Source organism: Cynocephalus volans, chromosome 7, assembly GCF_027409185.1.
Source record: "Cynocephalus volans isolate mCynVol1 chromosome 7, mCynVol1.pri, whole genome shotgun sequence".
Classification (NCBI taxonomy): Eukaryota; Metazoa; Chordata; class Mammalia; order Dermoptera; family Cynocephalidae; genus Cynocephalus; species Cynocephalus volans.
The window spans coordinates 148,327,341-148,399,096 of record NC_084466.1 but is presented as its reverse complement, the minus strand read 5'-3'; the positions used below and the strand labels follow the sequence as shown (position 1 = coordinate 148,399,096).

The following is a 71,756-nucleotide window of genomic DNA, read 5'->3' as shown; positions in this document are numbered from 1 at the left end:
CCCACCCCAGAGCCCATTTGTAGCAACTGACAAGATGCCCTGCCCCAGACACCAGGAGAGAAACGTTAGTTCTGCAGCCTTTGCTGAGCACCTGCAGATCCTGGTGGGGAGGGGTCCCCGTCCCTGACATCAGCCCACTGGGGGCAGGACACACCTTCAGAAGCTCATCTGTTTCAGGCCTCTGCCTTTAAGTGGGTCCACAACTTTCATGTCTGTTGCATAGATGAGGCAACCAGCCCCAGGAGGTGAGTCAGTATTGGAGGCAGAAGACCTGGACCTTCTGATTCAGGGGTGGAGGGTTGGGTCTGGGCCAGTGTCTCCAGGTGCCCTTCATATCTCACCATCCCTTCCCCTCCCCTAGCCTCCCAGTGAGAAACAGGCTGGACAGGGCTGGTGTCAAGGGCTAAAGAAGGCCAGGAAAATTGGAGTGGAAATGACCTGGAACCTTCTGTTGGGGATCTTGGGGATGGAGCAGCTCTGGGGCCCAGACCCACAGGATTGGGAGGCTTCTGGTGATGAGATTCTGCTGAGGATCCCCCACAGCCTGAGGGTTGGCCAGAGGCAGGCATGGTCCCAGCCCAGCTGTGGGGGGCTGGGTCCCTTTCTGGTGGGTGCTGTGTCTTGGCATGAGGCCTGAAGGGTGTGCAAAGCCTCATGCCACACAAACCTGTCCGATGCTGCTGTGCCCTCTGAGACAGCTATGAGTGTGGTAACTCCTGCCATGACCACTGACCCAATGCAAATGTCAGACGAGGGTGATGAGGGAGCAGCATGTGAGTGGAGGTTTTGCCCACTCCCATCCCAGTGAGATGCCTCCTCCTGCAACCCCTGAGACCATCTATACTTTGTTGAGACGTGACAGCATCAGGAGCAGGCGCACTGGGTTCAAAGCCACCTCCACCACATCCTACCTGGGTGATTTACTTCAGCTCTCTGCACCCCGTTTTCCTGATCTGTGGAGCGGGGATAGCATGAGGGGAAGCCGAGTGTTCAATGAGATGGTCCATGTAAGAGGTTTACGATGACACTGCCTGGTGCCTGGTAGCTGTTCAGTAAGCGATTCTTTGTCGTCACTATGTTTGAGAATGGGAGGAAGGGGAGACCTTAGAGGCAGCATCTGGCCCTGGCGGAGAGAAGGGGTGGTAATGCTGGGGTTGGGGGGAGGTCCAGCTGCCCCCCAGACCTGCAGGGAGGAAGAGACAGAGGCAGCTAGCCAGTCTCAGACTGAGAAGTGGGCGGGGGCAGGTCCCTCAACTATGTCACAAGGCTCTGCTGGTGGTGGTGGTGGGGGGTGCTCAGCAGGATGGCAGGTGGCCTGCATTGTGGTTTTTGGGGCTGGCCCTGCTCACCTGTCTGTCTCCAGCAACCCCGCCAGAGGCTGCAGGGTCCCTGTTCCCAGCCAGGGCCAGGTGCAGCCACCAGGATTTGACAGCAGACCTGCCTCAGCATCTGGCTGATCTTTGTCAACAGCTCCCTTGAATGGAGCTGTGCCTCTGTCATCCTCTAATTGGAAGTGAGATTTTTCTATTTCTGAGCGCCTGTGCCAGGGAGGAAGGTGATGGCACAGACTGCAAACAGCCAGTCTGGGTAGCGGTAGGAATGTTTCCTGACCCTAATTTGAAAACCGAGCTGAATAGCAGCCTTCCGTGTGAGTCAGTGCCATTACTCCTAATCACTAACCTCTCCTGGAGGCCACACGGGGATGAGCCCACATTGAGGGAGGGAGGGGTGGCCACCCCCAGACCTGCTGGCTTCTCAGCAATGGGGGCAGGTTTCTGGGAGGGAGCAGGGCTCAGGGGAAGGAAACCCCTGACCACCACTAGGAGAAGGTGCTGTGAGAGGGGGTCTTGTCTCAGGGTGGAGTTGGGGAGAGCATGACGGAGCCTTCATTTCTCTGCCCAAGGAGCTGCCAGGGATGTGGGCTCTGCTGTGTGGCACCCTTGGAGGCCGGTTCCAGTGATTCCTGGGTGTCATCTCAACAATCTCAGAATGCTGCTCTTGGGAGTTTCTGCTCTAAGTCAGAACACAATCATTTGGACACGTAAAAACCCTCCATTTCAGAAACATTTAATGTAAGATGAATGGAGGCATTGAAAATGATGAGGACCCCAGAAGATATCTACCATACACTATAAGTGAAGAAAGCAGTTTAGAAAACAGTGTGTAGGTATGTCTTAGCCTGTTTAGGCTGCTGTAACAGAACACTACCGTCTGGGTGGCTTACGCAACAGATGCTTATTTTCTCAGGGTTCTGGAAGCTGGAAGTCCAAGATCGAGGTTTCTGGTGAGGGCTCTCTTCTTATCTTTCACACAGCTGCCTTCTTGCTGTGTCCTCTCATGAGACCGTGAGAGAGCCTTGTAAGCTGTCAGGTGCCCCACAATGAGAGGCCTTAATATAAGAAAAAGTTGGGGGCAATACTGTGGAACCCCTAACCCTCAGGGTAACCTCAAGTCAGGAGGGAGGATTTACAGAGGGGTCCAGGGCTTGGGGTTTTAGGTGGAGCATCTGCATGGACCAGGGGTGCAAACACAAATGCCTAGAAGCCTGGGCTGGTCTCACTGGTCCAGGGGACTGGGCCTGAGGAGGATGAGAGGTTGCCATGGTGACAAGGTACCCTGGAGTGGGTAGGCTCCAGCTCCAGTCAGGAAAGTCAGCTCAGTTTTCTCCAAGTTTGTGAATTATCAGGACAAGATGGAAATTGGACTTGTTCTGCCAGCAACTGATTAAAAAATTTAAAACTCTAGCAAGCAAAACCAAAGAGGTACGGTTTGGCCCACAGCTCAGCAGTTTCTGATTTAGGCTGTCAGGGTCATTTGTGGGATGGGTGTGGGCTTTGGAAGGATAAAAGAGATGGAGACAGATGGGGTGGGTGGGCTGGGACGGATCTAGTGGGCAGAGGCCCAAGATGCTTCTAAACATCCTTCAGTGCACAGGACAACCCCCATGACAAAGAATTAACCAGCCCAAATGTCAAAAGTGCTGAGGGTGGGAAATTCTGATGTATGTTGGGCTGGTGGTTGACCTGTGCATTGTAGGATGTGCACATACACACACACACTCACATGCACATATGCACTCATATACGCTCTTAACTCAGGGCTAGTCACTAGGGGATTGTGCCTGAACATCTACCCTGGTGCCATTTCTTCATCTGAAACACATTCAGGCCAGTTCCAAGCTGCCTGCTCCTTGTTCAGAAGGCAATTCTCAGATTGAAGATGTTTCTGCAAGTATTGCCCCCTCCTTGTCTCCCCCACCCCTCTTAATGCTTGTTCCCAGCCTCTCCGGGAGAAAAGTGCAGCCTAAATAATGGTCATTATCATGGTAACAAGATTACGGGGGGATTGTATCTGAAATGTTTTATCCCAGGTATGATCAATTAGGCTCTCAGGAAAGAAACAAGCTCGTTTTATTCATGCTGAAAGCTTCCCATTTGGAATCCAATTTCATGTCCCCCATCACCTCCCCACTCCCCCCCAGGATGGAGGGAGCCTTCTGCCCAGGAGAAGGAAGGGCCTAAAGGCAGGTGCACACGGCCCGTCTGTCTTGTGCTCAGCGTCCTTAACAGCTTCCAGGGCTACTTCTCCATGATCTGGTGCTCTCGGGAGTGTGTCTGCCATTTATTATTTGATTAGTGTCTCCAAGGGCATCTTAATTTGTCCTTGCCAGGCACGTACTTCAGCCAGACAGTTTGAGAAATTACATCTCTGGGCTTGCTACAAGAAGATAATTATTCCTGCAGTGTTCCGTGGCACAGCAACGAGTCCTAAGCTTGGTCACGGCCTTAATTTCCATCTGGGGTGAGAAGCCATGAAAATGTTGAGGAGCTGCAGCTTTCAGATGACCAGTGTATGAGGGTAAAACTCAGGCAGGGCCTTGACTGTGGGAGCGATGTTTGTTTCCTTCGCTGCTCTTGTGGTCTATGGAGACTTGGGAATGGGAATGAGAACAGAATGAGCTTGGGGCCCGAAGAATGGAGCTGGAATCCCAGTTCTGCACTAAGTACATGGCCTCAGTTTCCTGATCTGTAAAATGGGTATGATTATGACAGTCCTGTATGTTTGGTGAACATTTGCTGTTTATTGGCAGTTCAACATCTGTTCCTCCTCTTTTGGTAATAGTCTCTTGATTTCCTTTTGGGGAATAGCCTCCTCCATTGTGTACTGTCTCAGAGGAACATAAATCAAGTGCCCTGCCTAGTCCTGGCCAGGGTGGTCACGTAACCAAACTGGGCCAATCACAGTGATTCCAGGGACACCCTCAGAATGACCAGTGCTTCTCATTCTGGCAGCCAAGCCCTGACAAGACATCTGAGAGATGCTATTCTTTAGACCCCTGGATCTGCCCAGGTTCCAAGTCCTCTTCTGGTCCCATTTCTTCAGCCTTCTGGTTTACTTCCATGAACTAAACATTATCCCCCCAATAGACTCTTTTGCTTCCATTCTCCAGGGTTGCTCCCTGCCTTGGTTCACCTGTTTTCCTCAGAGAGGACTACAACTGTCTTTCTCTCTGGGATCCTTTCTTCACTCCCTTCTGACTCCTTGGGGATCAGGGAGAGTCAGGGGAGGGTCTGGAGGGGACCACTGGTCCTGAGAGTGGGGGCAGCCGGGCTCTGGGGGGTGCCCTGCCGTCCCCCGCCGGTCTGCCAAGTCTGCCCACCTGCCCTCCAGCAGCAGAAGCCCTGACAAAGGTACGTGGAGACGAGCTGTCTGAAGCCCTGCTGATTCACCTAAAGCTTGGGAGAGGCAGGATTTGCCTGGCCCCACTAGACGGCAATCATCAGATCCAAAGGTGTCCTTGAGAAACAATGTTCATTGAGTTTGTTAAATGTGCAAAACCACCTCAGAATCACCACCTTCTTTTCTTAAAAAAAAAATCTATTTTGTGAGAAATTAAATTGTACAGAAAAGTACAAGAAGGATAACCAATACTCATATTGTTACCACTTAGATTAATAGCTGTTAACATCTGACCCCATTTCCTGTACGCTTAAAAACATCAGCATAACCAATGGAGGTAAATCCTGTTAAACTCTGTTACTCAATCCTGTTCTGCTCCCCAACACCCCCAAATTAACCTGGAGTAGGGGTTGCTTTGGACACTTCCAGTCTGCAATGAGAACACACACTCTTCAGTGAACATAAGCAGGATTCATATGTGCGTGTGTTTTTAAAAATGACATTTATGGTATTGATCTACACATACCCTCTGTCATCTTGCTTTTCTATCCCACATTGTGGTTTTTTTTTTTTACCATTTTATTTTATTTATTTATTAATTTATCGAAACATAATTGATTGTACATATTATCTGTGGGGTACAGCATTGAATGTTAATACCTGTGTGTAATATGTGGTACTCAAATCAGGATAATTAGTATATTTAACATTACACAACGTAATCATTTTTTGTGGCCCTTTACCAATTTCTCGCTAACCTCCCCGCATCCCCGCTGCCTCCCATCCCTTTCCCACCTCTGGTGGCCTCAGTTCTGTTCTCCTTTTTTGAAAGTTGGACAAATTATTGTGATCGTTTTATCTTTCTTTCTTTTTATTTATTTGTTTGGTTTTTTTTTAGCTCCCACTTATGAGTGAGGACACGCAGTGTTTCTCTTTCTGTGACTGGCTTATTTCATGTAACATAATTTTCTCTAAGTTCATTCATGTTGCTGCAAATGGCAATATTCCATTCTTTTTTTATGGCAGAATAGTATTCCCTTGTGTAGATATACCACATTTTCTTTTCCCAGTCATCTGTCAATGGATATTTAGATTGGTTCCAACTCTTGGCTATTGTAAATAGAGCTGGGATAAACATGGGAGTGCAGGTATCCCTTCAACATGGTGATTGCCATTCCTTTGGGTCTATATACAGCAGTGGGATTGCTGGATCATATGGCAGTTTTATCTGTAATTGTTTGAGGAACCTCCATACTGTTTTCCATAATGGCTGCACTAATTTACAGTCCCACCAACAACGTGGGAGAGTTCCCCTTTCTCCTCATCCTCACCAGCATTTGTTACTGTCTTTTTGATAATGGCCAGTCTAATTGGGGTGAGATGATATCTCAGTGTGATTTTGATTTGCATTTCCCTGATGCTTAATGATGTTGAGCATTTTTCATGTGTCTATTGGCCATTTGTTTATCTCCCTTTGAGAAATGCCTATTCAGCTCCTTTGCCCATTTATTAATCTGGTTGTTTGTTTTTTTATTGTTAAGTTGTTTGAATTCCTTGTATATTCTGGATATTAATCCCTTGTGGGATGTAAACTTTGCACATATTTTCTCCCATTCGGCAGGTTGTCTTTTCACTCTGTCAATTGTTTCTTGTGCTGTGCAGAAGCTTTTTAGTTTGATGTAATCCTATTTGTTTATTTTTTCTTTTGCTGCCCATGCTTTTGGGGTCTTATTCATACAGTCTTTGCCCAGTCCTACTTCCTGAAGTGTTTCCCCTATGTTTTCTTTTAGGAGTTTTATAGTTTCAGGTCTTATATTTAAGTCTTTAATCCATTGTGAGTTGATTTTGGTATATGGCAAATGTATGGGTCTAGTTTCATTCTTCTATGTATGGATGTCCAGTTTTCCCAGCACCATTTATTGAAGAGGCTGTCTTTTCCCCAGTGTATGTTCTTGGTGCCTTTGTTGAAGATCAGTTGGCTGTAAGTTTGTGGGTTGATTTCTGCATTCTCTATTCTGTTCTATTGGTCTGTTTTTATGCCAGTATCATGCTGTTTTGGTTACTATAGCTTTGAAATGCAATTTAAAATCAGGTAAGCGTTATGCCTCCAGTTTTATTTTTTTGTTCAGGATAGCTTTGGCTATTTTTGGTCTTTTGTTGTTCCATATGAATGTTAGAATTGTTTTTTTCTATTTCTATGAAGAATGTCATTGGTATTTTGATGGGGATTGCATTGAATCTGTAAATTACTTTTAATAGTACGGACATTTTCACAAGGTCACTTCTTCCAATCCAAAAGCATGGAATGTCTTTCCATATTTTTGTGCCCTCTGGAATTTCTTTCAGCAGTGATTTATAGTTCTTGTTGTAGGGATCTTTCACCTCCTTGGTTAAATTTATTCCTAAATTGATGACTATTGTAAATGGGCTTGTTTTCTTAATTTCTTTCTCTGCTAGTTTGTTGTTGGAATATAAAAACACTACTGACTCTTGTGTGTTGATTTTGGTGTCACGGTGATGCTGGCCTCATAGAATGAGGTTGGGAGAATGGTCTTTGTTTCAGTTTTCTGGAATAGTTTGAGGAGAATTGGAATTAATTCTTCTTTAAAGGTTTGCTAGAATTCAGCAGTAAAGCCATCTAGTCCTGGGCTTTTCTTTGTTGTGAGACTGATGATTACTGCTTCAATGTTTTTGCTTGTTATTGGTTTGTGTGGGTTTTCTATTTCTTCTTGGTTCAGTCTTGGTCATGTGTATATGTCCAGAAATTTATCCATTTCCTCCAGGTTTTCAAATTTGTTGGTGTATAGTTGTTTAAAATAGTCTCTAATGATTCTTTGTATTTCTGTGCTATTGGTTTTAATGTCTCCTTTTTCATTTCTGATTTTTGTTATTTGGGTCTTCTCTCTTCTTTTTTTAGTTAGCCTAGCTAATGGTTTGTCTATTTTGTTTATCTTCTCAAAAACCCAATTTTTTGTTTCATTAATCTTTTGAATCATTTTTTAGGTCTCTATTTCATTTAGTTCTGTTCTGATCTTAATTATTTCTTTCTGTCTACTAATTCTGAAATTGAGTTGTTCTTGTTTTTCTAGTTCTTTGAGGTATAGTATTAGTTTGCTTATTTGAAATCTTTCTTTCTTTTGATGTAAGCATTTATTACAATAAACTTTCCTCTTAGTACTGCTTTTGCAGTATCCCACAGGTTTTCATATGATGTATCTTTGTTTTCATTGATTTCACGAAATTATTTGATTTCCTATTTAATTTCTTCTTGGACTTGTAGGTCATTCAGTAGCTTGTTGCTTAATTTCCATGTATTTGTATAGTTTCAAGAGTTTTGTTTGTTGTTAATTTCTCGTTTTAATCCACTGTGCCCTGAAAATATACTTGAAATAATTTCAATTTTTAAAAATCCGTTGAGACTTGATTTGTGACCTAACATGTGGTCTATCCTGGAGAAGTTTCCATGTGCCGTTTGAGAAGAATGTATACTCTATAGTTGTTGGATGAAATGTTCTGTAGATATCTGCCAGATCTAATTGGTCTAATGTGTAGTTTGAATCCTGTGTTTCTCTGTTGATTTGTTGCCCAGATGATCTGTCCAATGCTGAGAGATGGGTGTCCAGGTCCTCAACTATTATCATATTGAGGTCTATCTTTTTCTTTAGATTTAATGGTACTTGCTTTATATATCTGGGTGATCCAGTGTTGGATACCTATCTATTTATAACGTTATATCTTCTTGCCACATAGTTCCTTTCATCATTATATAATGTCCTTCTTTGTCTTTTTAAATGGTTTTTGGTTTAAAGCCTATTTTATCTTATATAAGAATAGCTACTCCTGCTTCTCTTTGGTTTCCATTTGCATGGTATATGTTTTTTCCCCATCCCTTCAATATTAGTCTGTGTGTGTCTTCATAGGTGAGGCAAGTCTCTTGAAGACAGCATATAGTTGGGTCTAGATTTTTAATTCAATCAGTCAGTCTGTGTCTTTTGAGTGGGAATTTAACCCATTTACACCTAGGGTTGTTATTGAAAGGTATTGTCTTACTCCTGGCATTTCATCAATTTTTCTTTGGATATTTAAAGTATTTTTTGTTCCTTTCTTCCTCTTTTATTGTTTGCTTTTGGTTTGTTTGTCTTTTATTGTTTGTTGGGTTTTTAAGGTAGTAAGATAAAGTTTCTTTCTCTTTCTTATTTGCAGTTTTGTTCTACTAGTCAGTTTTGTTCTTTCTTGTATATTCATGTAGTGATTATCATTTTTTGGATTCCAGATGCAGGGCTCCCTTGAGGATTTCTTGTAGGGCTGGTTGTGTGGTGGAAAACTCCTGCAGTTTTTGTTTGTCTGGGAAATACACTATATCTCCCTCATTTCTGAGGGATAGCCTTGCTGGGTATAGCATTTTTGGCTGGCAGTTTTGTTTTGTTTTGTTTTCTCTTTTAGTATTTTGAATATATCATCCTATTCTTTACAGGCCTATTCAGTTTCTGTTGAGAAGTCTTCTGTTTGTCTTATGGGGACTCCCTTATGGATGACTTGATGCTTTTCTCTTGGTGTTTTTAAGATTCTCTTTTTGTCTTTGAGCTTTGCCAGTTGGAGTACAGTGTGTGTTGGAGAGGACCTTTTTGGATTGAATCTATTTGGGGATCTTTGAGCCTCCTGGATCTGAATGTTTGCATCTCTCCTTATACCTGGGAAGTTTCCACTGTTATTTCATTGAATAGGTTTTTAATGCCTTTTTCTTTCTTCTCCCCTTCCAGAACACCTGTGATTCAGAGGTTTGTGTGCTTAAGATTGTCTCCTAGCTTTCTTAGATTTTCATAATTTTTAAAATTTCTTTCTTCTTTTCTTTCTTTCTTTCTTGGTCTGCCTGGGTCATTTCAAAAAGACCATCTTCAGGATCAGAAATTCTTTCTCCTACTTGCTGTAACTGCTGCTTAAGCTCTTGGTTTCTTGGTTGTGTGTGTGTGTGTGTGTGTGTGTGTGTGTGTGTGTGTTTTGGAAGGAATTCTTCAGTTCCAGGAGTTTGGCTACATTCTTTTTTAAGGTATTAATCTCTTTGTAAATTTCCTCCTTTATATCCTGGATATTTTTTCTCATTTTGTTGTGTCATCTAACTGAATATTCTTGTATCTCATTGAGTTTCCTTAAGATTGTTGCTCATAATTTCTTTTCAGTCATTTCAAGCGTTTCCTGTTCTGTGGGTTCTGGTACTTGAGAATTATTGTATTCGTTTTGTGGTGTCATATTTTCTTTTTTTTCATATTTCTAGTATCTCTGTGTTGATGTCTGGTTATCTAGTAGAGCAGTGCTTCTTTTTTTTACCCTGGAGAGGGCTTTGAGGAGAGAGACTTCCTCCTGTAGATGTGTTTTATATTGATCATTGGGTAGGGTGTTTTTAGTATTGGTTCCAGGTAGACACAGTAGTGTAGTCTCCATGTGGGTACTTCAGCCTTATTCAGTGTTAGAGTTGCGTGTGAGTACCTCCATGTCCTAGGCACTGGGGCACTTAGTGATTCCTTGCCAAGCTTAGAGACACTGTATTGATTCACTGCAGATGTGGGCAAGCTCTCAGGTTCTTGGGAGAAGTTCCTGAGTGCCCTGTCACTCTTGGGCTGGGTGGGCAACCCTGTGTGGGCTTGTTGGCACCCCAGCTAGTGTACGTGACCCCAATGGGTGCACTGGTGTATACTGGAGATCCTCAGTTTGGATGAGTGACCCTGGGCAGGGTTTCCCTTTCCTATTTCTTATAGGCATATGCTCCCCTTAGGTCCTTGCTTCCCCCAGTTGGGGCACGGGTTGGTGATGATTAAGAATTTTCTTTCTTACTATATTTGGGTATCCTCAGTTTCTGTACTCTTAGAGTGTTCAGTGTGTATCTCTTCCTGGATTAAGGCACTTGTGTGGGCTGTGCACATACCTCCCACCCCCAGGTGTGCTCCCACGTGTGGCAGCATAATTCCCCCTGGGGGTTGGGCTACTGGGTCATGGGTCTGTGCTTGCTCACCTCTTTTCCTGATCTCTGCTGGTGACTCTCTTCTGTCAATGTAGATGAGTGGTCAGCAGCCAGCCTGCATGGTGGCAGAGACTGCTGCTATAGAGGTGAGCTGCCCTCATAGTGTCAGTGTCTATTGCAGTGGCTGTTGTGGACCATCCATATGGCTGTGTTGTCTGTAGCAACAGCATGGCATGCCTGTGGCTGCTGAGGTCTCTGGGCATTTCTGTCATTTGTCTGGTTGGGGCTGCCTGTGGCTGCTGAGGTCCCTGGGCACTCCTGCCATCTACGACATTGTGTTTTTGAAATGTGTCTTGATATTTATGATCTAGATACACACACTTCCCTTTACTTCTGTAAAGTACCCCATGGTAGGAACATACCACTTTGATTACTCTTGTTGGACATTCATGTGGGAACTCCCTCCTGATTCCATGTGGCTGTGCCTACACCTGTCTCCCTGAGCATGTGTGTGTGTGAGTTTCCCTGGAAGGGCATTAGGTGCATTTCAGCTTTACTAGATCCTGCCAAATGGCTGTCGCTGTTTCACTCCTTCCCTCCCAGCTCTCCTCTGCTACTCCTCCAAATCTCACATCAGCCTCATGTTCTCTGATGATTGGTGATCATTCCCACCTTCCTGGTTTTTCTCCCTCTCAGGTTCCCTCCTGCCTTTCCTGCTTCCTTGACTGGCTTCTCTTCTTCCCCTCCTCCCCTCTTGGACACCCACCCAATGCTCTGCCCAGCCTCTCTATTCTTTGTTCTTACCAGGAGCATCACACTCAGAGAACGAGGCAGATGTGGCTGAGATGAGTCTCATCTGGCCACCATCATGATTTTGAACCTGGACCTACCTCCCCCACACACTACCCCCATTGTCTTGTGCCAACCACATTGACATCACTTGTTTGGTGCCTGCAGAGGATATGATAGGTGGGTCACTCAGCATCCATTCCAACCTTCTGGAAAAACTTCCTCTCTGGCAGAGGCTGGACAGCTAAGATCTGTGTTTCTCAAACTCCCTGTAGGCATGGCTCTGGATGCCCTTGCTTGGACCTTGAATTCAGAGCTGAGTTAATGGGAGAGTGGCAGCCTCTCTTTTCTGTGGTGGATCCCAGCACAATGTGGTTCTGGAGCCAGTAGCTCTAGGGGGTACAGATCTCCAGCCAGTAGTTGTTTCCTGCATCCTCAGCTTCCTGGTTATACTCCCTTTCCTTGGTGGACCAGCTCTGTGATGTTTTGGGGAGATGATTTATTCTGTCATCCCTTCCATTGACTCTGTAAACACCCAATTCCCTGACTAAAATCCATTACTGCTTAAACTAGCTTAACTGGTTACTATTATCTGCAACTGAACCCTGACTACTAGAGTCCCTGAAGGAGTGGAGTTCTTGACCCTGATTTATCATTCCCTTCCTTTCTCTGAGAGCACATTTGGATTTCAATTTTACTTACTAAGTTATTGGAGCATCTGCAAATAAGTATTTAGCACCTACTAGGTGCTTATCCCTGTGCTGAACATGGGGTATGCAATAGTGAAATAAGATGAGACACATCAGCAGTCTTTGGGACTCCCTATTGTCTAAGCTAGAAACCATACATTTGCCTTTGACTCCTCTTTTTATCAATCTCCCATCTCCATGTCCCTCTGTAAATTCTGGCATTATAGTGAGCCTCAATAAATTGATGATTTGATTCCATAGGTTCAAGAACCCCGAGGCCCCACCCTATCCAAGCATATTCCTTGCAGAGGAAATGACAGACAAGCCATGAGGAAGGTGGTTGTTACCTGAGAAGGTCGCCTGTGTTCTTGAGGTTTCCAAAGGGCAGTATTAGCATCTGCCTTGCCTGTGCGATCTACTTGGCAACCTAGCAATTTGGGTCTGAGAGAGCTGATAAATTGCATCTTCTTCCCAAGACAAAATACCTCATCAGCCCAGCAGACAGAAACAGCTGCCTCCCCTGCAGCCAAGTTGGAATCACATCTGGGAAGCTTTTAACCAAACAGGCCATTGTTTTTGTATGAAAGGATGCTCTAAACATTGAGCTCTGTCGTGCTCCAAGAGAGGGAGTGAAAAAACATGAATATCTTTGACTTTAAATGAGTCTGGGCAGCTGCAGGGACATATGTACTTTCTCTTCTTTTTCTCTTTTAGAGTCATAAAGGAGCTTATGAATTATTTAAGCTAGACTTCAAGGTAAGGAATATTGATGGAGATGAAGAGGGACCTTTTATAATGATTAAAGAAAAAAAATAAAAGTCCAGTTATCAGAAGACATAGCATTTTAAAATGTGTATGTACTTAGTAACAGAGCTTCAAAATATAAGAAACAAAAAATGATAGCACTAAAGGGAGGAACAGACAAATTTAACATCATAGCAGGAATTTTATTACCCCTCTCAGTAATTGATAGAGCAAAAGATCTTTGGTAGACAAAGGACATGGAAGATCTGAATGACGCTATCAACCAACTTGACCTAGTTGACATCTATAGAACCCTCCACCCAACAACAGCAGAACACACATTGTTTTCCCATGCAAGTGGGACATTCACCAAGACAGACCACATGCAGGACCACAAAACAAATCTCAACAAATTTCAAAAGGTTAAAATTGTATAATGTATATGTTCCTTAAGCAAAATGGAGTTACATTTGAAATAAAAAACGATATCTAGAAAAGCTCCAAATATTTGGAAATTAAGCAACACAATTTTAAACAATCCATTTCGTCAAAGAAGAAATCACAAGGGAAATCAGAAGTTATTCAAAATGGAATGATAATAGTGTTCTCTTTCACTCTCAGAAGTAGAGTGACCAACTGTCCCTGTCTGCCCAGTTTTGTCACTGAAAGTCCTGTATCCTGAGAAACCCCTCAGTTCTGGGCAAACCAGAACAGCTGATCACCCTGTGAAGTGTTATGATTCTGAATATAAGTTCTATGGTCACCTTAGGTATGGGGCTTCTCTCTTTACAGAGGTGGGTTCCATGGTATAATGAAAAGATTTGGGTTCCAATTCAAGCTCTGCTATTTATTGTGTGACCTTGGGCATGTCATTTCACCTCTCTGGGTCCCAGTTGTGTCATATTCTAAAAAGAGGCTAATACTATCTACGTTACAAGGTTTTTCTTTCTTTTGTTATGAGAAGTTAGTGAAATAATGTGACTATAGTGCCTGGCACAAAAGTCCTTAGTAAGTAATGTCTATGATTACTATTACATCAGCTTGCTAAAAATAGATGTTTTGTTCAGCTACAAGACAGGAAAGGGCCTTGGAAATATGTTAGTCCAAATACCCCATTTAACATTGTCATTACCATCGTCCTAAAAATAGCTAATATTCATGGAGCATGTGCCATGTGCACTGTACTAACTGCTTTTTATGCATCTTATGAGGAAAGTAAGAGAAGGGCTATGATTTCCCCATAGTCACACAGCAAGTCAGAGGTAGATGTGGCATCAGCTTCCAGGTCTCATAGCTCAGGGGTCTTTGCACAATATCTGGGGTGTCTCCTAGTTTGGGGGGCATCAGAAAGCAGAGGACTGAGGGGGTTGGGCAGGTCCCCACATCCCTTGCACGGACCTCAGCTTTTCCTGAGCTTCCCCCACTACATATTCAGAAATGACTGTGGGACTAGATTGGCCTGGGCAGCCACTCCCACTTTGCCCTGCCAAAGCTTGAGGGGCCTGGGAGTGGGAGTGTTACCAAACTGAGAGGGGTTTGTCATCCATAGCCCAAATGACTAAGAAGTCTCTCATGGCTAAGTCTTCAGTGATAAAGGTCAGCATTTATTTGAATGGCCAAAGGAGTATGAGATAGCTAAAGGAGTTTAAAGAACTGTACTCCCCCATAGCTTAAAATCACAAGCATTTATAGAGCAGAATCATGAGGTGGGGGGTCCCTGGGAGTCGTGTGGAGAGTTGATTGGCTCAGCACAATTATTCCTGGCATCTTGACTAGTATTTTCCATGGTGCCTGAGGGTCTGGAGTGTGCACACTTCAAGGCAGGCTTGTAGTTGCAGGTGGTCTGCAAAAGCAACTGGAGATTATCATTACTGATAATATCTTAAGCATTTACTGAGGAATGAACATCTGGTGACCCTAAGATCTTATTTTGCCTTAGGGAAATATATGTTTACCTGACTTTATTCTTATCTTAGTGTTTTTTTTTTCTTATTTCATCATTTAATCAATCTTAATCATTTTGGAAGATAGACTTCAATTTTATACTTCTTGCACTTTATTTTGCACAGACATTAATTATTACTCATTAATTATTACTCCATTTTAAGTTGCAAACCTTCTGAATATAGCTTACAGTTTGGACCAAACAATTTGTCATGGCAACATAATTATGGATTTAAGAAAAACCCATTTTTGTATTTGACTTAATGCACTCCTACATTTAAGAAATTATATGTATGTTCTTGAATTTCAACTTACCGAAATAGGATAGTTTTATTTAAAGAGCATAAGCCTTTGTTTTCCTGACAAAATACTAAAACTTTTTGTTACATCCCTGTTGCAAAGGTGTTTACAACCTTAACTTTCTCATTGTTTTGTTTATGGCATGATTAATAAGTGTGATTACATGGAGAAATAGAAAGTTTTATAATATTAATACATGATTTAGAGTTCAAAATAAAATATCAGAATCCTTTAAATATGCTTTATGAAAATCAGTGGCTTATTTTTAAATGGGAAAAAAACTGAAGAGATTTGGCTTAGAATTAGGAAAATATTAGGCTTCTTAGTTACAAGTTAACTGAGTAATCAACAACTTAATAAAACCAATTCTGATCTGGTGTTCAGTACCTGAATGTCAGGTATGTGTGTTTGTATACACACAAACACAGACACAGACCAATACAAATATAAATAAATAAATAAATAATTTCGAAAACAACTAGAAAATCGAATACTCTGTTAGTAAATATCAAGTTGCAGGAGGACTGTCTCAATTGTTTTAAGCAAACTTTTTCTGTTGACTGAGGAGCTAGGACAAAAACTGGAGTTAAGTGAAATATTTCTAAACAAGGTATGAGCATTCTAAAGTTATAAGAAATAACTGTATTTTCTAGATTGAGGTCAGCAAACTATGGTCTACAAGCCAAATCTGGTCAGCTGCCCATTTTTGTAAACACCTCTGCACTTTTTTGCCTACTAGCTGCTTTTGCACTGCAATGTCAGAGTTCAGTATTTTCGACAGAAACCGTATGGCCTACAAAGCCTAAAATATTTAGTATCTTGCCCTTCATATAGAAAGTTTGCTGACCCCTGTTCTAGATACTTGCTAGGGGCAAATGGTCTCAAATACTGAGCTTTTGGAGAACAGAGTCCAATGGTATTCTAAAATGAAACAAAATAATATCTGTACAAAATATAAAAATGCTACTTTAGACTACAACTCACAAAGTAAAATCAGTAGTTCTTTTCAAAATGAATATTTAATACTTTACTGTTTTACAAGAGAGAAAAATAATATATGTATTTTTGCTGTTTTTTAAAAAAATTTATTGAAATGTAGTTGATTGAACATATCTGTGGTGTACAGAGTTGAATATCATTACTTGTGTGCAACATGTGGTGCTCAAATCAGGATAATTAGTATACTCAACATTATAGAATGTAATCATTTTTTGTGACCCTTTACTCATTTCTCACCCCCCCCCTTCCACCTCTGGTGGCCTCAGTTCTGTTCTCTCCTTTTGAAAGTTCAACAAAGTATTGTGATTGTTGTATCTTTCTTTCTATCTTTCTTTAAAAATGTGTTTATTTTTTCAGCTCCCACTTATGATGAGGACATGTGGTATTTCTCTTTCTGTGCCTGGCTTATTTCACTTACCATAATTTTCTGTAAGTTTATCCATGTTGCTGTGAGTGGCAGAATTTCATTCTTTTTTATGGCAGAATAGTCTTCCATTGTGCATATATACCACATTTTCTTTTTCCAGTCATTTGTCAATGATCATTTAGGTTGGTTCCATATATTAGCTATTGTAAATAGAGCAGCAATAAACATGGGAATGCAGGTATCACTTCGACGTGATGATTTCCATTCCCCTGGGTATTACCTAGCAGTGGGATTGCTGGGTTGTATGGCAGTTCTATCTGTAGTTGTTTGAGGAACCTCTATCCTGTTTTCCATAATTGCTTCACTAGTTTACAGTCCCACCAACAGTGCAAAAGTGTTCCCCTTTCTCTGCATCCTCGCCAGCGTTTGTAATTCTCTGTCTTTTTGATTATGGCCGATCTAACTGGGGTGGGATGATATCTCAATGTGGTTTCAATTTGCATTTCCCTGATGTTTAGTGATGTTGAACATTTTTTTTCATGTGTCTTTTGGCCATTTGTATATCTTTGTTTGAGAAATGCCTGTTCAGCTCCTTTGCCCATTTATTAATCGGGTTACTTGTTTTTTTACTGTTAAGTTGTTTGAGTTCCTTGTATATTCTGGATGTTAAAGACTTAAGTGTAAGACTTTGAAGCTATAAAACTCCTAAAAGAAAACATAGGGGAAGCACTTCAGAAAGAAGGACTGTTGCCAAGACTTTATGAATAAGACCCCAAAATCACATGCAACCAAAGAAAAACCAAACAAATAGGATTCTACGAAACTAAAAAGCTTCTGCACAGTAAAAGAAACAATGAAGAGAGTGAAAAAACCTATAGAATGGGAGAAAACATTTGCAAATTTTGCTGTTGAATTTTACATTTTATAAAGGTAACAAAAATACAGAAAGCAGTTCTGTGAAGCTAAAGGAAAAGACTTAGACTGGAAGTTTTCTTCAGCTTTCCACTTTAATGACTGAAGATACCACACAGGCTTGTGCGATGTCATTATATTCACACGTTCTCTTTAGGAGTGTGTCTGTTAGTTTTAAGCTGGAGACGCTTTGCGGTCCCTGTTGGGAAGGCGAGGCAGAGAGAGGAATTTGGATGCAGCTTTCTAAGCTGTTTTCCTGAAATACCACACCATTCCACAGCGGATAGAAACGGTGTTGCGCATTTCCAAAACCAGATCCATAGTTCTTTCACTGCAGTTCCTTTTTTTGCAGGAAATATGAAAATGTTCTTCTAGATTTACAGTATCTGGGATTATCTACAAAGACAACCTAATATCTCTGTAACCTGGAGCCATTCTTTGAAGTTGGCTGGTCTGTAACCTTCCCCTTTCACCTAGATTTGTTTTCCATGCTATATCCAATTTCCCAATTACTGTTACTCCCTGAATGATGCCTGCCTTTTCTGCAAATTCCTTCTTGGGCTTTAGGTGGTATAAGTGCTGGCATGTATTCATTGGCTGCAAATATGCCCTTGACCCACATTCTCTAGCTTGGTTGACTGAATTTAATTCTGTTACGTTGTACATAATAGACAGCTCCAATGAACCTTTCTCCATAAACATGGGTGAGATTGTAATAATTGGAATTTGGCCTCCAAGAAATACTTCATCAGTCTCTGTGCATTGTCAAATTTGGTTTTTGCATCCAATGGTTTGAGAACTTGGAATCTGAAGTTTTCTAAAATACATTTTTTCTCCACCCTGGGTTGTATAACTCACAGCACACACTGAGGTGTGTGTTCCAACGTCCTTTCCTTCATGGTGAACGGCATCATCAGTACAACAATCGGGTTTAAGTTCAGCTGCTGCTGCCTTGGAGGCTGAAAGATTTAGATGCTGAGAACTTGTCTGAAGATCACCTTTTACCAATCTATCTTTTACAACTTGATTCCTATCATTAAGAACACTGATATAACTGGAAAAGGTCTCTCCCAAAAATATGTTCCTAAAATTTTGTGGTAACATCAGCATCTCTCCCAACATTAAACTTTCTGCACCATTTACAGTTGAAGGATCATGTCTCATCAGTTGGTTAAAGAGACCTACAAGTAGGTCTTTGACTTCACAAGTTACTGGGAACACTGGTGAATAAAGTGGGTGCAGTCAACCGGGAGGATTCACTTCATTTTGCCCGCTGCCTTCAACCCACTGCCTATGGGGGCTGAAGAGGTTCAACCTGGACGATAAGAAAATAAAAAAGTGCGTTTGGGAAGACCAGGCATCAAATGCACTCCCAACAGCTTCTCTGTGCTGGTGATACCTTAAATTCTTTTTTTTTACTATGTTCTTTAAGGACCCAACACTTTTTTTTTTTTACCAAAGCCATCTCTTGTCTCTGAGCAACGTATACATTAAATACTCTTTTCCATATACAATCACACATTGTGACTTCAAGAAACCACTGCTTGGAAACAATACACAGGCTCCCAAATGCCTACAACATTGTGGGAGTGAAAAAGCTTCTTATCTTAGTGTTAACTGAGATTTACAGTTACTCCCAGGAATTCAGCCCATCTTTAAGCAGATTTTTTTTCTTTAGCAACTCTCTGCCCCCAGCCTGAGGCCCCCTCTGGCAGGAGGTGCAGAGATAGCTTAGGGGAAATATCTGGGGTCTGCCCATTTCAGGAGGGGCTGCATTGGTCACCAGCAGGAGACTCTCTTCCTGGTTCAGTGCTCTGAGTCCCTGCTCCTCTCTGAGCAACGGCTTTATGGTCCAGAGCTTCCTTCTTGCTACAGCAAGGGTTGAGGGCACAGGGCCCCACTGACTGCAGCTGGGTCTCTTGTGACCATTTTGCTTCCTCCCATCAGGACTTTGCATGGGGTTTCCATTCAGCTGCCTTGACCAAAGCCCAGTGCTGGCCACGGGAAGACAAGGATATCTCCAGGGAGTGCTCATGGTGGGGGGGGGAGGAAAGAGCCTGTGTGAGGCCACTGTGACCCTGTGGAAGACATGGCTCCCTGGAAACAGCAGCTCTGGTTTTTCTGCTTGTGTTTCTTCATCAAAAGGGCACAGTGCAAGACACAGAGCTTGTTTTTCTGGTTACAACACGGCGACTGTCCTCCTCACATCTTGCTGGGTGGCAAAATGCTTCATTTGTCCCTCTTCTTTTCCTTCTTTTGGAGTTGGCTGATCCCCATGGCTGTGTGTTTCCACTGCTGCCAGGACGCAGAAGTCCCTGTGACAGCATGCTTGCTTTATCTTCCATCTGCACAGGAAAGCCCCCACCAAACCTGCTCCTTAATCCACCCTGGGCATCTCCAGCTGGCTGGCTGACAGGAACTCAAACACAGGCTGTCCCAAAAGGAAATGTTCATCTTCCCCTAAGCAATCTGCTCTTTCCACCACATAAGCCAGAGCTCCTGGCATCTGCCTCTTATCCTTTTCCCTCCTTCCTGGCCATAACCTACTTTTCTCAACATAGTTGAGTATAACTGTTGATTGGGAAGAAATCCATGATATAGGACGCTAGGAAAGGCACTCACATTAGCTCATAGAGATTCCTAGGAGCTCGAATTGATAAATCTAACAGATACTCAGTGGTCCAACCAGACTTTGAGGGAAGAAGGAATTGGAAGAGAAGATCAAAGAGAAAAACAGGGAAGAGAAAAGAAAAAGGCAGAACTGGGCATTAGCCTCAAGATGCGTTTGAACTGGATGCAGTTGAGTTTCTGGGATTGCTTGGAGGGTGGGGAGTTGTTTTATTACTGAGGAGCCCCTAATGAAAGGCTCCCGTCTTTATGGACCTGGCGGGCTGGGGGAAGGACTAGGAGTAAAAAAGTACAGAGTCAGAGTAGAGAAGATATCTCAGCCAAGGTCCCCTGATGAGGAGGCCTCCAATATGGAGGTGAATTATGAGTGTAGGCATGGCATGTGTTCATCCATGCAAAAATTTAGGTATTTGCACCAAAACTTCCTGTGCTTGTGACTTGTTGAATTTTGTTTTATTTTCTTAGTGTAGCTACCCAAACTCCTAGGGATGGGATACAAAAAATATGGTAATTATTTGTAATGATACTGGAAAATATCTAAATGTAAGATGGCTATGGAACTGAAACTAGAATGTCATAATCAGATTGTATCTTTGACTTTTGTGGGCTGATTCTTGAGGAACCTGGTACAGTCAATACAATGAAAGATATATAAGCTATGGAGGTTGTTCTATGTACACTTTCTGGGTGGAAGTTTTAAAATTATTTTAAATTATTTTACCTGGCACATATATAATTTTGGGTAGACCAATTGATAAAACAAAACTTTCCAATTCTCAATGGTTTGGTACAAGCACAGTGAGACTTTATTTCTTGCTCATGTCACAGTTCAATGTGCTTTAGCTGTGGCCATTGGGAAGTGGGGGGTGGAGCTTAGTCTGCCTTGTCCCGTCATTTGGGGACCCCGGTTTCCTCCAAGATGTGGGTCTTTTATCTCCTGAGGTTTTGCCCTGTTTGTATGTGGCCAGCAGAAAAGAAAAGACAGATCATGAGAGAGGTTTTAAGGGGCCAGACCTGGAAGTGGTGTTCATCAATTCCACCCTCACTCCACTGACCCCACTCAGCTCACGTCCCACCTAACTGCACAGATGGCTGAGAAATGTAGCCCAGCTCATGTCCAGGAGAAAAAGGAAATGGAGTTTGGTGAACACAGAACGGTCTCTGCCATAGCACATTTCTTAGGTAACTTTGGATATTAATTTGATTCTCTTTTTTTGATGGTCTTGGTTAATTTAAGGTATTATGGGACAACAGGGCTAAGGTAATATGTATGTATCCCTGTTCCTATGAGAAACCAGAGCTCAGCACTAGAGATGCCCTGCATAGGGAAACACACAGGGACAAAAGTGAAGAAAAATTGAAAGAAGAGAAAGCAAATTCAAATATAGAGTTGAAGTGGAGGAAATTAGACGGTGACTTTAAGAAAAACTTCAAGAGCTAGTATTTTCTGTGGCATTCTCCTGTTCATTTTTTTCTTTTGGCAAGTGTATGAGATTTTGTCTTTCAATGACACTCGGTGCTCTGTACCTTCAGGCTCTTTAATGTTTCCCTGGGAAGAGATCTGGGTTTCTCTTTTCGGATGGTTGGTACTCAAATGATGCTCCAGAGCAGGTAATGTCTCCATCTACACACTTTGAAGTTAGTTCCAGGAAGCTGAGCCAAGAGTCAAAAACAGGCACAGTTCTGTTTGTTTATCCAGGAGATTACCAGACAGTTCTTATGGGGAAGGTGGATTATTTTTAACAGTGTGGGACAATGTAAAATGACACATGTAAAAGGAGGGGGGCCATGGAGTAACGTGTCTGATGCTTGCTGTGAGCTCATTGGTGGCTGGTGCTGGAGACTGGCCCTAAGGCTGACAGTGCTGCCAATCATCAGGTTACATGGGTGTGGGCCTATTACTGGAGAGCCGGGCCAGATATAGGTGTGGGTTGGATCCCAGCTGTTCTGAGCATGGATGTAAGGGAAGTGAGGTTGTGTCCCAAGTCCCTACAGGGAAGTGGAAGCTCATCTTGCTTCTCCTAGAAGTTGAAGCATTGAGCCCTGGGGACAGATCTCACATCCCCGCAGGAGGGCATGCGGGCATGTCCACAAGACACTGTATGGAATCCCCTCGATCCAGATGCCACTTTGCATCCAGATGCCCATTTGCAGCTGGCTCTGTTGAAATGCATGTGCCCCACACGTGCACTCCCACCTGGGGGAATACAGAGGTGGACCCAGTGCAAGGACATTAGGGACAGGGCATCTAGGAAGCTTCCTGCATGCTGTGGCAGATTAGATGCACGGGGGAGAGTATATTTAGAGGAGTCAACAAGTTACAGAATGTTCCCAAAGTAGGCTGTGTCTGTTCCTGCCTAGAGGAATGGGTGCTTTAAAGGACATCACTCCTGACATCCCAAAAGGCCCTGAAATGCAGTGGAAAAAAAAGAGAATTTACTTTCTCATCTGGAAAGCAGCCTACCTTTACAATGGACAACAAAGCACTTAAAAAACCATTGTGAAAAATGGCAGGGGCTGTGAGCTACGCAGAGCGAAGGGACAAAGAAACAGGTCAAAGCCCTCTCTGCAGCGGTGGGGAGAAAGCTTCCGGATACAGCAGTTGGGCTGGATGGGAGCTGTCCCTCTGCAGAAGAGCTTTGGGCGCTGATTACACAGCACGATAAGAGAAATGACGTTAGTGAGAATATCATTATTATTTTGTTGGTGTTATATGTTTGTGCACAGCAATATGAGGAAAAATGCAATGAAAGGATAGAGGGGAGGAATCATTGCATCTGGGCTCCTTTTCTAGACAGATGAAAAGTTTAGAATGTCACTTGTCAAAAATGAGAGTGTTGGACAGAATGATTTATGTCAGAGTGGACATAAATCTCAGGTTTAGGACGAGGGACATGCATCAGCTTTTGCCAGTGGACACAGGAGCTGACTGAGCCAGTTAGGTAGAAACCAGCAGACCTCAAGGGGAGGAGCAGGGAGACCTGGAGGATGAGGGGGAGAAAAGAAGACAGCCCTGGTGGGATGGTGGCAATGGTTTGCCTTCTGCTGGTGGCCAAGGACACAGTGGAAATCAGACCAAGTCCCAGAGTTAATGGCCCCAGTGGAGGCTGCCCTGGGCACAAACGGCTCTCCGTTGTCCCGGCAACAGGCTCCCATTCCACCACCCGAGCATTAAAATGAGGCTAAACAAAGTCAGGAAGTGAATTGTAATTAGGAGCAGGGCCCCAAGTGGTGTGGGTGGTTCTACTTTGGGGGTGGGGGTGCTGCCTGGGCACAGGAATTTGGGATGGTTTGTGCTTTGTGTGTCATGAAGAATGTGTCATGAAGGTTCTGAGCCCAGAGTCCAGAGAGAGGGGACCCCTCCTGGGAGCTGCTGGCCTGGGGTTCTCCTAGGGGCTCTGATAGAGGCCTTGGAATAAGTTTCCAGATCGCTTTTGTGTGGTTGGAAGGAAAACTGGCATTTGAGGAACCTAGGCTGGGCAAAGGGGGTGCGAGTGCTCTCCAGGTGCTCTGGGTAGCACGTGGAACAATCCAGAAGGCTTCTGCTTTTCCCTTTCCTCCCTCACCCACAGGGGTTTGGCCCCTTCAGAGGTGGGAAGGGCTGGGGTCAGCTCCTGCCTCTTCCCACTGCAGTTCACCCTCCACACTCCCACCTGAAGGGGCTTTACTCCTCTGTGTAAGACCTACCAGTGGGTCCCAGTTCTCAGAGAATAAAGGTCAAACTCCTTGTCCCAGTTGTAGCTTCCTTCCAGATCTGGCCCAGCTTCCCGGCACCCTCTCTGGGCACCTGACTCTGCACCACCAGCTCTGCCTGGCAACCCACACTGCTGGCCCTTCTGGCCTGGGCTGCTCCAATCTTCCAGGTCTTTGCATTTTCTTTCCCTGTCATTCTCACTGTTCTCACGAGATTCATTCCAAGTGTGACCTGACCCATCCCCTCCTGTTGGAACTGGCCACCTCCTCCTTTGGGTAGGGCAAGGACACAGCCGGGTTTCAGGAAGTGCAGGATCCAGGTGCCTGGACGCTGTCAAGGCCCTCCCTGGCTCCTTGCTCTTTGCTGTCTGCTGGTCAGCTCCACTCTCTCCCTGCGGTGGGGTATTCCACCTCGGGGGAAACACGCCTGCCCACTGTTCCTGGCTTACTTCTCACAGCTTCTGTCTTAGGGAAGCCTCATTCATTCTCTTTCTCAACCTCAATTTGAAAAGTCTTAGGAAAGAATTCTGATTGGCTTTGCTTGAGTCAGCTGTCCATCTCTGACTCTATCAGCTGTGGTCAAGGGCAAAGTTTATTATTATTATTAATATTGTCTAAATATGAATTATCTTTCTTATTAACTACCCCTCCCTGTGAATTCATGCTGGACTAGTAGCCAACTAAAACCTTCACGCCTTTTCTGTATAACTTGCCACCAGGTTAATTCATAGAAAATCAAGTTTGCTGAATGTTCAATTGTCAACTTGCCACATTTACTAACGAAACACAATAAAATAAAACTGGGTAGTTTTCCCTTTGTCTTCATAGAAATGTTTTGAGGAATATTTAATTTGTATTTGCTCTAAGCTCTCTGTTGCCAAAGCCAGAGGCTGAACAGAGATAAAGGGTGGGGAGCAGAGAGCCCCAGAGGAAAAGGAGGGAAGACCAGAAAATAGAACAGTATGTTCATAAGAACGTATCCATGAGGCTATCGCCTTAAGACAACATAGTCATTAAATATAATTAATTCATCCAAAATATATTCAAGAAAAATATATTCATAATGAATATTCCTGAGTATAAATAATTCCTTTGGGTATATTCTGCTTATGAATAAATAATATATTAATGAGGAATATATCTGTAGGAATCTGTATATTCAAAATAACCTTATAAATATATTTTCCTTGGGCCCCTGAGTCTTTTCCCTCTCCACCCCTAAGTCTCATTAACTTACTCATTCTTTTGTTTCTTTAACCTAAATAGCCTCAGTGCCTTTGACTTTTCTTCCTAGACGTAGCTTCTAGGTCTTTCATCAGTTTGCATGTCTTTTTGTCATACATTATTAGTTTTTCCACATTTTTCTTGCAGACTGGCTCCGGGTCAGGCCAAGGCAGCACTATGTAAATAAGTAGACAGTCATCTCCTTAAACATGATGATGGAGACAAAGCAGGCTTCTAAAATAAATCTTGCCTTGGGTTGTCTCATGATCTCGGCGTCAACATCTCATTCCACAGGTAAGAACAGTACATTTAGATTTAATTCAATAACTAATGTATAACTTGCCCACAAAGAAAGGTCAAAAAGCATGGTAAATTGCACTAGAAAATGTACAACCATTTTTAGCTTTATGATGTAACTTGTAATCAACAATTATAACTTCTATTTTTACTCACCAGTGAAAATGGGACTACTCTGGAATTCGGTATCCCTCTCACTGTGTAAACTTTCCTATAAAATCCTTCCAGTTTGTAATAGACTTTGGAGCACTTTCCAACCCTGCTGGTGTGTGGTTCCTGGGTCTATCCTCACGTTTGGCACCGAAGAAACTTCTCTAAAACTCTTGCCTCAAAAGCCTTAATTTCGGTTCACCAACATACACCCCACACTTCTATTAATCATCATTGTAATCATTGTTATTATTAATATGAGTTCATGGTGGAATCGCAGTAGATAAAACCCCTCACCCCTTGTCCACATAACTTGCCACTAGCCTGGGGGAAAGATTCTTGAAAAATAAAAATGAGACTCCACCTCTGTGTCCTAAGCCCTTATCTTTAAGTGGGAAGCAAGGACCTAATATCTGCCATCATTTGAAAATGAGAGTTTGAACTACTGATGTTTTAAAATTGTTTCAGAAGCATTGGGTACTTTTACAAAGTTGGTCAATAGTTATAATATTTGTAGCACGCGCTTGATGCCAATTTTATGTCAATCTTAGCACCACATCTTCGTGGCTTGCATTTGTGTATGATTATTCGCTACATTTGTGCAGTCCCCTATTTATTAAATCACATCATGGCACCAGCAGAGTCCTCTGCGGTAAGTTCTGTAACTTAATGAGATTTTTATTTAACCATAGAAAAGGAAAGCATATTATACCTCCAGACAGTGTTTTCACCTGAACTTGAAAGCGTTTCCCATCACAGTCTAGGACCGGAGTGTGCTTTCAACCTGCTTAATTCATTCTGACTGTTGTAGCTCAAGGCATGTGTTAGAATTAGCCTTTAAATACTGATTTAATCTCTGGCTTAATTACATCGCTCTTCGCCCTGAAGCTCTTAATTCTTGATTGCATACTAAAAAGTGACAAAGCTTCAGGAAACAAAAAATACATCTATTTCATATTTAAAAAAGAAGCACAGTGACAGCAGGAGGAATTATGCATGGACTGAGTTGGGTGGCGCTAGGCAGGTGCTGACACACGGACTGAGCAACTGAAGAGGTTCCGGTGTCCCCAGCTCCACAGATCTGGTCACGAGCAGACAGGCCTGCCCTAAAGGGAAGACGGGAAGAATATTAGAAACTAGCTTCGCTTCCAGTCTCTGTCCCTCTGACACTCAGGTTCATCATCTGCACAAAGTGTGGATAATAGCAGTTTGTATTTACCAAGAGCTTGCTCTGTTCCAAGAGCTGCTATTCTATGCACTTTAGTCATTCAATCTTTGAGGTGTAAAAATTACTATTCCCATTTTAGATATGGGGAAACTGAGGCCACTGAGAGGTTAAGTAACAGCCCAAGGTCACACACACATCCAGCAAGTGGTGGAACCTGGATTTGAACCCAGAAGTCTGGCCCCATAATCCACACTCTTAACCTCATGCTGTACGGCCTGGGACCAGTCACACTGCTCCATCCATCTTAGAAGGGAATCAAATGTGTGATTGTCTTTGTGCTGGGTGAACATTTTGCAAGCTCAGAAGCTCCCTGGTGTTCTTAGTAGAACCACCCACTGCCTGATGTCCAGTGCCCTCCTGGGAGGCTGCTGGACCCAGCTGTGTGTGCAGCTGGGCTTGCCCCTCCAGCCATAGGATCTTCAGGAAATCACTCAATCTCTGTGATCCTCAGCTTTTATGTCTGTAAAATGGACATTATTATCTCAAATACTTCTCCAGGAAGCTGTGAGGTGGAAACAAAGCAATGAATGTTTGGAGTACCAAGAATAACTGTAGAGGGCTGATAATGGTTGCTACCATTTACTGAGTACTAACTATGTGCAGGGACTCACATGGGCCCTTTATATGGGGGATCTCATTTGGGCTCACTGGAGCCCTAGACAGTGAGTACTGTTGGGAACCCAATTTTGCAGACCAGGAAACAGTCTCAGAGAGGTAAGTGATTCACCCAGCATCACACAGCCAGGAAGGACTAGAACATTTGAGCTTGTGTCTTTAGCCCCTGGCATGCTGCTCCCATCACAGACCTCCCGGAACTCTGCACGGACAGGGTTGGCTGTTTGGGGTCTGTGATCCTGAGTGGCTGAGCTCAGGGAGAGCTGCTCTGGACACCATACCTCTCTTGGGCACAAAGATAATTAACAAGGCAAGACACAGGATTATGTGGCAGAAAATGTGAGTTATACTCATGGAATTAAATCAGAGAATGTGTTAATGCTGCTGGACCATGTCTCAAGGCTCATGGGATGGCAGGGAGGGCTTGGAACTGAATACGGCCAGATAACCTCACTGCAAGCTCACTCATTGCTCTTAGGCTCATTTCATTCTTTCAACATTTCAGGGAAACCAGAACCCACCCACTCTCTGCTCCAAGCCAAACTCCTCCTTCACAGCAGTTGTGTCTGCTTTGGCTGAAAGGCCATTTTGAGTGAAAAGGGGAAGGTGAACAGACAGTGTACACAATTCTTTCTCCTGTGAAATCAATGCTCTGCCTTCAAAGAATTGAAGGGAAAAAAAGCAAAGGTTGAATTTATAAAGCAGACATGATACTGTCTCAGTCTACCTCCAGGGAAAACTTTTTCTTGTCTTATCTCAACTGGCTGGAACAAACATCATGTCCTATGGGTATGTTATTGCTCGCAGCTGGCTTCGACTCATTCTGGAAGTTGTCTGGTCTCCGTCATCTAGATTTAATTTAGCCAGAACTTACAGAATACTGTAGGGAATGGGAGAAGGATAAATTGCTGTAGCTGGCTGGTCTCACGGGGCAATTAAGCGAAACCAATAAAACCCGAGAGAAAGATAAAGCACTAAATGCAAGTGAGAGCCAGACTGCAGGATCTGGAGGCGACAGGCTTGGGAGGGGTCAGGAAGCAGGAGAGGTCAGTGTGGTTTTGCCATAGGAGAAGTCGTCCATTTTTTTCTTGGTTCTCTAAAATAAACAGGATTTTTGAAAGATGAAAATGAGGATGCCCTTGACTTGGCGGGGGTGAGCACAGCCTAGGCCAGGGCATGGGGTTGGGAATACACAAAGCTGACCTCTGGCAGGGAGCTCTTTTCTTTGTTTTTATTATGGTGTGTGCCCAGCCAGCATGGTTTTCCTGTTTGAATGACTAGAAGTGTCATAAAGGTCTGGGAAACCAGTTCAAGTCTGTTACTCTTTCAAGTGGTCATCAGTGTCAAAAGAACACCCTCAACACTGATGAAAAGCCACCAGACTGCACGTTCTAGAGAACTGAGGGACCATGGCCTGGCTTTGCTACTGAATAGCTGGGTGACCTTGGCCTGTCCTTCAGCCTGGCCTCAGCCGCCTCCTCTGTGAAAATTCCTTTTGCCTTCAAAGTCCATGGTTGTCGTCCTCCCTGGGCTCCTGGGGAAGTGTCTGGGTCCTGTGGATGAATTCTGCACCAGCCAAGGCACTGCAGCGTCCAGGTGTGGCTAAGTTCTCTCTTCACAACCTCCTCCAACCAAAAGGAGTTTCACATGAATTTCAACCTGAAATTACTGGGTCCGCAAGAATCGCGTCTGCTTGCCCCATGCCCACCTGGATGCTAGACTCAGCCCGTTTTGCATCCAGTCTTTACTTTCCCCAATATCAAGTGGCAAGTGCACTGGTGAAAGGTGTCGGCTTTACCAGAGGTTTGGCGGGAGATGGAGCAGAGCTTTATCTCTCATAAACCTCCCTTGAGATGTCTCTGTTCTTTCTCCGCAAGACCTTGTTCATCTCCTCCCATGTCTTCATCCTATTCTCTCCATAGGATAACTTCTCTCCTTCCTTTCTGTTTATCTATCTACCCGCACCCCAGTTGAGCAAACAAAGAATTATTTGGGAGGTGTCCCTCTCCTTAAAATGCAGACAGGTTATAAATAATAAATCATTTCCCCCATGACACAGAAATCAGGTGAGAGAAGCAGGGTGGAGGTGCGGTGAGACTGGAGAAACGGTGTGAAGTCAAGAGCGCAGCTTGTGCCTGGACATGGGCGTTGGAGCCCTGTGCACACAAATGACACGGCTTAGGGGAAGTGCTGTGCACAGGCCACTAGCTGTCTCCAGTAGTCACTGTCTCTTTCTTCCGTAAGGAACAGAATCGGTGTTAGGCTTATGGCTGCATTCCCAAGCCTCTCCTGCAGCAAGGGATGGCTGTGTGGGTTGTGGGCAGAAGGAGGGTCTCGTTTCTGGGTCTTTCCACAGTAAGGATTGGGAGTATGCTTCCCTGGTCCTCTAACTCTTTCCTTCTGCCAACGGGGTGATGAGAACTAGACCCGGAGATGGAAATCACACGTTGAGGGTGGCATTGCCCCTGCCAGCCCTAGACACCTACCTCTGGGCTGTTTCATGAAGGAAAAGAAATGTTTCTCTTATTGAAGCCACTGTGTATTTGGGGTGTCTTAGCAAAGGAGCTGAGCCTGGACTCAAATGCAGCAACTACTCCTGTACTAAGACAGAGAGATGCTGTCTATACAATTTATCCCATCCACACCAATATGAAGTGTCGCCTTTATCACAGGCTGTGCTGTCTCCTTTGGAATGCAAAGCATCAGTTAAAAGCAATGAATTAGAAATACATGTTGCAAAATAGACAGCCCTTAAAAGCATAGTATTGAATGAAAAAGTGATTACTCAGAACAAGATTTATGACACAATAGCATTTATGTAAATTAAGCTTCTTTCCAAGCCCATACTACTTCATTTCAAGGATATAAATATGTGTATTTATATATGCATATTCAAGGACATATACAAAATCATTAAGTGTCCAAGGAGGGGGCTAAAGGAAGACAAAAGCACATTTACAAGAGAGGGGCCTTGTGCAGACAGATGGTGACAATGGGCATGAATGGAGGAGTAGGGCTGACTCCCCACCTGAAGTTAACGCACATGCACACACATGCCCCACATACATGCACACCCGTGCTGTGGGGAACAGAAATAAGGGAGGATCTGGGTGACCAAAATGCTGTCTAGGATCCATGGCACGGGTGAGACATTTCCAATGGAAAAACCAGGATCAGGTCAGGGCAAACACTAAACAGATTTAGATATTTTCAGGGCCTGATTTTTGGCTTGAGCTTCATAAAGGGCTTTTCTTTAATGATCGTGCTGTGTCTGCTCAGATGTGGAAAGAGAAAAGCAATTCTGAGCCCCACTGAAGGCAAGATGGGGACGCTTCTGGCACCGCACTTCTTAAACTGGATGGGGGCCCCAGTCACCTGGATCATGTTAAAAGCAGATCCTGATTTAGGAGCTCTGGACTGGGGCCTGAGATTCTCGTTCCTAACTCCCAAGTGATGCTGATGATGCAGGAACATGGACCATGCTTGGAGAAGTGAGCCGCTGAAATATTGAAGCCCATTTTTACTAGGCCAGGAAATAGGATTAAAAAAAAAAAATAAAAAGGAAGAAATGGAAGCAAGAAGGTCCAATGTTCCTCCAGAATTGTCAAGTGCTCAAACACTTGATTTATGACAAAATGGTTCCCAGGAAAACACCATATTGCCTTGTATTCTCTGTTTTCTCCTTTGTTAATGAAGATACTTGCATAAGAAATATCTCAGGGAACTCTCTAGGTGTATTTAAGTTTGTGGATTTGATGTAAGAAAACCCCCATCACATCTATTAATGATATTCATGAAATTTACAATATGAAAGAAAGGTAGCTGGGGAAGCAGTAGACAGACTACTATAAAAAATGTTTTTAAAAATCTTGCATACAAAAGCATCATTGTAACAAGCAGAGCCTTCACGTGGCTGGAAAACGCCTAAAGAGTGTGAGTTCATAATTGTTCTGACTGGAGCTAGTCAATCACAAGAATCGAACAAAACACTGCTTACTACGTCTGTGATGACTGCCTGTGATGACACAGCCTCATTTTCCTTGCAGTGCTTAAAGCCTGAGTGGAAACACTGTTGGGGGTACACACAGACCAAATTATTTCCCTGTTGGATTCTCCCTTCAGTGAATTGTGAATCCAAGGGCCAGAGGTTATTTCCTGGATGTGTAGAAAGCCCAGATCTGTGGAGGGAAAAGCCAAGGTGAGGCTGAAAAGGATGTCTGGGTACATCAGATAGAAAGTGGGCCACCTTTTTCAAAGGTGGAACTGGGGGAGGAGGTATCATTCAGCTATGTGCAGAGAAGTGGTGTCATCCATGTGTGTGGACAGATGATGCATCCCGGAGTGTGGCTAGTTGACAGGAATATCTCTGGGCCACCATTTCTGACTCCTGGATTATCAGAGCTTGTAGAGACCTCAAGGATTGTCTAGTTCTCTTTCCGTGGCCTGCTTTACAGGTGAGGAAATGGAGATTCTGTGTTGGGGAGGGCTTGCTCTGGGCGACTTGGATGATTCTTGTCGGTGCGGGGATTCACACCAGGTGTGCTGGTTTGCAGGCCTGAGAGCATTACTGTCTTCCCGTAGCCCTCTTCAAGCTGTCTTTGTCCTCCCCATCCCCCCAACTGCCTCCTACAGGGGTCTGGCTGGAGGTCCCCAGCCTGTCCTATTGATCTCAGCTGTTCCAGGGGTCCAGTGACTTAGATTTTGACCTCTGACATTTCCTGAGCCATGGAATGGTGAGCTTAACTGAAGTCTCCCATGGGCATCTAAACAGATTAAAATAGAGGTCCCTCTGCCTGGCCAGAGCCATGTGGAAAGCAGTGCTTCAGCTGATGCATGCACTTTACACAGGTCCCACTGGGCGAGCCGATGTCTGTCCCAGGAGAGTTTGTTCTTCCCAGCAGCCACCAGGAGGCCCTGGTTGGCAACGCACTGTGTAAGAACACAGGCACTTGCTGTGCCCATGGGAGCTCTAGACAAGTGTGAGAGCTCATCAGAAGAAAGGGGGACATGCAGGGAAGACCAAGTTTGGGGGGACACGGGGGTCTTTGCCACCATCCCCATGAAGGATGCTGCTTGGTTTGACAGCAGTGTTTCTTCCCACACTCACCTGACTGTTGTAAGAAAGCCTGCGATCTATAATGAGCTCTTACAATTCATTAAGCGAAAGAGAGTGGCCTGCAGTGCTAGTGAGTATGAATTGGGTCATATCTTGTGACTCATAAATTTCTCTTTGGAAACCCTCCCCAAGTAGAAACATGGAAACATGCCTATTGTATGTAGTGAGGGTTGAAATAGCAAAAAATCACAAACAAGCTCATTAATACTACTTCTTTTCTATATATTCAGATGTGTGTATCTAAGCACCAGGAAAGTTTTAGAAGGACAAGTGTAACCTCTGAGGGAGGGACTGGCATTGAGGGCAGAGGTCAAAGGGGACTTCAGGTTTATCTGCTTTTTATTAAACAGGAGAATGTGTTCATAGCTACTTATGTCATTAAAAATTATTTAAAAAGTAAAGGATAGACTCTAGAGAGAGCACCGAGCTAGTTCAATACAGTTGTCTCCCAATATCTGTCATGTAGGGAGGGAGGGAGGCTGAAGCCAGCTGCTGGTTTCTCCAGGCAGGAGGGCAGGCTGGGGTTGGCAGCTGCTTTGTGCCCCAGCTGGCATCTCAGTCACTTCAGGCAGAAGAGGCTAGGACTACATGGATTCACCACCCAAGGGCAGCCTGTAGGATAGTGTTCCTTACCCCGAGTATGCAGCAAAATAACTCATGGTGTTGGTTACAAATTTGTTTTCCTAGGCCTCGTCTTCAGCAGTTCTGGTTTAGCGAGTCTGTCTTGTGGTCCAGCGGTCTGCATTTTTAATTGAAAGGCACCAGAATTGACTCTGATGAAGGTGGTCTTTGGTCCACACTCAGAGGATGATAGTCCTTTCCTGTTATTTACCCTTTGCTGAGACATGGCCTCATGGTCTCCTTAAGGATGAAAGCCAGGGCTGTTCCACTGGTGACGAAGGCCCGCTTGCCAAGATAATACACAGGGAGGACACATTATCTTAGACGTTCAAACGGCCAAATGGCCTTCCCTGAATGTCATGTGTGTGTGTGTGTGTGTGTGTGTGTATGTGTGTGTGTGTACACAGGTGTGCATGACACATTTGAAAAATATCTTGAGGACTATTCCAGTTCTGCACTTTGTCTAAAAAAGGAAACAGAAAAGGGTCCCCTCATGCCAGATAATGACACCAGGACAAACTAGAATGTGTCTAGGTAATAATTCAGAAGTAGGCAGAACGAAATGTGGTTTGGGTTCATTAATGGTTTTTTGGGAGACATAATGGAAACCCAAATGAGGGGCTTCTGCAAGATTAAGGTCCCCATCTAAATGTGACTCCAAAGAGCGCCTCATCACTAAATGCCACAACGCAGATGATAGATGATTTTACCATCTGGAAAAGCCATTTCTAGTTGATAATGAAGAAGGTTGAAATGAAAATGGGTAAACAAATGGCTTTGTTCCTGCCTTGGGGAAATAATGTAATGGAAATGGGTTTCAAGTGTTTTGTTTTGGTCTCTGTACTTATTTATTTAATTATATATTTGTGTAAATTTTCTACTTCTAATAGAGTAAGCTGAGATACACCATCCACACTGCTATTGTCTGAGTATTGATAAGAGACCAATAAAAAGTTAACAAATGAAGACATACTGAGATCCTGAATTGGGCAGGCTGGCCAAGCCTTGTGTCTTGTAGGGGAGTGTTTGCACAGAGTGTCACCAGAGAAGGTCCCTGGCTGAGAACTGGATTTCGAGGGGTACAGTGAGGTCCAGAGACAGTCACAGAGGGCTGCCTGTGACCAGAGATCCCAGATAAGCTGAGGGAGGGACTTGACCTGTGGTTAAATCCTTTAGGGGAGCCCAGTGACTCAGCCTGCCTGAGCCTCCCCTCCTACCTGGATAATTGCATCAAAAATAGGCCCCGTTGTCAGCATCATCTGTAGGCTGTTGAGGATATTATTAAAGACATAAATTTCAAAATTAAATGAGACAATCAGAAGAGAGGAGGAAGGGGTAGTGCTAGGCAGTAATTGTACCCTGGGCCTTACAGGGATGCAGGAGATTGCTGAGAGCCCCTCCCCCAGGAAGAAATGATGCTGAGCAGGTGGCTGGGGAAAGCAGGACACAAAGCATCAGCCTGCAGAACATTTTGGTGATTCAGAAGACGTAAGGAACACCTCTCGTCATTCATTTCATGCCATCTGAGCACTTAACACATGGAAATTCATAATGGGACCAAATTGTTTTGTATGTTGTACACAAACACAGAAAGGGAGACACGTTTAAGCAACATGCACAATGTTGATATGGTTGAATAAAAAATGTTATGAACACTTTAAAGGCTATTGTGCATTTAAATAAATAGGATTTATAAGAGTGAACACAATTCTCATATACCAAAGCCATGAGTTAATTCCCCAGAGATCATTAATGTCTCCCTTTCATAGCATGTGGTGGTAGCATTTATCATGGTTCATACACCTTAGTGATTTTGGTGGACTTCTTTCTCACTGGACTGCAAATTTCTAGACAATAATGTCCTTTTTTTTTTTTTTTTTTTGATCTTTGATTTTTCCTACAATATCTGGCTCTGGACTTTGTATGCCTGGTAAACAATGATTACATGACTCAGACTGAAAAACAGCACATTCTTTTCACTGCAAAGGCTGCCTTGTGGATTAACGTTCAAGTGGAAGAGGTAGGAACCTCCTTGACAAGAGGAGGACAAAAGGGTTACCCAAGAGGAGCCGCCCTTTCTATGCAGGAGCTGTGTTCCGTCACTAGGTCTTCTCAACATCCCCCAGAGGTAGGCATTTCATATAACTTTTAATTTTTATTATTTTAATTTTATTACCTACAATATTGTATTTTCCAAAACTGAGATTCTTCCAGGATAAGGCATTTGCCCAACGACTTGCATTTAATAGTGGCAGAGTTGTCGCTCAAGCCCAAGAGTTGCGTTCATGCCTTCCTTTGGCTTAGGCCTTTGTGACAAGTTCTCTCCTCCATGTGGTAATTGACTTTGGCTCATCTAAGGGTTTTCTTCTTTTTGAAAACATCATCTTTCTCTATTTGCCCTGCTGCTGTTTTAGGAAAGAGTGGGAGGACTGCGTGGGAAATGAAATGTTTTCGAAAAACAGTTCTGGGGTCAAGGTGTCTGAAGAGAGCTGCCTACGAAGGCTGGAAGAATCTTCATATTAGGGGCTGGCCGGTTAGCTTAGTTGGTTAGAGCGCAGCCTTGTAACACCAAGGTCAAGGGTTTGGTTCCCTGTACTGGCCAGCTGCAAAACAAACAAACAAAACCACAGAAGTAATCTTCAAAGGCATGTACAACAGAGAAAAAAATTGAAAAAAGAAAAAAAAATGAATTATTTCCAAGAAGAGTACTTTGTGAATGTCAGAAGTTCTGTATTAGTGTAAGGCGGTGATTCTCAACCAGGGTGGTGTTGCCTCCTACCCTCTTGGGATAGTTGGCAATGTCTGGGGACATTTTTGGTTGTCACACTGGATGTGTGTGCTACTGGCACTTAGAGGATAGAAGTCAGGGATGCTGCTAAACATCCTACAATGCCCACGATAACCCCCCACAACACAGAATTATCTGGCTCCAAATGTCAACAGTGCCTACAGAAAAAACCCTCGTATAAGGTGTGGCTGTATTTCTTTCTTTCTTTCTTTTTTCTTTTTTTTGTATTGCTTTCTTTCTTATATCTTTGGAAGTTAGCTTTATTTTTGGGCATTATTTCTCATAAAGTAGAACACATGTAATTACATATATAAGGATACTTCAAGAAGTTCTTGGAAAAATGGAATTAAAAGATAATACAAATCTTTCCATGAACTTTTTGAAGTACCCTTGTATTAGGGAAGGCTAAATGAATGCAATATAAAATATACATAACACCTTTTATAGTTCTTTCTTTTTTTACACTTTCATTCAAAATGATGGAGAAGCAGGTAGAAAATTAAGAGAGCATGTGGGTCTCTTAATAGCTTTTGGTATTTAAAATTGGCATCATTTCTATTAAAATTGGATAATGGGGTATAGTGGACATTTGTCATAACTCATGGATACAAATCTGCTTATATGCAGGAGAAATTCCTCATTATCTTCCCAAAGTGAAAGTCAGAGCCCAGTTCTCAGCATACTTTGCAGTTAGAACTCAGGTGTGGGATCCAGGCTCTGCCACTTGCGTGAGAAATCAGTGACCTGATGAAATAGGGACTCCATTTTGCTGGAGAGGGTGACAGCAGAGGTGTTTGGCTTTTGGGAACAGGGATGGCTGCAAGATTGAGTTGCTACTGCAGAAGTGGCATTGGAAGTGACAGTGTGGCAGTGGCAGCACCATCGCAGGTGGAGTGTGGGGGTGAAGGTTTCTGCAGGAGGGCATGGGTTTGGAAGGTTGGCCTTGGTGTTCATCCTCCCCCACCCGGATCTCCCAACAATTACATGGGCACCTTCCCACCCCCAGCCCATAGCAAGAAGATTGACTCTTTGTCTGCCATGGCACACACTTTTTTAGAGAAGCTTTTATATTTCATTTCAATTTTACAAATTGATCACCTTTTCAGTGTGTGCTGGGAGGGGGGACTTTGTGTTTGCGTGAGAGCATCTTTTAATTTCCTTAAGTGTTTGGACAATAAGACGTGTCCAGAGATGGGCACAGGGATAGTCACCTCAGGTTGATGTAAATGTGCCGATCAGTAAGGCGTGCTTGTGTGTTGCTCTATTCTTAATACCGATGATTATTTTAGTTGAGTGGGTAATTCATGTACAAACCATGATCCTAAAACAATAGAAGTTATTGAAAGAAACAGCTATAATGAGATATGTAAGTCTGAGAAAAACTGGAGATCAAGAGTCTCAGAAATTGTTAATTTACTAAAGCCACAGGGCTTTTCGGTTTTAAGATTGGGTTTCCTAGAGTGGCAGCACCCTGGGGTTGTCTCCACAGTCCCCTCAGTCAGCTGTCTCTTTCTGCTTCTGCCCTTGACAGTGAACCCTTTGAGAGCAGGGAGTGTCTTACTCACCTTTCTCTCATTCAAGCAAGGCACCTTGTCCAGGGCTTGTCAAATAATAAATATTTAACAAATAGTGGTTGAACTGGCATGTTCATTATTCCCTTTTCTCATGTGGCAGGAAGGGGTTTTCTATCCCACCCCAACTCCTCTGTTCCTCTCGGGGGCTTACCTCTCCTGGGGAGGTAGCCTCTAGTCAGGGTGGCTGAAGGCAGAGAAGAGACAAGACTTTGCTAGTTTAGGACAAAATTATGCTATTAGAAGGAGTCTATGATATAAAAGAAAGGTGCATTTGTCTTGTACCTTTTCTGTTATGATGTTGTGCCAGGAATGGTTATCTCTGCTCCCCTGGAGTCCATTAAAAGTCTGCCTGGTAGGTAACTAGTGAAAAAAATAATGGGCTGCTTTATTCCATCCTCTAAACTCCATATGTGAGCAAGACTATCTAAGAATAAGTTTTCTTTCTAGAAAAATTCTGCATGTCTCAGCCTTCCAGAGTTAAGGGCATAGTCAAGAGCTTTCCCACAGCTTGGTTAGAGAAAGCCCAAAGGCTGCCTAGACATCCATTACAAAAGGCTGGGGCCCAGCATGGACCCCAGATTAAAACAAGGCAGAAGCAGGATGCATTGCCCCATGCCACTTCAGTGATGCTCCGGGTTAGAGGACACAAGGCCATCCAGGACTGGACTCATGTTTGATTTTTGACAGGATAAGAAGAAGAGTCCAGCCAAAGAAAGACCATTACTGCTCAGAAGAATAGCTTCAAAGTCTTCACTCTGTGTTTGGGCAAAGCTGAGCTGGAAAGTTAAAACATGAGTAGTGAGAGAATGGCAGAGCTTGGAGTGATGATTAATGTGTCTGGAGTCTGATGAAAATCACTTGCTCAAAGTCACCTAATGGAAACACATGGGGTTTTCTTCACTTTACATGAGATGTCATGTCGATTCTTACACTGCCCCCAATAGGCTGTTCTCTGCTCGAGGTAGCCAGCCCTGCCATGCTGCCTGCCACGGCCAGGCAGTGAGTTGCAGAGGCTTCTAGGGCTGGTGCATGGCTCAGCCTGAGGAGCCAAGGAGGCACCTGGATCTTGGAACACACACCAGATGGGCTTTGAAGACAAAACTTACTTCTGAGGGAGCTCCTGCCCTGCTATCTCCTGAACTTAGACAAGTTTCAAACAATTGCTCTCTTTCTACTTGTAATTAAAAACAACCTCTAGTGATTTTCCATGAGTTTGGGCTAATTACAGTATATCAGCATGAACTTAGCTGGCATCAAATCTTCAAATCCCTTTAGTCAAGCTTCCATGACCCCTAACTGCAGTCATTACTTCCGTCATCTCTGTCTTCTGTTTCCACATCATGTCACCTGTTGTCATCATTAGCAAGACCATCCCCTGAAATTCACATGGCCCAAGGTTTTATCTCCTACACAGGATAAAAGCAGGGTACATTTTGGGTGAAGCATAACCATCTGTTTAACTTAAACATGATAAAGTTAGAGTTGTAGCTGAATTTTATAGAGCTTCCTTTAATAAGCCAAGAGGGTGGGGAGTGTTTTTATATTTATTCAATCCCATTTGAACCTGCTTGTGTAATTTCAGTCTATGCAGGTGCATCTGTCATTCATTCATAGGCAATAAGTTATAGCAGTTGAGTGGTTTGGCTCCAGAATTAGGCAGATCTAAGTTGAAATTCTAGTCCTACTGCTTATTAGCTGTGCCATTATGGTTAGTTACTTAGCCTTGATGAGCCAGTTTCCTCATCTGTAAAATGGGCATAATAATAGTTTTGAGGCCTTTAGGTGTTGACAAGATTGTCTTATTACTTTCACCATTATTTATTAATGATATTGACCAGAGCGATTGTTCTATTTATAAGGCCCAACTACATCTCAAATCCTTTTTCATCTACTTTACCACAATTTCTTCTGCTTAAGATATTTTGAAGAAAAAGAGTGCCTCTGCTCTTGGGTAAATACAACTGTATTAGTCTGTTTTGTGTTGCTATAACAGAATACCTGAGACTGGGTAATTTATAAAGAACAGAGGTTTATTTGGCTTATGATTCTGGGACAGCTGCATCTGGCACGGGCCTCATACTGCTTCTACTCATGGTGGAAAGTGGCAGGCAGCCGACGGGTACAAGCAGATCACATGGTGAGAGGAAGCAAGAGAGAGAGGGGGGAGGTGCCAGGGTATTTTAAGCAGCCAGCTCTTGCAGGAACTAATAGAGTGAAAAATCACTCAGGCCCCTCTCCCCCAGGGAGAGGATTAATCCATTCATAAGGGATTTGCCCCCATGACTCAAACTGTCACACTGGGGATCAGATTTCCATGAGTTCTGGGAGAATAATACATCCAAACTCCATCAACTACCCTGCTGGTGAACATGATGAGAAAAATTAACGGGCAAGGGATTAGGCAGGCACAGATTGTATCTTATTTGGAGCCTTTTAGTGTTTTTTTTTTTTTTTTTTTTTTTTTTTTTTTTTAATGTCATACTGGTTTTAGCTAAATTGAGTCTAACTCAGGGAGTGTGGGTTTAGGATGAATACTGGTGCATAAAATTGATTGCTTTTGTTCCAGTGTTGACTTTTTCTCCTGTATGACTGACTCACTTGAATTTGGAGGGTGGAATCATTGCTACTTTTTTTTTTGCTAGTTTGAAATATCTGCAGCCACAGAGGGCAAAGTACAAGGACTTACGAGAGAGGGGACGATGAAGCTCCATCCTCTGGAAAGAGGCTGAGGGGATGGGATAGCTTCTAAGGAGGGAGGTTACAAAGCCTCCTTTCTGGCTCCCATGGTTCAGGTTAGTTTGCATTTCAGTGAAGTGTTACTGCTAAAGATTTTACAAAACTTTAAAGCTTCTCAAATGTTTGTTACTTTTGTTATCCTAGTGGAAATTCTGTAATTATTAGTGTGTGTATATATATATATATATTCTAAAATGAGGTGAGGAGGCCTGTGCGTGTTTATTTTAGGTGGGAGAGGGTCGAGGCCCAGTCCAGGAACGCATTTACATTCTGTTCTGGGAGAGTCAGGCAGAAACAGCAAAGGCCGCGGCCGCTGAGAAAGCCGGCAAGGAAAGGTGGGGAGGGGAGTCGTGGGAACCAGGTGCTGAAGGGGCTGTGCCGGGTAACCGGCAGGAGGGCCGCGTCTTCTGACCCAGGGAGGTAAAAGACGGCCTGTCCTCGGCACTGCACGAGGTGACCCGCAACAGGAGCACGCGCACCAGCCGACTCCCGGAGACCCCGGCTCATCTGCCCTCACTCTACCCTCCTTTTCTTGGAGTCGGCAGCCTGAGTCCAGGAAGCAGACGGCGAGGCAGCTCTCTGAACCAGGCAGGGTCCCTTCCCCGATGCCTCGGATCCAGAGGCGTAGGAACGCCCCGATGGTTGTCCCCACCCCGCGCCGAGCAGCCGGTCCGGCGGGAGCTGTCCGCGGTGCTGAAGCATCTGTCTGGCTTGACCGCGAAGCCGTGGGAGGGCGAGGGCCGGACTGGCCGCGACGAGCTCCGGGCTCTACGTTTTAAATCCCTGCCGGAACCCCCTAGCGACACTGTCACCCGCAGCCGGGACCCCACGCCAGATCAAGCGTGTGAAAACGGGTCTGCCGTGGCTCCCCCAGCCCCCCGGAGCATCTCAACCCCCCGCCCCTCTTTCTCCCCTGCTCCTTCCCTCTCGAGACTGCACCAGGGGTCCCGACGGCCCGGCGCTGCCCGCGCCCCCGTCCGCCGCACGCCCCGCCGGAGCGGGACTCTCCAGGGGCGCCGCAAGCTCCGGCAGTCGCGCTCCCCGCTCGCTGCTCTGGCCTGGGTTTGCCGACGCTTCCTCCCTTCTGGGGGCCCGTCCTGCCCGCTCCCTGCTCCTCACTAGTTCTCTGAGCGCCGAGTCCGGCAGGCGCGCCCCGCCCCCGCTGTCCATACAAGGGAGCGCTGGGGCGGGGACGGGGTGGAAGGCAGGGCTCGCGGTCCCTCTGCGAAGCAGCCGCCCCCCGGCAGCCCCTCGACCCGCTCGGCTCCCGCGGAGAAGCGACAGCCTGGGCCGCCGACGTGGCGGAGGACCGCTCCAGGACAGCAGGACTCCCGCCCCCGCCTCCCCGCCGCGCGCTCCCGCCTGCCCAGCCCCACGCACAGGTAGGACCGCGCTCCTGGGTCTGGCCTGCGGGGACCGAGAGGGCTATGCACGGAGCAGGGGGCGTTCAAGTAACCTGTGCGTGTCCAGCCACGCTTCGGCTGATTTTACGGAGGTGGGAGCACGACCCTCTCTTACTGCTTTTGTTGTTCTGCGGCCAGTGGGTTATTCCAAGGGGGGACTTGGGTGATGGGTGACGGCGGGGCGGGGCGGGGCGCGGTGGGTGTAGGAGGGGTAGGTGGAACACGGAAAGTGACGGACTGGGATTGTCTTTGGACAGGTGGTCATGGCCTCCCTGCCCACTCGGGGCCCCGGGGTTTCGGGCTTACTTTCCGGGCTGGTGGCGACGGCCGCGTCTCCGGCCAGCCAGAGCGCAGAGGCCTTGACGGATAACGGGTCTGCGGCCGGCCCGGGCGCCCAGGCCCTCACGCCCTTCCAGAGCCTGCAGCTGGTGCATCGGCTGAAGGGGCTGATCGTGCTGCTCTACAGCGTCGTGGTGGTCGTGGGGCTGGTGGGCAACTGCCTGCTGGTGCTGGTGATCGCGCGCGTGCGCCGGCTGCACAACGTGACCAACTTCCTCATCGGCAACCTGGCCTTGTCCGACGTGCTCATGTGCGCCGCCTGCGTGCCGCTCACGCTGGCCTACGCCTTCGAGCCCCGCGGCTGGGTGTTCGGCGGCGGCCTGTGCCACCTGGTCTTCTTCCTGCAGCCCGTCACCGTCTACGTGTCGGTGTTCACGCTCGCCACCATCGCCGTGGACCGCTACGTCGTGCTGGTGCACCCGCTGCGCCGGCGCGTCTCGCTGCGCCTCAGCGCCTACGCGGTGCCGGCCATCTGGGCGCTGTCCGCGGTGCTGGCGCTGCCCGCCGCCCTGCACACCTACCACGTCCAGCTCGAGCCGCACGACGTGCGCCTCTGCGAGGAGTTCTGGGGTTCCCAAGAGCGCCAGCGCCAGCTCTACGCCTGGGGGCTGCTGCTCGTCACCTACCTGCTCCCTCTGCTGGTCATCCTCCTGTCTTACGTCCGGGTGTCCGTGAAGCTCCGGAACCGCGTGGTGCCCGGCTGCGTGACCCAGAGCCAGGCCGACTGGGACCGCGCGCGCCGCCGCCGGACCTTCTGCTTGCTGGTGGTGGTCGTGGTGGTGTTCGCCATCTGCTGGCTGCCGCTGCACGTCTTCAACCTGCTGCGGGACCTCGACCCACAAGCCATCGACCCCGATGCCTTCGGGCTGGTGCAGCTGCTCTGCCACTGGCTCGCCATGAGCTCGGCCTGCTACAACCCCTTCATCTACGCCTGGCTGCACGACAGCTTCCGCGAGGAGCTGCGCAAGCTGTTGCCCGCCTGGCCGCGCAAGATCGTGCCGCACGGCCAGAGCATGACGGTCAGCGTGGTCATCTGATGCCACTGTGCCAGGCCTTGGCTGGGGAGCCCTATGTCCATTGGCCTCCAAGGGTGCCACCCGAGTTTGGACCGGAGGGCTTATTCCCAGCTCCAGAGCTAAGCCAACAAGGGGCAAAATTCCAGCCCAGCCCTCTTGTCCAGCTGACTGTTTTGTCCCGTGTTTCTGTAAAATGTCAAGTGGGCTTTGGTGAGAGCCTTGTGCGTTGCTTGGAGGCCAGGGAGAGGGAAGAGGACTTGTTATTTCTCTCTCGTGCCCTTGAAGACCAAACAAAGCTTTCTTCAGGTTCAGAAAAGTATTTCAGGACCGCGGTTGTCTTCCCTGCTTTCTCTTAACGCTTGCTCTTGCTCGTGTGGGTGGGATTTTAGATGACTGCGTTGGGATTGATAAAGCTTTTCAGTTTGCCTTTTAAAAGGACCGAGCTGAGATATATAATACCTGATATTGCTTAGTCCATTTGAACCCTTGAACTTGTAGGCTTTTTGGTAAATGTTTATTCCAAGCCTACACCTAGGATTTCAGCATTTCCTGAAGAAGACCTTTATACACCAAAGGGTTTTAGTTTGAAACTCACTTGAATTTATGGTATAAAAAAACCCCACTTAGGAACCACTTTTCCAAACGTCTTATGTTTGTTTTCTCTTCTCCTTTCTCCCCAACTACTGTTTAAAAATGATGAGATGAATTAATCAATGAAGATACAGACGAATAGAGATAAAGAGGAAAAGGTTCATTCACGTAAGGGGACATATAACTGTACATTAAGAAAGATGTCGTGTGTGTGTGTGTGTACGTGTGTGTACGTGTGTTGTGTGTGTGTGTGTGTATACACCCAGTATTTGCCACAAGGCAGTCACGCAAACATCTGATTTTCTAAATACTCAACGTGAACTGTGTGCCATTCGCTTGCATCCTCTAATTGCTCAATTGCGACAGATCAGCAGCTGTCATCTGACTGCTCAGCACCTGCTCTCTGGCGATACTTGGAACATGATCAACCCAGAATACAAGGCTTGGGAGAAGTTTACTTAAAGACAGAACAGAAAAACTGCCACTCACAAGATGCGTAGATCAACACTAATTACTTCCAGGGTTTAGGGAACAGGTGAAGAGTGTTGGGCATAATCCCAGGCTGATAATAATCATTTCAACCTCCTGAGAGTTCTGTATATGAGGACAAGTGCCCTAGGACAAGGGTCTCCACACTGAATCTTGAAACAGCAACCAGGGCAGTAAGGGCAGGAGTCTTGGGAAATGATACACAATAACCAGCTGTCAGATCAGCCCCTGTCTCTGCAGCATCTCATTCACCATCTGTAAGGTTCCAGTACTTCCGCAGCTCGCTAAATCGAAGAATCACTGTTTCCCATCCTCATGCTTCTCTTACAGAAATGAGCTCATTCACTCATTAAAGTGTGCCCTAAAAGGAAAGGAAAAAGGGGATGACACTGGGATGACAAGGATTAAATTCCATTACACCAGTGTCAACGACCACGACGGGGGCGTGGGTATGCACGGTTGGGATGGTTAGCAGGAGGAATCTTTAGTAGTTACAGGGCTAGACTTTCAGCAGCATGGGGAAGGGCAGAAAAAGCCTGGTCTGGGAGAAAGGAAAAAGCAGGTTAAGATGAGAGATGCAAGTTAGCTCTGGCAATGGTGCTAAACTGACTTTGAGCTTCATCCATGGACTGAAGGACAAAGAACCTGTGCTCTAATAATGCAGCCCACCCCCACAACATTATGTCCCCTGCCCCAAATGGGCTCATCTCCCAGGCATCCTAGGGACTGGCTCCTGTGCTTTCAGCAGCTCTACCACTTGGGAGGCTCAAAGCCGGATGTTTCACTTTTCCTCAGAGCATTCTTTTGATGGGTATGTGTGGAGAGTGTAGGGAATGTGGGAAGGAGTGGGTAGGATTAGTTGGGGAGGAATCTGATTAATTGTGTTCTCCTTGTTGGAAGGTTTAAAACACTGGGTTTCAGCCTTAGCTGCTCCTAGAGTCACCTGGGGCACTTGCAAAAAACGTCGGTGCCTTGACCTTACCCCCAGAGAGTTAATTGATTTAAGTTGGAGCTTGGGCATCAGCACTTTTCAAAGCACTTCAGGTGATTTTAATGCACATTCATGGTTACACCCCTTAAGAATTATTCTCTTTCTAATGAATGTCAGAAACATCTGAATGAAGTTTTAATTGTACCTACCAAAGGTGTTAAGAATTTGGGGCCGAGCCTGTGGCGCACTCGGGAGGGTGCGGCGCTGGGAGCGCAGCAACGCTCCCGCCGCAGGTTCGGATCCTATATAGGATTGACCGGTGCACTCACTGGCTGAGTGCCGGTCATGAAAAAGACAAAAAAAAAAAAAAAAAGGTGTTAAGAATTTGGAGTTGAATTTGACAGTGAGTTATATGCCATACTTGGAGAATACTCTTTTAGTTTTCAGGCAATACCTGATCAATCACATAGAAGCCAATCTTTGTAATCAGAATATACAGTTATTCACTCAATAATTTTCTTACACATTTCCTATGTGTGAGGCACTGTAGGGGTCCAATCAGTTCAGAATAAACATTATTCAACTTTAGGTAAATTGCAGTATAAAGTCATACACCATGAGTTATTTCAAATCCTGGTTTTCAGGGTGTTAAAAAATTTAAGTGTTTCCTGATAAGCTTCTTTTAAGTGTGTATCCACTGTGAGAAGAAAGTGTCCCCATGGATTACTAGAAAAGCTTACATTGGTTTCTGTTATGCCTACAACTTAAAGTTTTAAACATTTACATGAACTTTATGGAGAGAATTATGCTGTGCTTATAAACATCTTTACAAATTATGAAAGTTGGCAACTGAACAGCAACTATTTAACTGTTAGCCCATCTGAAATCTATTTGGGACTAGTTTGTAAAACAAATCGACTTTTTCAGAGGGGAGTCCCAGAGAAATCCACAAAAGATTATAGATAGACAATTTTTATTAAATAATACATTTTGGTTAATATCAAGCATCCAACATGTATGCCCAGGCCTCTTCCTGCAAGGAGTCGTACAGGCAGTAGAGCTGGGAACTGAGCCAGCCGGTACTTGGCAGCAGCCCTTCCCGAGGCTGATGGGAGGTTCTGTAATCCTCTTTGCAAGCGTTGTCATCAGGTCTCACTTTTGGCAGCCAATTAATAGATTTATCTGACTAAATTGGCAGAGGAGTATTTTAATGTGTTGGCAACAGTTACCTGGAAATAGCAACTGTGAGAGATGATGCTAAGAGAACAATGTTGCAATTGCTGTAACCATTCTGACTTTTTGTTCTTGTAGAATTTGTTCTTCGTAGAATTTCCGTAGGCTTTTCAGTCTGTTCTTTTACCTGGGTGGCTAAATTCCAAGTTTACTTTCTCAAGTAGGCTAGTCAACCACCTCTGTCCTGTGGCTTGTATTCCTGAACATCTAGTGGTCTTGCAAGGCATGGAACTGACCTGAAGAGGACCCAGGCAAGCGTGTGGCTAGATCTGGGAGTGAACACAGGGCCCATCCCTCATAAATAAGAGGTCAGGAGCACCTTTGTTCCCCAAGGCAGGTCCTCAATTGATCTCCCTCCTTGCTGATGTCTTTGCTATGTGTGTAAGATGCATATGTGCTATGTCACCATGTGAAGCTCCTCAGGCTGGGGCTTGTACTGCGTTTGACACATTGTGGGTGCTCAATAAATACTACATCAATTGCACAGTCTCCTGATGTGGGATTAATGAACCAAGCCAGTTACACATATGGACTAAAAACACAACCTCAGAATGGCCAGGGTCAAAGCAAGAATAAATCATGCCAAGGAAAACAAACATGTTATTCAATTTAAACTTGTCAATTCTAACCAGTTCCAGAGATGAACTGTTCATTTTGGGTCTTCTGTGGTCCTCTGTCCCTAACTTCAGTAATGCCAGCATTTTAATCCATGGCACCAAGCCCTGTGCTCCCCCAGATTACATGCATCTAAATCCACAGATCCATCAAAGTGAGAATAAAGAATTCCATGCTTAATTTCTATACCATTATGAATCTGGATAATTATTTAAATGTTAGAATTTTATTACCCATTTCTCACATATGACTTGGGAAATTCTAAAATCATTTCCACACGTGGGTCTATAAACAAAATCTAGAAGATTCCAAAATGTTCATGGCAGAGTCATAAATCCATTCATGGCAGAGTACATAAATCCATTTTTTAAGTGGTATTTTTTAAGTGGCATTTTTAAGTACACAGGTGAAATACCACTTAAAAAATGGATTTATGTACACCTTTTCAGGGATCCATTTATCTTGCAAAGTGAGATAAACTAGTATACAGATATTGGAAATGTAAAATATTTATTTGGATCAGACGAGAGCTGCAATCTTGAATTGTTAAGACCGTACATTCCCAATCAGTCTTTGGAAGCAGAAAGTCTTATTTTGAAAACTGAGTGTGCACACTTATAACAGGGTTTTAAACTGTTCTTCTCTGCTTTTCAATTTGATTCCTCTCATTTCTCACTCTTTCTCTTTTTCCTGCTACTTTTCCATAGTATCTATAAGATACCTCCTCTCTGAAGCCCCTCAGCCCCAGTGAAGGGGAAGTGGTGGGATTGAAGCCTCCATCTTCTGGTTGGTCCTTATGTGGACAATGAGGGACAGAGAGCTGGGTGACTGCAGTGTGGACAGCGAGCTGCACCCAGCTGGTGAAGGGCTTCAGCTCATTGTCTTTCTGCCACTGTGGGCTCTTGGAGCTCACACCATCAGCCATTTCACAGACAAGGTCCAGGCCGAGGTGGATAACAGGAGTTTGCACAGAATCTCCACAGGGCCCGTAACCTGATAAGTCTTACAGAAAGCTCCCATGAGGGCCTAAGAGTGAAAGGTCAAATGTGTTTTATCTTGATGTTTGCTGCTGGACTAAAGAAAGCCAGAAAAAGCAAAGGACAAACAGTCTCCACTTTTAAGCATTCCCTCCCTCCGTCTGCTCTCACGTAGTCCTCTTCTTGATTTCTCGATGACTAAATCCCCTGGTCCCAGAACCCATCCCCTCCTTCTGAAATGACATACAATGATGAATGGAAAGTTATCACCCACCTTTGCCTCCAACCTCAGTTATTGCCAAGCAATGAAAAAACTCTTTTGAGCTGGAAAAATTAAAGACTCCAGGTTTGAGCTCTAGGTGAGAAGTCAGGCAGTGGGCTTTTCTCCCTAGCCCAGAACATCACATTCACTCTTGTGTCTTCACCCAGGTTGGCACAGCCATCTGGGTAGAAGGCACCGTACTGCAGGATTATATGCCCCAGGGCAGTCAGATATGGTGTCCTGGCCATGGCTGGTGTGCTCACAAGCAGGTCCCTTCTAGGAGACAGTCCTTCTGAGGCCATTCCCTTTCACAGGGCAAATGCTGGGGGCACACTGACCTCACTGTAAGAAAGAAGACCCAAGAGAAATTGCAGGTGGAAAACCAGAGCACTTGTGCCTTCACAACAGCCATAACTGTTTCTTAAGGACAGGTCTCTATTCCTATTTCCTTCCTACCCCAGTCTCTTCCAGCAAACCCTTTCCCCACTCTCTGTGATACAGTTACAGAGCTTGGGGCATTTACACACCAATATTACTTTCTGGAAGAGGAGGGGATGTCTTCTAAAAGCTTCCAGTGAGACTAATAATGATCAGTCTCACAGTGCGGCTGTGCCAAAGCAGATGACTTGGCTGGAGAGCAAACTTAGACCTGACCCAGCCCCAGGAATTGGGCTCCATGTGGGAGGCCTGGGAGCCCGTCATCTGGTGGCAGGCGGCGTTCTGATTTCGAGGTGAGAAGGATCAAGGGGCTGGAGGGGGGAACCCAGGAGTCTGATGGGACTTGGGCGCGGCACCAGCACACCTAGCGCCACCATAGAGCCTCCCACCCCCGCAAGACTGAGCTGGCTCCCGGGGACCGGCTGCACGTCCTAGGACTCCTGCTGGCACCCTTCTCCCTGCAAGGGTGCAGAACACCCGCTGGGCCGTAGTCCTGGGGTGTTGCAAGTCGCTGCTCATCGTGTACCGCGCTCTTGACATCTCGGAGGGAGTCCTGGGCAACTCCCTTTTCACCCACAGCAGCAGCATCTGGCTCCTGCACAACCTGACCAATGTGACTTCTGTCCTTTCTGGACATGCTCCTGTGCCCTCGTGCTTGGGCCGATGCCGTCGTGCGCGGGGGGGCACGGCACCTTCCTCTGCGACCTCCTTGTCTTCTTGTAGCCCCGCGACAGCGCCGTGTTTGTGTTTGCGCTTACTGTCCTCGCCGTGGGTCGCTTGATGACTTCGTGGCTATGTGACAGCTGAGCTGTGCTCTGGCAGTGCCCGAGGGCCCGCACACGTCTGTCCCTGACCTCATCGCGGGCGAAAGCCAGATACAGGCCAAGGGCACCCCAAGGTCGACGCCGTGGTTGCCTCCCTGCGGCCCCTGGCGGAGTCCCTCCGTCCTCCCACACCCTCTGAGCGCTGCCCGGCCGCCACCGGGTCACCCCAGGCAGGATGCGACCGCCCTGCTCGCGGCGCCTTCTGCTGCTCCTCGTCAGGGCGACGTGCGACACCTGCTGCCATCAACTCCCACCCATAGCGCGTCTTTCACCTTCTCCAGGGGCTGGACATTAGCCTCATCCCCAACACCCTTTCAGTGTCCTGCAACTGCTCTGTCCCTAGTGCCGCGGACGCCAGCGCCACCCAGAATGCTCTCACGTTTGCTGAGCCCCGGGTCTTGTCTCCGTCTCCATCTCTGCCTCTCGCCTTCACTCTTGTATTCCCCAAACCCAAGGAAGGCCAGGGCCAGGCCGGGGTTCTCGGCCCCCTGCCCCGCGCGCCTGCGCCTTACCCGGTCCCAGCGCCCGGCACCGCGGCTCGCCCCGCGTCCGTGGGGGTGGCTGGGGCGGGAAACAGCAGACGGGGCCGCTGCGGCGCCGGGGGTCTGTGCACCTGCCTCTCCTGCCTTGGGCCGCTGTCGGTCCAGCCCTGGCACGGGGGGCTTCCCCAGGAGCACGGACCGTAGGGACGGCCACTGGGGCTCTTCTCCGCGGCAGATTCTGTCGCCTTATGCGACGTGATGCGCACTTAGTTCCTTCAGGCGTCCCTTCATCACCGTGGAAATGCGTCTCGACTTCCAAGGAGGAAATCCGGAGCTCCCAGCGGAGCTGTCGTCTGCACAGCGAGCAGGCAGGGATCCAGCGGCATCCAGGGTGGGTGGGTGAGCACGGGTGGCTGCTTGGCGAGTAGTAGGCACCTTGTGTCTCTTCTGGTATTATTGTGTCACCTCCGTCATTGTCCCTGTCTCCCGCGCATCATCTCTCCGTGGGAAGGAACATGAAACCACTTTGTGTGATGGTGACTTCAGGAGTCCGCATCCTTCCAACTCCCTGCTAGTGGAGATGGTCAGGACTGCGGGACAAAGAGGAAAGGGAGCCGATTGGCGAGTCCGGAGGAAGTTGGCACCCAGGGCGTTCCCAGGGGCGCACCTGGAGCGGCGAGGTGGCGCTGCTGTCCCCGGGCGCGTGGTGCCCCAGCTCAGCCCGTGCCTGCCGGGACCGAGGTTCCTGTAACCCCAGCGAACACACACTTGGCGTTTTTGTGGAAGAGGTGGGGTCAGCTGGGGCAACAAAAGCAGCCCAGAAGAAAAGCAAAATCGGCCTGTTGGTCCATGGCTCCAGGCAATTCATTGATCTAAAGCTAGGCCTCTTGCTGAACAGCAAAGGTGACTATGTAGAGGACCCTGCGAGATTCAGATTTTAAAAGAAATTACAAAATCAGCAAATCTTTTTATTTTATTTTTTTAAGTAATAAGTGAAAATTTCCCTCCCATGTGCCCTGGAGATGCTATGTGCTGCTTTCCCCAGACACTGCCAGGGGCGTACACAAGCATACATCCATGGTTTGTATTTTACCAGAATGTGATTACACTGTACATTACTGTCATGTAACTTACTTCCATCTCCCTCTCCTTAAAATGACGGCAAAGACAATCTTCCATGTTGGGTCATCATCATTCTGGCTTAAGAGCAATCCATGGCCTGGGTGTAGCACTGTTTAATCATCTTTCAGCCAGTGAATGACACTGGTTGGAAGAAACAAACCCAAGGCTTAGAAGTTCTCCCAGAGCCCAGCAGGAGATACAAAGCAGTTTGAAAGCTGTCCCTCTGTCCTAGGAGGGTGAGGTCCTCTTTGGAGTGCTCCGAGGGACCAGTACAGTCTGGGTGGGATGAGACTACCTCTCCTTGGCTGTTCCCGGATCCTGCACAGCACTAGATTGTGGCTTGTGCAGCCACCCCAGCTGTTCCCCAGCAAACAGTGGCTGGTACTTATGATGAAACCCTGCCAACGCAGGGTAGGATTTTCCCAGGAGTGGGGTGGCGTGGTAGGCATCCCTCTTTGGGACATGAGTCTGCAAGGGCACAGGTCCTTGGAGAGTAAGTACTTCCCCTTATCTGACCACAGGTGAGTGTTTCAGCCAGAGTCCTTACACTGTTGAGGAGGGTTTGTTAATGAAGGGACTGATACAAAAGTGAGGCAGAGGTGTAGGAAGTATGAGGGATGGTATAGTAACCTGTAGCCAGTAGAAGTAGAGCAGCTGGTGCCTAAGTCCAGGACAGCAGGAGAGGAGGGTTATCGAAACTCCAAAGGGCAGAATCGTATAGAGAAGACCACCTCCAGAGGAACAGTGGCCATAGGTCGGGGTGGGGGGTAGATAGAGCCCACCTGAAGTGTCTCCACAAGAGAGAACCACTGGAAAAAGTAAGTTCACAAGAAACTAGAGTAGACCCAGACATGCGTAAATGTCAGCAAAGGGAGACATAAGCAAGGGCCATGTGAATTCAGTGGAGGGGCTGTTCACATAAGGCCTTGGTGATCAAAGAGGCCTTCCTGGGTGAGGTGACATTTGAGCCAGACTTTGAAGGATGCCTGGATTTGACATAATGTAGAAGGTAATGTGGCAGGAGAGCATGTTACAGGCAGGGGAAGGACGTCGGCAAAGGTGGGAAAGGGTGATGACCATCGGAAAGAGTGTAGGCTGCGCTTATGAGGGTAGCAAAAGACAGGTTGGCTGAAGCTAGACAGGAAGATTGATAATACCAGTCAGATTGACTGAATTCTTACAGTGTGTTAGGCACAGTGCTAAGTACCTTTCATTACATCATTTATTCCTCAACACATTAGGAAGTAGGCATTCTCATTAATGTTTTCATTTTACAGATAGGAAAACAGACATTTGGGGAAGTCAAGTAATTTGCTAAGGTGTCACAACTGGTGGGTGGGGGAGCTGGGATTTGGACTCCAAAGCCTGCATCCATAACCACTGTAATATCCTACCTTGAATTTCAACCCAAGGAGTGTGGCCCTTTTTGGGAGGCAGTAGGGAACCATCGAAGGTTTCAAATGAGTAGGAGACAAAGGAATGACTTGTTCAGGATTGTTCTCTAAGATCTGAGTCTAGCAACAGGGAAAGTGTGGGATGGGGAGATAAGATGCAGGGAGATGTGTTAGAGAATCATTGCCATGACCCAGGAGACGGAGAATAAAGATCAGAATTATGCAGTTAAAGTGAGAATGGAGAAGACACGGTTGAGAGAGTGTCCTTGAGAGAAATCGGCATCAGATTTCTGAATGTCTTATCTGGTTAAACTTTTCCTATGTACATCAGGAAGAAAAGGTAGCATAAGGGATCGATGCCATAGGTGCTAAATGCCTGCATCGATCAGGAATGCTTTCTGTAGGTAGTGACAGAATACCTAACCAAGCATAAGGTATAGCTCCTAAGGACCTTTATTATCTGACTTGAAGTCTGGAGGTGGGTGGTTTCCAGGCCGGGCCAGTTGCTCAGTGATGCTACTGAGGACTCAGGGTCTTTCTGTCTTTTGCTTCCATCCATCCTTAACTGGTTCACTTTTATCCCCATGCTGTTACCTCATGTCTTCAAAATGGCTGCTGCAACTCCAGGAACTCATCCACATCCAGGGCAAGGAGGAGGGGAAAAAAGGAGCGGCAGTAGCTCTCCCTTAATGCAGGAAGGAAAAGGCCTTCTCAGAAGCCCCTTTTTTTTTAAAAATTTATTTATTTATTTATTTTTTTTAATTTATTTTTTTTTTAATTTTATTTTGTCGATATACATTGTAGCTGATTAATGCTCCCCATCACCAAAACCTCCCTCCCTTCTCCCTCCCCCCCTCCCCCCCAACAATGTCCTTTCTGTTTGCTTGTCGTATCAACTTCAAGTAATTGTGGTTGTTATATCTTCTTCCCTCCCCCCCCCGATTTGTGTGTGTGTGTGTGTGTGTGTGTGAATTTATATATTAATGTTTAGCTCCCTCCAATAAGTGAGAACATGTGGTATTTCTCTTTCTCTGCCTGACTTGTTTCACTTAATATAATTCTCTCAAGGTCCATCCATGTTGTTGCAAATGGCAGTATTTCATTCGTTTTTATAGCTGAGTAGTATTCCATCGTGTAGATGTACCACATTTTCCGTATCCACTCATCTGATGATGGGCATTTGGGCTGGTTCCAACTCTTGGCTATTGTAAAGAGTGCTGCGATGAACATTGGGGAACAGGTATACCTTCGACTTGATGATTTCCATTCCTCTGGGTATATTCCCAACAGTGGGATGGCTGGGTCGTATGGTAGATCTATTTGCAATTGTTATGTCTCTCTGGGCAAAACTGGGTGACTTTCCTCTAACTGCAGGCTGGGGAAGAAACCCTTTTACGTTTCTATAATGAGAGGTTCCTAATAGCCATTGGATTATCCAGCCCATAGTAACCACCTCAAGTCCAGGGGGCAGCATGTTCTTCAGCTCTTGTTCCAAATTCAAGGAAAAAAATGAAATGAAACAAACACGTGTACTGGGTTCTGGAAAGTGGCTGATTGCGACTCGGGGAGGTGGGGCTGAGTAACTCCTGCTCACTAATGGCGTCTGCCCGTGCCTGCCAGTGTCCTCATCCACGTCTTACGAGTCATCAGCAGCATCTCAGCAGAGAGCCACCAGAAGGCTGAAGTTAATTTCTCTTTTTAAAATGTCATAACGTATTTACAAAACATGGAGACTCGAAGGCCATGAATATGGATGAAAAATAACATAAAGATATTCAATGCTAAAGTTAAACGGTCTTAACTGCTGTAAGTTTTTTTTCCCTTTAATCATGTTAATTCTTTCAGATGAGGACAAGAGAGAGAGTCAAAGTCACCTGCCTTGTTCCCAAACTCCCAAATGCCAAACTTTAAGACAATTTTGCAGGTGGGGGTTTCCTGCTTTGCCCCATGGTTTGGGTCCCTGCGCAGTTGGTGGCATTTGCTACCACCTGTCTGATCAACCTTCCCTGAGGGCCAGGGTTGTGTGTGTGCCTGCTGGATGCTCTTTGCAGCTAAGGGTGTCAGAACTTGGAGTTCTCTGAGCAGAAGTCTGCAAAGTCAACCTCCATCCTTTTGGAGGCACAGTCACGGTAGGCCACTCCTGAATCTCACCAGGCCCAGGATTCTGTGGCTAAGTCCCCAAAGAAGCAAGCCATGGGAAAGCATGGTTGTTCCCTAAAAGACATCCTTTAGGTGATCCATGGCCCCCCTGCTCTTAGGAACCACAGGTAGCTTGTTCAGTCCTAAATCTGGCCTGGAACTTCTGGAATACCGTTTGTGATACCATCCTGTTTCCTCCTCCAGTGTCTTCTGCCTGGCTCTTCTCCTGGAGGGAGGGAGCTCTTCCTTCAAGTCTCAGCTTGAATGTCACCTCCCGAGAGAAACGCCCCCTGACTGCCTCACTTAAAGGTCAGGTCTATTAGTCTTTGGTTTAGCCCTTGTTTGCTCTCTTCATAGGGCTCATCACAGTTTGGCACCACATGTTTGTTTGTCCTTCTCTGCGGATGTGAGCTGCCTGGGGCAGGGACCCTATCTGCTTTAACCACCATTGCATCCCCAGAGTCTAGTGGGGTGCCTGGCATGTCACAAACATTTTTGTTGAATGAATGAGTGCATCTGATCCTCATCACAAGGCCAGGAAGTAAGTCGGGCAGGTGTTATGTTCATTTTGGCCATTTTGGGAGGTGGGGTGGGGCAAAGCAAGTGACTGACTCAAGTCGCAATGCTGGCATTGGGGACCTGGAGTTGCAAGTCAGGACCCACCCACCACACAGTGGCCCTTTAGGTTCAGAGGCCTGGGGAGGGATTCGCCTTCCCCTTACCTCTGCCTGCAGCCAGCCACGAGCACTTTTCTGCAGAGCCAGGCTGGGCCCAGGAGGGCCGTGACACCTGAGGTTAGTGCTTCCTTGCACTGCGCCTGTGCTTTGGCAGGGGGAGCTGCTGTTACATTTTCAGTGTTGGCTCTGAAAGGACTCCTTGTACCATCTGGATTTCCTTTCTGGTTTTTCTACTAGTGCTTCCCTTTATCACACTGTTGTGAAGGTGGGGATTACTGCACTTTTCAAATAGCAGAAACAGGTGAGTTAAGTGATTTGCTTCAAAATGCAGGCACCATTATCCAATTATATCAAATGGAAGGGATCCCAGACCCAGCTGTGCATCAGAATCATTTGCACAGATTTTGAAAAAGGCTCCCAGTCCCTACCTGAGACTTACTAGATAAGGAACTCCTGGTGTGGAATTGTATATTTTAAAAAATGGTGTTTGGGAACCAATTCAAAAAAAGTGTTGATAGAGTGGACATGTTAAAAGTAACAACCTTCCTAGGGGCCACATCTCTGTGTTGCAGAACCAGAATCTCAGTAGTGAATTGGTCTAGTCAGGGGGAGGAGACTTCTGGTGCTTCAAATGTGCAAGGGATAGTCTTCGTTGGGGCATTTTCTCAGTCCTCCTCCTAGAAAGAGATGTGAACACTCCCAGGGCAAAGTGAGACCCGCAGGGCCTCAGGGCTCCGTGCTCTCTCCAGGTCCCACTGTGCAGCCTGGTAGGGCTGGGCCTGCACATGTGGTGCTCAGGACCCTACTGCCCTTGGTGTTTGAAGGCAGTACAGCGGTGGCAGTAGTGTCCCTTCCTGAGATTCCTACTCTGTGCCACACTCACACAACTCCAAGACCCACAACAGCCCTGCAGCGCTGACATCGGTATCCCAGTTTTACAGATAAAGAAACTAGAGCTCGGGGAAGTCATTTACCCAAAGTCAGTGAATGGTCCTGGAATTTGAATCCAGACCTATCTGGTTCCAAAGCCCCTTCCTGTCACATTGTCCTGCACCACACAATGGACATGAGAATAATGACATATATAATAGTAATAATAATTACTGCTACATTTTATTGAAAGTCTACTACATGCCAGGTAGCCAGGTATTTTACAGATAGAAACTCCGTGAGGTGGGAACTATGGTTATGCCCAGGTATCTGTTAGCTTTTCCTGCGTAACAAACACCCCAAAGCATAGTGGCTTAAACCAACAGCATATGATGTCTTGCAATTCTGTAGGTCAGCTGGGGTCCCTCTGGTCCTGGCTGGCTCAGCAGATCTGCCTGCTAGTTGACTGACTGGGGCTGCATGCCTGGGCTGACATCGCTCATGCATCTAGTTGGCAGGCTGCACATTATGAGACCCTCAGCCAGAACCACTCATCTCCTCTCTACATAGTCTCCCAGCCTTCAGGAGGCTGACTGGGGCTTGGTCACATGGAGGCAGCCTTCCAAGAGAGGGAGTGGAAGCCTGGGTCCCATGGCCTGGGCTTGGGACTCATACACCATCACCTCTGCTGTTTGCTGTGGGGGCAATAAGCCACAAGGCAGCCCAGACTCAAGGGTGGGGAAACAGGCTCAACCTCTTAAGAAATGTGCTACTTCTCAAGAAGCACGTTGTTTCCTAACATCGTGATGGGTTGTCCTGAACTGCTCTCTCTCTCTGTCTCTTTTGCTTTGTGTTCGTCAGTGTCCTTTGATGCCCAGACAGTTGGTGTCCTGGCACATGGAGCAAAAGGCTGTCTTTGAGATGAAGCCCAACCCAAGGTGGGTCTCTTAAGCAAACCCATGCCCTGCGGATGCCGTCCAAGTAAGGTCTGAAATTCTGTCATTACATGGAATTCATCCATCCCTCCCTCTCTTCCTGCAAACCTTTATTAGCCATTCTTTCTACCTTTGCTGCTGGTTATTTTCCACTTGAATGGAAGGATAGAGGATTCTTTGGCTGCTTGAATGAATGCCCTACTAAATACATAAGTGCATGAGCAGGTTTTCAGGCCATTACTATGCAGGTATTTATTATGATAATCAGTGGGTAATGATACTCTGGGACCATAGCTAAAGCCTGAACAGGAATCAGCCTGCCTGAATTAAGAAAAGAAAGATCATGTTCAGAATGTATTTATATGCCAATTTCTTGTGCTTATCATCAAGGTAGCTAGGATGTGTGTCTTAATGAATCCATTAAGGGTGATTTGGTTTCGAGTTCATTTAACAGTCAACAAAGATACTCATCCTCTGCCTGGGGTCAGCATAGCTGCTCAGAGAACATAGCTTATCACGTTCTTTTCCAACTGCAAACTAGACTCATCATGGACAGGCCAACTCCCTGATACTTGCAGTGAATGGCACAGATCCTAAGGGGGCAGACACAGCCTTGAACTTCACAGCAATAAGGCTGGTTTCTGTATGTGATTGCAATCTGTCACTCGGGACAGGCCAGGCACTGCCCACATTACAGAATTCTCGCTGCAGCTGTGTCAGCTGGGACTTGGAAAAGATTGTGGATTGCCCACAGGCTGGTCATGCTGCAAAACAAAACACCCTATTCCAGTGAGTGAGGGATTCTGAAACACATGTAGAGTCCAAGATCTTCAGAAGGACCCCAAGGGAGCATCTGGTCCAATCCCCTCGTTTAACAGATTAGGTGACTGAAGCTCAGAGAGGGCATAGGGCTTATCCCAGGGCACACAGCCTGTAGTGGCACACACATCAGTGATTTTGTTTCAATTCTTAATTGTGTTTCTGATTTTATAAATCATTAATCTTATTGTTAAAAAAAGCATAAAAGTATAAGGAAGACATGAAAAAATGTAAGTGATTTCTCAAGCTCTACAAGCACATCACTGTTGATGCAGGATCAGGCTTATTTCAGAACCATTAAGAGTAAAGTAGCCAATGAGAATAGAAAAACTGGCAGGTAATTAAACAGCAAATATCCGCTGATGGATGGTTTTCTTTCAAAACAATTCATTGACACACACGTGTGCACACACACACCTTTTACAGTGACAGCCAGTGGCTTCAGTTCCAGGTGAAGCTTATTTAAGGCAAGGATGTTGATTTATACCCCATGGCTCCATCATGGGGTATTCTCAACATCTTTTAAAAAAAATCTGTGCAGTAACCTCTAAGATGTGAATATTACATGTTTAATATGAAGAAGGTTAGGTGCCAAGAGGTAAGTTTACCTTGCTCAGGAAGTACAGTGATAAGCTTAAAGCAGGAATGGTCCAGTTAGGGACATTGTGGGGACGAGCAAATGCCACCTTCCTAAACTCTCTATGTCCCTCAGATCAAGCATAAATTAGAGGAGAGACATGAAACATCTGATGAACCTGGTTTTGCTCCCTTGGCCAATTTTATTTAAATCTCAAAGGAGGCTGGCTTCTGTTGGTGTCTGGATCACAGCTGCTCCAGTCTTTGGGCCTGGGCTCCATTCTCTATGGTTTTTATCATGGTTTTCTTGCCTGTCTTTTGGCCCCTGGACAATTGTAAATTTCTAGAGTTGGAGACCATGTTTCATCCCTTGTATTACCTAGAGAACCTAGCCAGGGTCAAAAAAACATGAATAAGTAGCCGAGTATATGAATGAGTAAGTGAAGCATCTGACAGGTGCAAGACACTCTCCTCCTTGCAGTGAGATCATTCTGGGGACATCTGTGTCTGGGGCTGCTCAGCCTCCATTCCCCCTTTCTGGTGACACTCCCACTCTCTTGGGAGGAATTAGCTCTTTCTCCATGGTTCTGGATGATGGCACTGCAATCAGGTTCCCTGCCCTCTGTGGCCAAGGGAACAAAACCAGATCAACCTCTTTGGACTATATTATGCTGGAGAATAGGAGATGTAACATAGACCTGGGACAAGGCTATACATGTGTATTGAATGCAAACTGTTTCCAGTGCTTTTATTCTGATAGGGATGGAAAAGGATCCATTTGCCTGATCAAAGGCTTCATGCTACATACCCGAGGCCGTGTTAATATTTTACAGCAAAGGTACCATATCCAGCACAGCAGCTGCAATCGAAGCCACTGCTTGGCTGAGTTTGCAGTATTACAGTGCCATCTCCTAGCATCCATCTAGTTTTGGCAGAGCCCAGACTGGTGAATAAAATCCTTTAGGTTTTTAAGGGTGACACTAATTTGTGTTGTTTTCTCTGGGATACAATATTGCTTTTGCTTTACTATTTTGGCTGGGAGAGGCTGTTTCAGAGTTTTCCTAATGGTATTCCTCATTCTGGTAGTCCTTACTCCACAGGTCATGGAACTAATGTGAAGTTCATACCAACTATCAAGTGAGTTTATTCTTATTATTAGGGGACCACAAAAATGAACCCTAGGAGAACATATAGACTCAGAGATCCCACTGTGATTCATATCAGGCTGGGACTTCATTTATTAACAGGCTCCCAGATGACCCCAACTATAATGGGGAGGATGATGATGCTTTGGGTTTTCAGGTATCAATGTCAACTTGGATCCTGTGTCCGACAGTCCTTGAACTACTTGGGTATTCCTTTCTCCTCAGCGCACAGTTGTCTGAGTCAATTGCTGCAGGACCTCTGAGAGAAAGACTGGAGAATCACTACCATGTGTACTTGCTCTGGTGATGCTGAATCCCTCCTCCTGAGATCTAGTTTCTGCTTTAGTCAATGAATCCTGGGTCTACAAACCAGCTTGGGTACAGAAACTGGACACTGGATTATGACTTCTTATTGGGATAACTTTTCTCAACCTCTGGATCAAAAGATTGGTTGCATTAGCCCAGATGTCCTTGTCCCAAGGGTCAGGATCCCACTCTTTCCCAAAGAAGCTTAGGTTAACAGCTTGGTTATTCTCACAGTGACATCCTGGGGTTGGTCCTTAGTTTTCTCTGTTCTTTGGTAGCAGATAAGGATCTTTTTCTATGCCCCCAAGAAGGCCCTCTGGCTTTTACATACAGCTTTAAATGGCCAATTAATTACTCTTAGCCTTTTGTTATTTTTTTTTTTATAGTGACAGTTAAGTTTAGCAACAGTCAACAGCCTTCCGGTGTCTTCATGGTTACTATTTTCTTTATTTCTTGAATACCCTCACACATTCCACCATCTAGTGCATCTGCTTCCATTGGTTTATTGCTCTGGTTTACCCCCAGTGAAAGTTTTAACAGTTATACTGCTACCTTGTGCCGGGAGCTATCTGAGCTTCACCCACTGCTAGTGGTGGGGTCCACGTGCCAGTCCAATTCCACGCCAGTGTCTGTATTCTTGGACCATTCTTGACACCAATGGTTGCAAGTTGGGTTACCCAGGAACAGATTTAGATCAGCACATGGACTATTTATTAGGAAGTCCTCTTGGGATTAATACCGGTGGAAGGGAAGGGTAGGAGCAGGATTGGGTACAGGGAGGAGTTGAGTTTTGATTAGTTTCAATAGAGGCTCCAACTGATCCTACAGGTTGCTCTGAGGCTGGAATGACCCTTGAGAGTTGTCCTGAGTTGAGGCAAGGCTCTGGTCTTCATACCCTGGCACTAATTAGTAATTGGATGCAGGCTGTAGTGGATTGAATTACATTCTCCCCAAACTCATTGGAGTTTGAATTGTGTTCCCAAGTTTTATGCATAAGAAAGTTAGCCCTCATTGTGACTGTTAACAGGGTGGGAAATCCTATTGTGGTAATTGAAAGGTGGGGCCTTGAAGAGGTGATTAGATTGTAGGACCATGCAGTAGTGAATGGAATTAATAATGGTGGTCAGGGGCGTGGTTCTGAGGGCTTTAAAGGAAGAGAATCTCTCTCTCTCTCTCTCTCTCTCTTTTCCTCCCTCTTCCTCCCTCCTTCTCTGTCCCCCTCCCCTCCCCCTCCCCTCCCCCTCCCCTCCCCTCCCCCTCCCCTCCCCCTCCCCTTCTCCCTCTCCCTCCACCATCTTGCAATGTGAGACCCCTGGGTCACTGTCACCATCATTGGATGGACTTCCCAGCCTCAGAAATTGTAAGCAATAAATTTCATTTTCTTTATAAATTACCCAGTCTCAGGTATTCTGTTATAGCAACACAAAACGGACGAGTACACAGGCTGTCCCTAAGAGACAGGACCTTGGGGGAGGCAGTTTTCTTTCCAGCTGAAGCAGTCCTTGAAGAGGGCTGGCAGCTGAGGGCTGTCTTCTGGCAGCTCTTCCCAGCGGCAGGGAAGACACCCTTTTCCCCTGAAGGCAGATCTGGGTGACACATCACAGTGCTCAGCACGCTTTGTGTGATCTGCTGTGTCCTTACATATGTCTCTACTCACCTTCAGGTCCCTCTTCTGGCATCACAGGAGTATCAGGAAAGGCATTGAAATTTCAGGGCTTCCTTTCCTCCTCCAGCCTCTTCACTTCGCTGGAAGTGAAAGGGAGCAGAATGAAGGTTTCTTTTCTCACCTTTATCTCCTCACCTCCCTAGAAGGCAAAAGCAAATATATTCAAAATCGTTCTAAGTAACATATTTTCCCCATCCCTCTGCACAGTTAATGTGCATGACGGGAGGCAGAGGATGGAAATCTTTACGCTGAGTCTTTCAAACCATGAACATTATTTGCCTCTCTATTTACTTAGATCTTCTTTCATTTCTTTCATCAGTGGTTTCAGTATACAAATCCTATAACTGTTTTGCTAGATTTACACCTAAGTATTTTGTTTTTTGAGCAACTGTAAATGGTATTTTATTTTTAATTTCTATATCTATGTTTTCATTGCTTGTAGATAGAAGTACAATTGATTTTTGTTTCTTTTACCTGTTACCTTGCTGAACTCAATTATTAGTTCTAGGAGGTTTTTTTTTTTTCATTTTTAGGGAGGGGAATATATTCCTGAGATATTCTACATAGACAATCATGTCATTTGCAAATATGGACAGTTTTAATTCCTTTTTCCTTTGTGATCTGTATGCCTTTTATTACCTTTATTTCCTTATTTTGCTGGTTAGAACTTCTACCACTATGTTGAATAAAAGTGACAACACTGACACCCTTGCCTGTTCCTTAATGGTAACTTCTCCGTAGCTACTCTTTATCAAGTTGAGGAAGTTTCCCTCTATTCCTATTTTTCTGAAAGTTATTGTCATAAATGGGTATTGAATTTTGTCACGTGCTTTTTGTACATGAAATGATATGATCACATTTTTTCCCCTAGATTGTTAACACGGTGGATTACATGGATTTTTCAAAAATTGAACTGGCCTTGCATCCCTGGAACAAACCTCATTTGGTCATGGTGTATAATTCTTTTTATATATTTCTTATTTTTATTTGCTAATATTACATTAAGAATTTTTGCATCTATACTCATGAGGGATGACAGTCTGTACTTAAAATATTTGAGGCCGACCCTGTGGCTCACTCGGGAGAGTGCAGTGCTGATGGCGCCGAGGCTGCGGGTTCGGATCCTATATAGGGATGGCCGCTGCGCTCACTGGCTGAGCGTGGTGCAGACCACACCATGCCGAGGGTTGCGATCCCCTTACTGGTCAAAAAAAAAAAAAATTGTACTCTCTTTGTCTGATTTTGGTATCAGAGTAATACTAGGCTTATAAAATTAAATGGAAATTATTCTTTCTCTTCTGTATTTTGGAAGATGGTATGTAGAACTGGTATTTATTCTTCTTTAAAGGTTTGGTAGAATTCTCCAGTGAAACTATTTGGGCCAGGAGGTTTTCTTTTTTTGGGAGTTTTAAAAAATTACAAATTCAATTTCCTTAATAGTTGCAGGGCTATGCAAATTATTTATTTCATAGTGAGTGAGTTGTGGTAGTTTGTGTTTTTTGAGGAGGTGGTCCATTTCACCCCACTTTTCAAATTAATATGTGTAGAGTTGTTTGTAGCTTTCCCTTAATCTTTTGATACCTGCAGGGTCTGTAGTGATTTAGTGTTTCATTCCTACTATGGTAATTTGTACCTTCTGTCTTTTTCTTGGTCAGTCTTCCTAGAGGTTTGTAAATTTTGTTGATCTTCTCCAAGAACCAGCTGTTTGTTTAATTGATTTTAAAATTATTTTTCTGTTTTCACTTTCGTTAATTTCTGCTCTTCTCTTTATTGTCGCCTTTCTCCTGAAGGCCGCCGTGGGAAGAAGTGGTGGGACTCGTTAAGCCTGGCTGAGATGAAGGCCCTGGCACCCTACTGGGCCTTCTCTGATACCACCCCAGTGGGAGTGTTGGGTGCCTCATGAGGGTGGAAGTCTAGGCTCCTGTATTAGTCTGTTGCTTATAACAAAATACCTGAAACTGGGTAATTTATAAAGAAAATAAATTTATTTCTTACAGTTTAGAATGCTGGGAAATCCACAGTCCAGGGGCTGAATCTGCTGAGAGTCTTCTTCTCATGGGAAACTCTCTGCAGGGTCCTGGGGTGATGCAGGCAGTCATGTGGTGAGGTGGGAGGAGCTCTTTAATGTGCTCACTTGCTCTCCTGATAAAGCCATGAAAGCCACTCCTGTGACAACCCACTAACCCATTACTCCACTCATGAATCAATCCACTCACAAAGGAATAGTTGTCATCATCCAATCACCTCTTACAGGCCCCACCTTTCAGCACTGCCATAGTCTGATTTCCAACACATTAACACTGTTACAATGGGCATCAAGCTTCAATGAGTTTTGGGGGGACATTCAATCCACAGCAGCCCCCCACTTGGCCTTTGCTAGTGTGGGTGTGGCCACAGTTTTCTGTGGCCTTTGGCTGGAGTAAAGCAGTTGTCTGAAAGTCGTCTGTCTTGCTAAGCTTCTTTCCTGTGCTTGGCTAGAGAAAGCAGGCTTTTTTGGCGGGTGGGGACTGGGGGTATGAATAATGGTGTTTTTGTGTTGCCAGCCTTTTTAGCTCCAAGTCTGGAATATGCAAAGTCACTTCAAAAAGTTCATGGAAAAATGGACAACTATACAATTACCCACTCTGGGCCTGTTCCTGCTGCACAAAAGTAATTTTCCTCTGAGGACATAGTGTTCTGAACTCCAGCGTTCAGGGCCTGACTCCCGAACAATGACTATCTGGGCAGCCTCAGATTGGATTGGCCAATGCACCTTTTTTTCATAACAGGTAGGACCATATTGTGAAGGCCTTGGAGGCCCGGAAAGCTACATCTACAGGAAAATAAAATAAGCACCCCAATTTATAAGTTGCCAGTTTGATCCTATTTGTCTGGGGCAGGCCTGATGCAATTTGAAGGTCAGAAGTTTTTTCCCCCCTCATTCCTTGCTTTCTGTCCTTTTTATTAAAGTTATAAATGACTGTGCTTCATATTTTAATGAAAGGGAGTGATGTGAACAACCAGAGCCTTTGGGAGGAAACCTGAAATGACAGCACCGTTGCTAAGGAACAGGGCCGGACAAGTTAATTTTGTTGGCATAACATCTCCTCATTATTTAATCTTGTAGCGTATTCATTTCATCCGTCTGTCACCATGCCACCGAAGCCAGGAGGAACCGCTAATTGCAAGACCAAGGTTGAGAACAGACCTGTCCAAACCTTGTATAAATTTCAGCTGTTAGAGTGAGGCTCTGAGCTTTCATTTTACTTCTATTTCGAGAAGAAAGCTGGCAAGAAGCCCACCACTCAGCTTCTGCCAGACCAAGCTCTTGAGGACCCTGGAGTGGCTCTCTATCCTGCCTGAACATTTGTCACCTGGGTGCTTTAAAAAAAGACCAGTGTCTGGGAGCCACCCCCAAGGATTCTGAGTTAATTGGTTTGGAGGTGGGGTCTGGGCATGGGAATTTTTCAAAAAGCTCCCCCAAGTGATTCTGCTGGATTGCCCAGGCTGAGAACCACTGATTTATAGAACTGCCACCTTTCTGCTGTGGTGTCTCATTTTCAAAGTCCCAGAGCCTTTTGGTTAATTTTTTTTTTGTGGCCTTCTTATTAATTTTTCCCTATCTCATAGAAAATGATAAGTACAGTAATGTGCTTTTAATGAGAGCTCATTAGACACCAAGCACAGTGTGTGATGTCTTGGAATCCTTATGACAATCTTGTCCAGTGGGCATTTTTGTTATCCCAGTTTTACAGACAAGCAAATGAATGCTCAGAGGTCAAGTGCTCAGCTGGTAAGTGACATATCCAGAATGTGGATCTGGGTCTAACTCCAAAGTTCAGCTACCCATGCCAGTGACTTCCATTTCCCATGGAGAGATGCAGGCTTGGGGTCCTCCCATGCTTAGGACCAGCTTTAGTCCTGGTCAGGGGGTTGGGAGACCCCAAGACGGGGGTTTGCAGGACTCGGAGACTGGTCAGTCACATTTGTCAGCTCGGCCCCGCGGTCCCAGCCCTGAGGAGGAGGTTCTCGTGGGCTCCTCACCTCAACCTCCTGGATTCAAATCCAGCCTCCTCCTTACCAGTGAGTGACCTTGGCCAAGCGTCTTAGCTTCTTTCAGACTCAGTTTCCTCACCTGTTGGTGGGGATGACAAATGCACCCACTGTGTAGGGCTGTTGTCAGGATTAAATGAAATAACACAAGGAAAGCACCTAGAACAGGGCCTGGCATGCATTCCTCATGAAAGGTTAGTTATTACATCCTTGTTACCACCACGGAGCTAGAACTTGGGGGCTGCCGTGCTCCCCCAGTCTCCTGAGACCCAGAGGCACTCAGTGCGCTGTGATGTCTGTGCTCCAGATGCCAGACACTTCGAGGCTGCCTCTGGGCTTCCAGAAGCTGCTGCCTGAACTCCCTGGTTCAACTGTGAGCAGCTGACCCAGAGGCCAAACACTACCTCCACCTTTGGTGAACTTCACATCAGGTGAGCAAGGAGGTTTCTCCAGATGGATTTGTAGGAACTAATGCAGATGAACCTCCTTGGGCTGGCTTCAGGCATGCTGGGTCCAGGGGCTCAAATGAGGGTCCCAGGCTCTTGTCTCTTGCTTCAGCTCTCAGCTCTCCTGTCCTCTGAGCTATCTCCGTGCACAGGCAGTTCTCTTGCAACTCAGGCTTATAACTGAGCAAGCCCTGCTGTAAAGGAATCTCTTGACCCCAAGAATTCCAACAAAAGCCGTGGAATGGGCTCAGATCAGACCCGCTTGTTCAAGGCCACCAAGACAGCAGTGTCTAGCCTGGCCCACAGCTGACTCAGAACAGAGAAGCCACTTTCCAGGACTTTGCAAATCAAACCAAGCCCACATTCACAGCTATCTGAAAAGTTAACCCAGCCTGGTGCCCAGACAACTCTCAGAAGTCCATCTTGCAGCTTGTTTACACAGACAGGAGTCTGGTTTGAAGAAAAATTAGATTGTGATGGGTGAGGGGAGCTGTTTAGGAACACCTGCTTCCTCTCCAGATGTTAAAAATACAGAAACAAAAACAAACCCCAAACCCTCTGTGGGATTTAGACAATCAAGATCATTTCATCTCTCAAGGGCTGTGTCCAAAGCTACGTGAGCCTTGATCGCCACCTTGTGAGAGAGATCAGAATTTTTCTAGGATGAACTTTTCCCAGGAAAAGGCAGCAGGGAAGGAATGAAGTCCTCAGATGTCACCTGTCCTTCGCAGTACCACTCGGTCTCTTCAACTGTGGGAAGAACGTAGCAGGAGCGGCACATGAATTAGACAACAGAGAGCACTGAGAGGTGCTGGGCCTGCTGGGGACACAGAAATGACACAGCCCCCACCATGAGGGGCCCCCAGCCCAGATGACAAAGCATGACACAGTCAACACTATTCTAGGATAGGAGGCCTCAGAGAGGGAAGCATTGTCACTTCCCAGACATCTGAAAGGCCAGCCGGAGCAGGCAGGCCATAAATGCTTGATGAAAGAACAGTTAATGGTTCCTTCCGGATTCCCCATTATCTGCTCTGTTTTTTTTCCTATGGACCTATTCCCAGGGCTACAATTGGTCTCTGGCATGTTCCCAGTTTTCTCAATACAGACATTTCTTCTCTCACTGCTGGCCTACAATTTGTCTTTCTATCCAGGATTCTACAATCAATACTTCCCCCTGTCACTGACAAAGATTCTTTGCCCAGCCAAACATTAGTTTAGAACCTTCTCCTAGGCCCATCCGTATACTTCCTTGTAAGATCTAGTTTTAGCAAAGAATCCTGCTAAGTCAGTTTAACAACGACCCCCACACTCAACATCTGATCACCCTCCTATCTGATCAGGTTCCTCCTGCCCCACCAACCCCCAGGTGATGTCTGTTCACCCTGGCCTGTCTCCAGCAAGAATCCTGCTATGTCGGTTTAGCCAGAACCCCCTCTACCCCTGATGATTCCTCTTAGTAGTTTCCATCCACTGACCCCACCCTGCTCCTTAGCTATAAATCCCCAGTTGCCCACGCTGTATTTGGGGCTGAGCCCAGCTTTATACAGAGATCTCTTGTCCCTTATGTCAATAGTCTTCAATAAAGTCAATATTTATCACTTTAACAGCTCTGGTTTTTCTTTAACACCACCCCGTTCCCCCATCAATGGAAGGTTCGCTGTATATGCATGACTGCAGAGCCCAAAGTCTGCGAATGCACAGTGAAAACAGGACCTCTCCACCCCGAATCTGTGTTCTCAGAACTGACGCCGTTCCTGTGGCATCATCTTCTGCACGTACGCGAGCTGGGGGAGCAGATTGGCCCAGCAGAGCCAGGCTCTGGAGCTCTGGAAAGGCCACAAACACCCAGAGCGCTGTGGCATGACTCTGCATCTTCCTGCCCAGCTGTGCCACCGAAGGGGCGGACTCCAGGCGCTCTGCTCTGCAGGCCCAAGCTCGTTAGCGATCTGATAAGCTCTGCTGGCACCATGTTCTCCATCAGCTGGGAGAGATCTGAGCAGATTGAGAGGGACCTGGGCCTGGCCTTCTCCCCAGCCTGTGTGGAAACATGCCTGTCCTCACCTGTTCGCCTGTGCCACCCCCACTGTGGGGCGCTCCTTTGAGTCTCCCGGTGTCACATTTGCCAGCTATTTCATTTGTATAAAATACAACAGGGAGTAGCCTGGGTTATCATAAAGGAATAATTAATTATGTGAATAACGGTTTATGAGCTGGTGCCAGATGTTGTGCCAGGTCCTGGGGTAGAGTAGTGAGCTGGAGGAAAATGTCCCTTCCGTCATGGAGAGAATATTCTAGTAAGAAGTTAGGATTTTATTTCTGTTGCAGTGGGTCACCACTGAGAGTTTTGAGCAGGGACTGATCTGATTTCCTTTCAAGAAGGTTCACTTTGGGCAGTTGACCTGAGAGGTAAGAGAGGTCTGGTGGCAGGTAGATGACGGGGCCATTGGTGACGATGGGAGAGAGGACGGAAGAGCAGGTCAGTGTGAAGTCAAGGGTCTGGCTTGGCCATGCTGAGTTAGAGAAACTGCTCACCTGTGGTTTCAAGGGTACCATGTGGCACCTTGAGAATGATCAGGAGAAGGAGTGGCCTCGAGCCCCGTCTCAGGCCCTAGGCTCTGGGGGAGCCCCTCGGGCCCACTTCTTGGACTTTGCTCTTTGGTGTGAGGAGAGCAGCCTTGGTGACTGGGGACTAGTAGAACCACCCTGCAATGAGGCTGGACCTGCCACACTGTGCAGGAGACAGCAGAGCCACAGTTTCCCAAATTAACCTGAAGGTAGGGACCACCTGGGGTGCCGGTTAAGGGCAGATTCCCAGTCCCTGCCCTACAGGAGGCTCGAGGGGCCTGTGATTGGGCCCAGAATGTGTGTGTTTGACTTGGGCCCCTGATGTCTGTCACCGGGAGGTCGGCTGGCCCAGCTTCAGAAGGCAGGATCCACGCTCAGAAAACGTCCATCAGCCGAGTGGATTGAACTGGTGTGGACCTGGAGTGTCCCGTGCAGGTTCTGTCCCCTCCACCCCTTAGTGGGCTTTCCTTAAGCACATGGTGTAGCCTCCGCCACATCCAAGCTGCCTGACCTGGAGGGACTATGGAGCCTTCTTATGGGTCTCTTTCCTCATCTGAGGGGGATCTTACCTGCCTCATGGCCGCATCATAGGCTTTGGTGGGCTCAGGTAGCTGAGACACGGTGGCCCTTGCTTGTCCAAGGAATAGTCCCTGATTCAGAAGATTCTGGGCTGACTCTCTGGACACCTTCCTATCAGTCCCAGGAAGACTCTGCCCGCCCAGGGCTCCAGCCACCCTCCTCTTTGTCACTTGACTACATGTGCCACTTCATGTTTCTGCACAAATGTCAGGCCAAAGCCATGGAAAGGAAGTGACGCCTGTGCTGTGCGGCACGGCAGCACCCCAAGCATGGCGCTAACCTCCGCAGCTTCCCCACTGGGAGAGCTGGGGCGGGGGCGGTGGTGGTCGGCAGGGGACTGTGAGGGGTCCTGGCACCCAGGCTGGGGCTGAATTCCTGCAGCTCTGGGCTGAGGCCACTCTTCCGGACCTAGAGAAAAGGGTGCCAGTGGTACATTGGTTAGGGGCATGTCTCCTGGCTGTGAGAGCTCAGAACACATGACCATCAGGGGTAAATGTGGTTCCCAGGCCCTATAAGCGCTCCTTTGTTTTTGGTGGTGGGGAGTAGGGGGATGTATCTGAAACCCATCATTTTTTGTCAATCAAATTGTAGGGGACAGTGGACCATGTTTCATACACTCCCTTTCCCCCTTTTTGGGGAACTCTTGGGGAAACAGCTTCATGTGTTTGTCTGCATTGCACCCAGTGGCCAGAGCCCCGCCCAGCCAGAGAGGACTCTGGCTTGTTTGGACTCCCTCCTGTGCAAGTCTGAAGAGAGGCTGCTGGAATCCTGGGATTCTGCCCTAAAGACACTGCAGAAGCCTCCAGTGCTGCCTCCTGATGACGCTGACCTCCCTGGCTGAATCAGAGCTGGTGTGTCCTTCATTCCCTGCACTAATCACAACTGCTCCTTTATACCTCCTTCCGGAGCTGTTTGCTCGATTTCTTCTATGCCACAGAGTGTACGTGTCATGAAGGCAGGAGCCACGTCTGCTCACCATGGTGTCTCCAGCCCTAACATGGTTTATTTGCTGGATACTGAATAACTGAAGGAATGAATGCATTTGGGGAGATGAAATATAGCAGGGCGCTCTGGTGTCAGTGTTTGCTTTGATGAAAAAGATCTTAGTTTTGCAACATAACATCAGTGGCCCTGGGCAGTTATTAAAACACTTTGGGCCTCAGATTCTTCAGCTGTGAGATGGGAAGGATAATGGTGTCTGTCACGTAAAGTCGAGGAAAGGAGTAATAGAGACAGTGCATGTGCAGATGATGTACCGTGCTTGGCATCTAGTCGGTGCCTAATGAATATTAGCCCTTGGTTTAGTTACCTATTGCTGTGTAACCAACCACCCACAAAGCGAGTGGCATACAGCACCAACAATTTTATTATGCTCATAGATGTTGTGGACCAGGAATTTGGAAGGGAACAGAGGGGCCCTCTCTTTGGTTCTGTGACAACAATAGGGACCTCTGTGGGAATGACTTCAGTGGCTGGGGGGTGATGTGAATAGCTAGAGATAGGGACAGCTGGGACTGGAGGATCCACTTCTAAGACAGCTTCTCCACTCAACTCTCTGGTGCAAGGCTGGGGTGGCGGGAGGACCACGGCTCAGCTGGGACCGTTGACTGCAGGAAGCCTCCATGAAGTCTGTCCAGCATGGTGGCTCAGGGTGGCTTGTGGCTCCCAGAGCAAGCTTCCCAGGGAACAAGGTGGACACATCATGGTCTTTCACAACCTGGCCTTGAAGTCACATGAGGTTTCTTCGAACACAGTCTGTGGCAGAAGCAGACATAAGCCCACCTATATTCAGAAAGAGGGGACAAAGATCTGCTTCTCAATGGGAGGACTACTACAGAATTCATAGTCGTGTTTTAAAACTGCCACATTCTTCTTTTTATTATAATTTTTCAGTTTTGACATAATTCCAAACTTTCAGAAAAGTTGCAAGAATAATTCAAAGAACTGCCATATACCTTTCACCAGCATCCAAATTTTAATTTTTAACATTTGCTCTATCCCCGTCTCTCTTTCTATACCTCCACATTATTTATTTTTGCTGAACTGTTGAAAGTTACAGACACGACAACCCTTTATCTCTACACACTCTGTGTGTATTTCTAAGAACAAGGACATTCACATAGTCACAGTACAATATCCAAAGTTAGGAAGTTAACATACATGACTTTTTAACATTTGATCATATTCAGATCTGTTTCTAAATGTCAATTATAAATACGTTATAAATGTCTTTATAGCAAAATCAATAATCACGTGTTGCATTTGACTGTTATGACTCTTACTTTACTTTAAACTGGAACAGTTCCTGAGACTAACTTTGTATGTCATGAATTTACATTTTGAAGACTGTAGAAAAGTTCATTTTTAGAATGCCCCTGCTTTAGGTCTGTCTGATGTTTCCTCATGGGCAGATTCTGATTATGCACCTTCGGCAGGAATTCTTCAGAAGTGATGTCATGTTCTTCTTAGTGCCTCATGTCAGGAGGCACATGCTGCTGATTTCACCCACTAGTGACGATGTTCACATCGATCACTTAATTAAGGTGGTGCCTGCTAGGTTTCTCTACTGTAAAGTTACTAGTTTGCCATTTATAATTAATGAGTATTTTATAGACAGATACTTTGTGACTATGTAAATATTCATGTGTAAAAATAAAAATTTCACCCACTAGTTTAAGCATCTGTTGATTATTCTTAATCAGTTATCATGGTGGTGATTTTCTAATTCCATCATTTGTAGACAAATGCAGACATTTATTTATTGTTTTTCCTCTGTAAAGAGGAGCTTTTTCTTTTTATTTATTCATTTATTCATGTATGTATGTATTTGCT

General features: G+C 45.7%; 1 protein-coding gene and 1 pseudogene across 1 annotated transcript; one reads left to right on the top strand and one right to left on the bottom strand.

Moving 5' to 3' along the window:
• Positions 1 to 17,462: 17,462 nt before the first annotated feature.
• On the bottom strand, positions 17,463 to 39,935 carry LOC134381806 (trafficking protein particle complex subunit 13-like; annotated as a pseudogene).
• A 1,781-nt stretch (positions 39,936 to 41,716) lies between these two features.
• PRLHR (prolactin releasing hormone receptor) lies at positions 41,717 to 42,829 on the top strand. Its single transcript, XM_063101509.1, has one exon. The coding sequence runs from the start codon at positions 41,717 to 41,719 to the stop codon at positions 42,827 to 42,829; it is 1,113 nt and encodes a 370-aa protein (XP_062957579.1).
• Positions 42,830 to 71,756: the final 28,927 nt, after the last annotated feature.

What these genes read in the sequence shown, in the direction of transcription:
- PRLHR (XM_063101509.1), top strand. Translation starts at nt 41,717, where the DNA reads ATGGCCTCCCTGCCCACTCGGGGCCCCGGGGTTTCGGGCTTACTTTCC.